This window comes from Gossypium hirsutum, chromosome A05 (genome assembly GCF_007990345.1).
Source record: "Gossypium hirsutum isolate 1008001.06 chromosome A05, Gossypium_hirsutum_v2.1, whole genome shotgun sequence".
Classification (NCBI taxonomy): domain Eukaryota; kingdom Viridiplantae; phylum Streptophyta; class Magnoliopsida; order Malvales; family Malvaceae; genus Gossypium; species Gossypium hirsutum.
The window spans coordinates 109,588,437-109,659,803 of NC_053428.1; the positions used below are offsets into that span (position 1 = coordinate 109,588,437).

Consider the following 71,367-nt stretch of genomic DNA (forward strand, 5'->3'; position numbering starts at 1 on the left):
ACCTTTCTAAGAAGCCAAGCTAATTCTCGGCCCCTGTCCGACTCTGACTCATACTTCAAACTTAATAGATCAGCCTGAACCGCTAGAGTTTGCAGATGATCAGCTACTTCGCGCACTTGAGTCACCGCCTCTCCCATAATATAATCTCTTTCTCCAATCTGCTCTTGAGACCGACGGAATTGTCTTTGCCACTGCTCATTACTTTCTTCCAGAAGCTCTATCCGGATTTCACTATTTTGCAATGCATTCTCTAGCCCTCCTATTTGTCCTTTTAATTCTTCAATTTTGTCTAAGCTCGCCCTTAATTCACCGTAGCATTACGATTACAGTACTGGTGAAGCGATCTTTCTAGTTCAGTTATCCGGACCTTCAACTCCGTCTTCTCGTCTTGGCAAACTAGTAGACTCTTTCCCAAGGCGACTTCTCGAGCCCGAGTATCCTGAAATTTCTTTTCCCATTGATTAGCTTTCGTCTTTTCCTCCTGAATTTCTTGTCGCCATTGTTCTGGCGTTTTACCCAAGCCAGCAGCTCTTACCGACCTACGCAACTTCTTGTAATCTGTCTTCAGGCTGTCCAAATCTTCTTCTGCTTTGTTCTTTCCTTTTCTCAATTTGTTGCCTCTAATCTTTGAATGTCCACATCCAGTCCTAACTGCATTTTTTCTTCCTCTAGTTGTTCTATCTTCTTCCCCAATTCTAAACTCCTTTTTTCAAATTCTGTTTGATGATTTCTATCTCAGAAGGCAAAACTTGTAAGTGTTCCTCTAAAGATCGAGCAGTTTCTGAATTTGACGCCGGGATGTTGTCGTTGATCCTTTGATCACGCCACTGACCATACTCGGGGGTAATTGTCGGACCCACGGCTAAGATCTTCATTCGACGAGTCTGGTTCCAGGCACTAGATATTTCCCGAACCTTCTTCTTGTAATTGTCCTCCCTATAGGAAAAATCACTATAAGCCAACCCCTGCGTTGCTGTATGAATTGTCGTGATCTATACTGTCTTGATACGAGTAGAGGAGCATATCCGATAGCTCCCCATATCCCGAGCAGCGGAACCCAGTCAAAATCTCCACATCGGTACAATATCTCATCAGGAATTAACCAAGGAGCCCTCCATTCAATATTTCATCTGGAGATTCTGGAGTATCTCTATCCATTTTTCTTCTGAAATATCATCCCGTCTTGGCGTGGCCACCAATTCTCCTAGAGGGGAGTAGCTATCGGAGAATACCCGATAAGAGACCTTTTCGACTTTCCAGAAGTGGCTATGGAACCATGCCAATAAGAGCTGCGCGCATCCAATAAACCTTCCCTCCCCTGCTTTTCGACACGCATTCAAGGATCTAAAAGTTTCAGCGAGTATTGCCGGAACCGGTGTAACCCCTTTACTAAGCCGATCAAACAAATCAGATACAGCCTCGTCTATGTGTCCTAAAGCTTTGGGGAAAACCACTAGTCCATAGATACCTAAAGCGAAGACATCGACCCTTTTCTTTAAGTCAGGATGTACAAGCACCAAATCTCGCAAACTTTTCCAAGGAACACATTTACTGTCGCCCTTCTGTTGGATCCGGGCAGCGACCCACTGCTCGCTCATCCCAGTGATGTTCATTAATTTCTTTAACAACGGAGGGACACAAGCAGCTCTGGAATAAGCCTTGTCGACTTGAATCTTTGGGCACCGAAGCAAGGTCGTATACTCCTCCACAGTAGGCGTCAAATCTACCTTCCCAAAAGTGAAACAACTGTAGGCAGGATTCCAAAACTGAGCAAGGGCTCGGAATAAATACTTGTCCACTTTGACACTAAGCAGATAAGGTAGGTCACCGTAGTTACAATAGAACAGCTGCTTGGCCTCGACATCCCATTGATCCCAGACTTCTTTCATTTCTCGAAGGTCATTCTGGATTACACTGATACGGGTAAAATCCCACAATTCTGACACGTACCCTTCGGTAAGACTATCGCCTTTCTCCCGTTGTGTCGTTTCAGCCCATATTCGCACAGCCGCATTATCCTCTACTTTATCAACAAACCCCTTTTCCATGATAAGCTTTCTACCAAGAAACTGAACGCAAATCGACACCTCTTTTAGAATGAAGATGCCATGCAATCACAAACAAAGTAAATTAGCATTAAACACAGAATAAGATTAAAATAAGCGACAATAAATACAACATTCATTTAGGTAAGCACTAAAATTTGGAGTAGCTCTACTAGGTCAGTTCCTATGGCTCATTACATGTGGTTTGGCTCTAAAGTAGGGTACCTGAACCAGCAGATTCCTCGATCCTCACCCATTATAGGCTCATACGGACCGAGTTCGATTCAGGGGGATACATTTCCCTATGGCCATGCGGAGATGAAAATCTCACGAAGACATAGGTACGGATGTATCCCGAAGCGATTCACTATCCCATGCGGAGGTGAAAACCTCACGAAGGCGTAGTTTCTCACTCCCACTTAAAAGGTGTGACCAACGGTCATGCAATGCAATGCAGAAAGATACAAAATTTAAAAACAAAACCTGATGAAAACTATAACTCAAAACAAATGAAATGCAATGAAAGGATCGTAATTTAAACCAAGTTTTAATTTCGACAAAAAGACAAAAATAATCAACTGTGGCTTGACTCCTTATTTTAAGTCCCCAGTGGAGTCGCCAAGCTGTTGACACCATTTTTTGATTAAAACGGGGTCGACTTGGTTTTGAAAAGTGAAACGGGAGTCGCCACCAATCCTTTTTTATGAGGTGTGATTGGATCACCTTGAAAAGTGGTTGTTTTTTTATAAACGGTTTGATTTTCTTAAAACAACAGGTTTGGTCCACGAAATTCAGAAAAACGGGTTCGGGAGTCGGTTACGCACGAGGAAGGATTAGCACCCTCGATACGCCCAAAATTGGTACCTTAGTTGATTACTTAATGTCTTAATGTCGAAAATTGAGAATTTAAAAGAATTTTAAAAATACGATCTTTTATTAAAATGTTAAAAATTTTCAAGAAAAGGAGGATATTTCACGTTATTCGAGAAAAAGAATCATATTCAGTAAGTTAGAATACAATATCTCAAATTCTCGATACGCGAATGAAAAAGTTTATTTAAGAAATTTTAGCCGTCTTGAATTTAAAAATGAGATCATAACCAGTAAGTTAGGATGCGACCCTTTTTTAAATTTCGAGATCATTTAAAACTTGATTTTGAAAAGATTCGTGTATTTTAGATTCATCGAGAAAATCGAAACCCAGTAAGTTAGGGCACGATTTTCTCGAATCCAAACACAAAATGCCATTTTAAAAAATTGTTACATCAAGTAGATAAAACACAAAATCATGGTGAAAGCAAATTACATTTTTATGCATGGTAAATAATAAAAAGTCAACAAATAAAAAATAAACAAACAAGAATAAAGACATTTAAGCAAATAATAACGAACATGTAGATAAATAAATAAATCAACATGAATGATAATTATAATAATGAATAAAATGGTGATATATATATGTATGTATGTTAGAAACAAATTATACGGGGTAAAAACATAAAGTTAAATACAAAAAGAAGTATATATAATTATAAAATACATGTATATACATAAATAAGGAAATAGAAATGCTCATAAAATAAAAATAAAATATTCGTATGCACGTGTATTATATTGTATATGCGTAGGTATAAATATTATGTAGTATATGTATATAAATATAGATATTAAATAAATAAAAAGCAGGATAGATATAAAAAAATATTGAATATATATAATATAATATTATTATTAGATAAATATTAAAGTTTATAAATATAGATTCGTAATAATTTTAGACATATATATTATAGTATATAAGCACATATATATAAATAATAATAATATAATAATAAAAATAAATAAATGAGCAAAAAGAAAAAAACATGATTAAAAGGGACTTAAATCGAAATAAAACAAAGTTTCTGGGCCAATTTAAAAATAAAAAAGGCGGAGGGACCTAATTGCAAGCGCGCGTAAAAAAGGGGGACCGAAAGGGTAATTAAACCCTCAATGTCAAAACGACGCCGTTCCAGGGAGGAGGGCGCAGATGGTCGAAGGACCAAATCGAAAAACAAACTAAAATAGTGGGCCAATTTGCAAAAATTAAAAAAAGATTAAATTAAAAATAATTAAAACTACGGAGGGGCTAAACGAGCAATTAGCCCCTTCGCAAAGAAAACACGCGGATCCTCCTGGTAATGGGTCGGGTCGATCCGATCCAAAGCAAAACGACGCCGTTTTGGGCGTTATGGAGCTGGGCCAAAACGGCGTCGTTTCACACGCCTATATATTCAAAAATTTTCCCAAAAAATTTCATTTCCTCTTTCTTTTTTCAAAAAAAAAATCCCCAAAACCTCTCAACCCTCCCCTTTTCTCTCTGAGCGCCGGCCAAGGGTCCGGCCGAGGGCCACCGCACCGGCCGCGCCCTCCGGCCCGGCGCCACCGTGTACGGCGGCGGGGAGACCAAAAGTCTCCCTTTTTCTCTCCGATGACTCTCCTCGGCCTCCTGAGCGCTCCGGCGACGTAAAGAAAAGGGTAATAAGCTTCTTTTTTAATCTTTTTTTATATTTTTGTGTAAAAAATGAAAGAAATAAAATCGTAAAAAAAGCAACAGTAGAGAGGAAAAAAAGGAAAACCGGTCAAAGATTAGTGTTAACCTTTTTATTTCTCTTCTTTCTGGAAAAACAAGGGCCGAACCCCTTTTACAGTCAATAAACATGGCTTTTATAGCTAACATTACATGCTTTTTCTTTTCATTTTGGTTGCTGTTCTTTGCGTGTTTTGCAGGTGCTTTGATGGGAGTGGTTAGTGGTGGTTGCGGCGGTGGCAGGGAGTTGGTGCACTAGGGTTTCAGTCTCTGAAACCCTAGTCTGATGTGGGCTTGTCCATTGGTTCGGGTATTGGGCCGTTCGGGTTTTTGGGCTCTGGGTTAGGCTAGTTGGGTTGGTGGGTTAGTTTAATTGGTTTGAGTTTTTTTTTTATTTTTTGTAATTGGGCCCCACGCTAAAATTGGGCTTGTACAAATAGCCGGAACCATGAACAGCTACAGTGATTGGCAAGATGATGGGAATTTCTATTTTTTTTTCTACATTCAAACCCCCTTTGAAACAACACTAAAAATACACATTCACATTTCACGACCAGACATGTGTCCTTGTTACCCATTTTCCCATATTCAATGCCTTTGATGGATCATTGCTTCATCAAAAACAGCATTTTACACAACGTGTGAAACTGAAAGGGTTTCTAAAATGACACACATTCAACTCTTAAAACTAATTTATTACAACCTTTGTTGAATTCCCTACTCTTTTCTCTTATTTTGGGTTGGACATTTCTCATTAGCCTACCAAATTAGACTGATTTATTGACTATAAATTTATACATTAACTATCAGCTATGAGGTAGGTAGAGTTGATTGATATGGGTATTGTTACCAATGTAGGAAGGCGTGGGTTTAAGTGCGATAAAGCGCATTATTCTCATATTTATAGGTTTAGAGAGAGGCTATAGATAGTTCTAAGTATGTTACTATGATTTATTGTATGAACCCATATATCATCACCGCACCAAATACAAAATAAAAAAAAAACTCATAAATAAAATAGAAGAATAATACGCTTTAACACACTTGAATTCACGTCATCCTGTATTGATAACAACGTATGCCTTTAAGTCTTAGGTTGTCAAATATATTTAAATGTTAAAATTGTCAATGTTTTATCAAACACGAGTTGTTTGAAGTGAAGTAGAGATATAACAAATTTAGAAAGGGAATGGTAAAATTTACAAGTGATTGTGAATCCCCATAATGAGATAAATGCATGTGAGGGTGGGGGCCTAGCGGTTGGTAGTCTAACTGGAACATTTGCATGTGCAGTCTTTGCTACTTGTAAATGACTTGAAAATATGTTTTCGTGGCCTCCCTTTTATATGTGCAACGTGAGACGTGAACTCCACATATCACCGCCCCTACACCTTTTCTGTCATTTAATTTCCTATATAAACCCCCTTTTTCTCCCATCCCTATGTCACAAAGCATCAACCACTAAACACATCAATTACCCTTTCTCCTTCGCCACTCATAAACAGAATGACAATCACAGCATTTTCTGCAACTTCTCTGCTGCTCTTCCTCATCTGCATTTGCCTTCCAAGCGTCTATGGTGACTACGGTGGTGGATGGCAAGGTGGTGATGCTACATTCTATGGTGGTGGTGATGCATCTGGCACTATGGGTAGGTTTTTATTTAGGGACCTTTTTCGTGTGGGGTTCAAGTGTGTACTTTCCAAAGTGCACTTACTACTACAACTTTTTGAGTTTACTTAAACTGAGAGTCCAATCATTATAATCTTACTGCTGCTGCTATTTCAGGAGGTGCTTGTGGATATGGCAATTTGTACAGCCAAGGCTATGGGACTAACACTGCCGCACTTAGCACTGCCTTGTTCAACAATGGATTGAGCTGCGGTTCTTGCTATGAAATGAAGTGTGACAATGACCCTAAATGGTGCTTGCCCGGATCCATTATAGTGACTGCAACCAACTTCTGCCCCCCCAACTTTGCATTGTCCAACGACAATGGTGGGTGGTGCAATCCTCCTCTCCAACACTTTGACATGGCCGAGCCTGCCTTCTTGCAAATCGCTCAATACCGCGCTGGAATTGTTCCCATTTCATTCAGAAGGTAAGCTTTAACACCCTTTTCGACCAAATCCATGAATAAATGCTTTGTTTCTTTTCATTTCATTCATCTTAACAAAATATTTGTGTTGGTCTAAACAGAGTCCCCTGTATGAAGAAAGGAGGAATCAGGTTTACCATCAACGGCCACTCTTACTTCAACTTGGTCCTCATCACGAACGTCGCAGGTGCTGGGGATGTCCATGCTGTGTCAATCAAGGGCTCTAAGACAGGATGGCAATCAATGTCGAGAAACTGGGGTCAAAACTGGCAGAGCAACTCTTACCTCAATGGTCAAAGCCTGTCTTTCCAAGTAACCACAAGTGATGGGAGGACCGTGACCAGCTACAACGTGGCACCTGCAAATTGGCAGTTTGGACAAACCTTTGAAGGTGGTCAGTTTTAGAGTTTCAGGGCAAAGGCCTGGAATTCCAACATTTGTTTGTTATGTAATGTAATAGCCATTGTTTGAGACAGACAGAGAAACAGGGGAAGAAGGTATAGGAGAGGTTCAGTCCCAACGTGGCTGTCCTGTCTATTGCTGAGGTGGTTTATTAGCACCCGCTACGCCTTTTATTTTTACATACATATATATATATGAATTGTGATATTCCATTGTTTTGGCTTTTGTTTGATTATAGCCATGAATGAATATCAAGTGAAATTTTTATTCTCTTAATTCCAAAGTTGAATGGATTTGATTATTGATCCCAACTTCGTCTGTATTACAAATTGGAAAGTTGTAATTATCCAATCAAGAAAATCTTATTAATGTAAGGTTTAATTCCTATCCAAACACATGCCATATTTCCTTGGTTTTCACCATATAACCACTTTTTCATTCTTCAATGCATCTACAAGGGACAAAGACACCACCACTTTACTACTTCATTACTGGATATGCGGTAGAATGAGTTTAGTTTACTTTTTCTCTTACGTTATAATATTACTATAATATTTAATTTCACTGTCACTATTATTTTTACTTTTTGAACATTAATTTCATTATAAATTCTTATTATATCCATTTTTTGTGATATAATATTCAGAACTACTCATAGTCCCTCCTCAATCCTTAAATAGGAGGATAATATATTTTAGCGCACTCAAACCCACATCCTTTTACACTAACAACAATATCAATGTCAATCGAGCTAAAACACACAAAAAAAACTTTTTATACTTTAAACTGATATTTGCTTCTAATTATTATGTAATAATGTTTTCCCACCATGTAATAATGTGCTATGCAAAAAATGTTATTAATTTTTTTTTTAATTCCTTTAATTTTTGATGTTTCAGTAAATCAGTGTTTTCGTTAATTCTAAATATATTTTTTTTGGTATTACAACAAACTTATCTCTTAAAGTTTACATATTCTGTCAATTTGGTCTTTATTTAACAATTTTAGTTTATAATATTTACACAAAATATATAAATATCAGCGATTAAATTTGTTATTATACCAATAAAATTTAAGAAAATATTTAGTACATTGTGAATGGAGTTTTTAAACTCGGCTAGAAGGTTGTGCACTAAAATATTTTAAAAAAGAAAGAGAGACATGTGGTAATTTTTAAAGCTGCTTGTGAAGTAAAAAAAGGGACATTGCCAGTGTACCAAATACGAACAATTGACGAAAAATATTGACGTCATGATTAATTGTCTTTAGTTGCTCACTTTTAAAATTGATAGAGACTAAATTACTCTAATTGTTTCTAGAATAATCAATTTATTCAATATTAAAATAGAAAGGGGTCAGAAACATATTTTTACCAAAAAAAATTACTACCCTATAGTCCTGATTTACTAACGTAGGTCCATTGGCGGTGTCACGTGTTTGTTGTGAAATATACTAATGAGTACCTAACGCAAGGCATGTGTTGCGGGTAAAAGACTTAACTACTTCAACCGACCAACCCTGGTTCAGTCGTAATCTCAAGCTTTAAAAAAGTTCATGCTTTCGTTTATTTCCCTTTTACAATTTATATTTAAAATTTGTGATTATTTCTCTTTTACAATTTATATGTATAAGCCCAAGAAAAAAAAGTATATATAAATTCTCAAATAAATTTTATGGGTTGAGCTATCCGTTTAAAAAGTAAAAGAATTTTAATAAAAAAATAAATAAAAAAAATAAGTTTAAATAAAAAAATAAGGCTCATTTTCTAAATGGATCAAGCCTCGAATAAGATTTTTTTTATGGGACCTGATCCAGCCCGACCCAAATAAGTTAATTTGTTTTTTTTTTGTTGTTTTGCTACTATTTCGTTATTATATTGTTACTATTTTGTTGTTATTGGTTTGGCTATTATATAATTTTTGTTTTATTATTACTTTTGTTACTATTTTAGAGGCATTTGCTTGTTAAATTACAACTATTTTAGGGTTATTTAAGTATAAATATTTTTTTAATATATTTTTAATTTGTTTAGAAACATTTATTTTAATGTTTTTAGTGTATTTGATCTATTATGTTTTAATTTTTTTATATATAAATATTAATACAGGCGGATTAAATCAGTCTCGAGTTTAGAATTTGGGTAGAATTTTGAGCCAATTTTCGAGTTAGGCCAAACTTGGGCCTAGAAAATAAGCCTAAAATTTTATATCGGCTTGACCTAACCCCACCTATGATCAAGTCTTTTCTCGAATGAGAAGAAAAAGAAAGAAAAAGGAAAAGAAAGAATTATCCCCGAAGCATTGATATTATTAACAATAGCTAAAGTCTTAAGTTTTGAATATTTAAGTTTGAATTTCACTATACACAGTTAAGCATTTGTGAGTTATAATACTATTTGATTTAGTGAAACTTCAAAAAAACCAAAAGAAAAGAATCGAAGGTTTTTTTCCCATATTTTCCTTCTTTTCTAATAGGAGAGCTCCCATTTTTCGAGGAGCTACAAGCTTCTCCTTTTTCCTTAATACTTCCAGCACCATTCAATCTTATGGCTCTCCGTTTTAAGGGTGAATCATCCGCAATCTCTCAACTTAAAAAATTTGTATAAACAATTAATAAGGTGATTGTGAATTCACTCCGAATCCCTAAAATCAATCAAAAATATAACTCTTTTCAAAAATCCAAGGTCACTCATACTGATTCACAGTGAGTTTAGATATAAAATAGGTTAAATTCTTTTCAACCTCATTTTGTATATTGGCATAATTACTTGTCATTCTCTAATCCACATATGTATGCAAGCTCCACAAGTATATTAACTTTACACATAAAGATGAGCGTTCAATCGAATTGAATAAAAAAATTTCGAATTGACGAGTCTTATTTTATCATCCATATTAAATAAGTAACGTGAAAACAATATAAGTATATCAACATGCTAAAATCCATATTAAATAAATTATTAACATGTAAATTTTTTTTGTACAATTTTATAATATTTTAAACACATAAAAATAACCAAAAAAAAGGCCTAGACTATAAAATATTTATAAATGATATGCCTAATGTACAACAAATCAATGGAGCAAAATAGCTCTTACCATAACTTAGTTTAACATAACATTGCAAAAAAAAAAAATCATATTTCATTAATCAGGCAATAATGTTGGATCCAATCAATGTTAATTATAGAGGTAAATATCAAATTTACACATTGTATGAAACTTTAATTTGTTTCAATTGTACATATAAAACTTTAATTTTGATTTAATTATAAACATTTAAAAATAAATAAATCCAATAATTTTCATGTTAGATAAATAAAAATTTTTGTATATGCAAAAAGTAATCTCAAAATGATACTACATCGAGTATGGTGTTAATTTAATATTCATGTATTAAATTGCATAAAACTAAAGTTCATGTATCAAATTAAATATTAAATCATAATTCATGTATAACTTTGATATATCCCCCTTAATCTATATCATATATATATAATATTCATTATAAGGTCTTAGAGTCCCAACTAACGTCTTAATTTTTTTACATGTGGCATACTTATCCTATTAACACATGACAAGTACAACACAATCCATCTATATATCCATTTTTTTATTTACATTTTTTAATTAAATTCTATCACTCAATATTAATTTTGTCCATAGTTAATAAAAAGTTAATTTATAAAATATCAAAAATTAATAAATTAGCTTATAATTTTTAAATTAATGAAACAAATACTTGAAATATGATAATATATATAAAGTAAATTTACTTTTTTTATTATTATAAAATAAAAGTTTTCATTAATTTTACATTATATTGTTGTACTGGTGTTAAATATTAAGACAGAATAAAAAAAATTAAATACTTTTCAAGTTATTTTAAATTAAAACCAAGTAAAAAAATTTAATCAAATAAATATTAAAATAAAAAATTTTAATATAGAGTTAAAACATAGTGGTAAATTTACTTTTAATTGATAAGCACGATCGTAAATATCAATTAAAGTGTAACATAATGATAATTTTCAATTTCACCTAAAATATAGTGACAATTTTGCACATGAAGATGAACTTTTAAATTTTAGTGGTAAACCTTTAAAAAGGTTATAGTATATTTTATTAATTAATACAATCAATCTGAAAACCAACTCCTAAAAGAGCCATGGGATTAATGGGGGTATTTTAGGTAGTACAAAAAATCAATAGGGATAATTTATACTATTACAAAGCCCATCTTAAGCATATACCAGAAGTGGTGCCCAAGCCATGTTAAGCTTATTACCTTTTGAGTTTGGGGCTTAATGGTATAAAAAATATTGAGCTCTTAAAATTAAAAAAATTAATGCATCATTCGTTTAGTTAATGTTGATCAAGTTTGACAGTTAAGTTTTACCGATTTACTTGATGAAGCAAGTAAAATGAATCTAAGGGTGGTGGTTGATGTCTATTGATTTTTTTGGTTTGGTATACTCATGCACTTTTATGGGCATGTACTCAAAAGAATGAGTGTTGGAGCTGCTTGCCATATTACTATGTTACTATGTTTTCTTTTATTAATGCTATCTTTTCTATTGAATTAATGATTAATTTCATAATTTATTTTCATGGCTAACGGATTGAATTAAGGGGAGTGTTGGGTAAAAGATCATTTTAATCGAGATGGATTCTGTATTTTTGGTCAATATTAGTTTGCATATCCCGGATGCAACGTCAATTGCAACTGGGTTGCTGTGCAACTTATCATATTTGTTGGCATCTTTTTTACCAAAAATCTTGGTTAGTAACAATGTTTTGAATTTTTATTACAGACTTTGGTGTAATTAAATTTCTTTAATTAAAAAGATCTTTTCAGTAATAAGTCTATTCTTAAAAGATCTATGTTATTTGATTCTATATTGAAGATCCACTTGAGCATAATTCAAGGAGATTGAGGTTCATATTGACTAAAGTCAATATACGCCTATTTAAGAGAAAAGATTTGTTCTTGTTATTGTACAAGTGACAAGAGAACACTTCGCACTTATTTTGTTTATTTTAAGAAATCTATTTTAATGTAAATACATTCTAGTCAAACTTTTTCTTTATGTTCAGTTAATAACTAAGCTTTCGAGGAGAAAGTCTTAGTGGGAAGAGTGATCTAGTTAATATATAGGAATGATGTTGTAACTTAATGAGTGAGTTAAACTTAAATAACATTTTGTATTGTCAGTTAGTATGTCAAACTTTACTGGATCCTTTAGTAAATAAAATTAATGTACAATTGTGGAGATATATACTAGTTTTTTTTTGCGCGATACATGAGTTAATTATATTGATCCCAACTGCCCTTCATATCATTTATTATTGTAAAGATGAAAATATTCTTTGTTTCAAACTCCAACCCAAAACAATTATAGTGTGCCACTATTCAATATATTGTTGTTCCTCAAAAGAAAAGAAAAATGTTGATTTGGTTGAATGCTAGTATGAGAAAAATCATGAAACTTTCTCCACTTGATTGGAGAAATATTGTTAGTTTGGAAGTTTTTGTATAATATCATCATTTGCAAAAAACTTGGCCACAAAACACTTATATAGGAAGTGAGGGAGAATGGTTTGATTCTTGAGGGATGGGGGTGTAATGTTAGGTTGTGGAATGCAGAGTTGAGACTTAGGGTTGGAGCCTATATGTTGACCTCTTCGTCCTACCATTCCCTTGGTGGACTGGGTTCATGTGCTTCATTTGTCAAAAGTGAGCTGAACTTGGTTCACATCAGGTCAGGGATTTTGCTGTAGTCAAACGACAGCAAGTACTCATTAATCATCATATAAAGTTGACATCTGTAGTCTTCTTCACATAAATTAAAACCAAAAACAACAAAGAAAAAGTGATAAAATTTTTCTTACTTTATGATCAAATTCCATGGTCTGACCCTACTTTCCATGAACCTAATAATACTATTTTATCTCATTATAATCATGATGCTACCAAGTAAGTGCCCTATAAAATATTTAGATGGGTATAGCTTTCTTCAAAACTTGTTCATCTTAATCCGAAACTGCTCAGTTTGTGAAATGGCAAAGAAGGAGCTGATCATGAAACCCAGTTTTCTTCACTTGTTTTTGGTTGCAGCACTGGTTTTGTCGTCCATTATGGTTACCAGCAGCAGGTTTAGTTGGAGTACTTGTGATCCTGCATGCCAGATGGAATTAACAAGAACAAGAAGGGTTCTAGAGAAGCAAGATTATTCAGGATATGTTCCAAGCCCCGATGATTATGATTACAATGGTTTCTACAGAAGACAAGGTGATGTTCCAAGCCCAGGAATTGGTCATTGAAGTCAGTGCTATCAGTTGATAGTCCCATGCCATGTTCTCAAGCTTCTTCTTCTTCTTGTTGTTTTTTCGTTTTTCTTCCATATTTTCTTTTCTAGTTCTTATCTCTCTATATATATTCATATCTATTCCTTGTTAATACACATTATTTATACTTGTGTGTTTTTTATTGTCAAGACAGTAAACTATAGACAAAATAAAGTTGAGTCATTTATAGTCAAAACATTTATGTAATGAGGGTGGCTTTAATTTGAATTCTGAACATGAAAAGTGATGTGGTTTAGAAGACAAAACATCAATGATTTTGACACGATCTGATTAGCAACTCAAAGGCAAAGATTGCTAAGACCTTGTCCCACCTGGTTTTGCATGCCTAAGGATTGTGTTATTTAGAAGTTAACATCATGGGTAATTCTACTCCTATATTGCTTGCTTTTAGACAAAGAGACTCGCAACTACTTCACTTGCTTAGTTTTCACAATTAAAAGGTCTTGTTTCTGCAAATTCCCATGTCCCAAGCAATGCTCATCACTAGTCTTTTTAGGTACAAATTTTTGTACTCCATAGATTAGCTGTTATCTCTTATTATTACTTGAACAACTTGATGGTCAAGTTTATATCTGTAGCAGCCTGAAAAGTAATACTATAAAACGAGTTAAGCTATGTGTACGTACACATTAAGCTACTACTATGCTCATGCATGGGATGGGCTGATGGAGAAAGGCAATTTCCCATTTCCAAACTCCTTTCTTAACAAGTTTCCTGCTCAAGACTGGACAAATTTTCAATTTGGGCTTCAAGTTTTGATTTGATAATTATATGCAATTTGGACAGTTCAAAGCCTTAAAGTGGAGAATGGAAACAAAATAGGAAAGATATTTGTGATACCAACATGTCCAGGCTGCTTCATCTTGCCTGCCATGGCAGGCTCTCAGCCTCATTGCTTTCTCCAATTTTCAGTTGACAGTTAACCCTAAACCCTACCACATTTAAAGATTATGTCATGTAGCACAGTTGAAATTCTTGAGCTGTATTTGATCCAAAGAATGATATATATACACTTGATAGAACAAGTTGCATTGCTTGCAGGGAAGGTTAATTTTGTTAGTACATATGGGCCATGGCTATTTGGTTGCAATAATCAATGACAATTATAGCTATAGAAAAATCTAGGCAAGAATAATTAGATACAGTTTCTTTTGGAAGCTGAAAAGTTTAACCTTCTATAAGGTTGGTGATAGGCTCTAACCCCTAATTGCAGTAACTTCTTTTTACCTAAATTTTTTTACCAAAAAAAAGAAACTTTTCCAATTTTTGTTCGCACAATTTTTATTAAAGATAGTTACACGTGGCATATTCATGTTGACTTATAAAAGATGGAAAATTTTAACCGAAATAGCAATTTATTCTTTAATTTAATACGTAAGGATTAATTTATTAATTTTTTTAAGTAAAGAGAACAAAATGTAAGAATATCCATGATACTTTTACCGGTTATTGTTGACTATATTCACATTGGATGCTTCAACACAAAGGTGTTGAAGCTAGGTTCCATGCTTACCAATTTGTCTTTGAATTGAGTTCTATCATCTGACTCATTTGTTTGTCTTTTTATAAAAAGCCATTCCAGCTTTTCCTGTTAATTTCGGGAGTTGGTGTAAAAGGCTTCTCCATGCATTACTGTTGTTTTTTAGAAGCGTAATGGAGAAATCAATTACTAAATACATCATTAACTTTGAGTTAAAATATACTTCAAAGGGTCCTATAGCTTCCAACATAGTAGAAGACCTTCTTTGGTTAAGATTGTTTTATTTTTAACATATCCTTAGCATAATTTCCAATGACAGCAAACACAAAATACAAGTGATTTCAAAGCTGAAACTGACTGAGAACCATACTTCACCTACCAATGAAAACGCCATTCATCAATCATTTTTATCTTAATATTTGTCAAACCTGGTCCCATCCTTTGTGTAACCTACCCCAAAGGGCAAGAGGCTAAAGCTACACTACTGGTAAAGTTTCTCTCACCACCATTCATTTTCTTAACCCCACTTTAATTGTCTGCTAGCTGTTACTTTTTTAATCAAATTATCTACTTATTTTTGTACTTAAAAAAAACTTCATTTATATGGTAATGCTTGAATTTAATATTACAATGAAGTTTGCATTGGGCTTAGGTTCATATATTTACAAAAACAAGACATGGAAAGCAATTAAAAGTTATTAATGCTCTAGAACATGGGGTATGCCTTTCTATTTGGGATGAAAATAAAAAAATTAAAAAATTTAAAAAAAAAACATTCTTTTCATGCAGTTAAGCTGTTGTCTTGAACTCATTGATTTACATTTCACCACTATATTACATGGGAAACACCAAAGTCCAAAGACTATAGTTTTTTTCTTTAGATCAACGATTCTTGTTAAGGTGCCAATATTCCCGCTCATGTGATGTCTTTTTTTTTATCTACTACAGATTTATATTAATCCATTTTCACAGAATCAAATGTCTATAGCTTCTTCTGCTCACGTTCTCTAATCAACGCTATATACATATATATATCAATATATATTAAGTTTAATTCGTCTTTTACTGAGCAACATTCGCCATGGTCGGTTGGTACACAACTTTAATAGCTTTTGGTCTGTTCATTTAACCTTCAAATCCCTCCAAAACAGCCACTCTTTGCTGCTGCCTTCAATCCTAAAGCATCACTTCAGCTCCTTTATTAAAAAGTTCCAAGCTTTTTTCCAGACTCTAGTGCTTAAATGCAACAAGGTTTCCATTTGGTAGCCACTGATTTGCCAGAAGAAATTAGTAAAGAAAGATAAGACTCAGGTAAGTTTTTTTTTCAGCAAAGGTTGCATTTTTATTTCGTTTTTGGTCGTATTGGATTAATGGGGTGATACCTATCATCTAAGGGAGGTGCTGCTACAGCTGTTTCCAGTAATGAAGTTTTAATATTGAAAAAAAAAATGGTAGTAAGTGTTAACTAATCTTAAAAGCTAGATTCTGTAACATAGTGGAAGATGATGTAATGAAAAAGGCTGGTTTAGCCAAAATGTCGATATGGAATAAGTGGGTCTGCAAAAGGGAAGAAGTCCCACTTAGGTGTATCCAAAACAGATAGTTAAAAAAAGAAGAAGCTGATCAGTGAATAGTGATGAGTTGGATTTTAGATAGGAAAGGGTAGTGAGTTAGTGCATTTGAATCACATTGGTCCAAAGTAAATTAGGTTTGTTTTTTTTTTTCCTTATCATCTGCTTTTGAGTTACTACCAAACTCCATTAATTAAAAACCACAACTTCACCTTTAATTTAACTGCCACAAAACAGTTTCCCAGTTTTATTAAGGAAGATAAAATGAAAGGTTTGGTATAAGTGAGTTAGTAGGAATTTGGGAAAGAGAGGGGGTTGTGTTGTGGGGTAAGTTATAATAATAATATATACATATATATGTGTGGGTGTGTATTGATAAAGCTGATAAATAAAAAAAAGATGGTCCTTCAAATCAGCTTTATTTCCGTGGGGACTTGCTTGATTGTTGTAGTTGTGATATTATCGTGTTTGTAAATGTAACTGTCGTTGAATCACGTGACTGTGCCTTCTCTCGTTGCCATCATTCAAAGATTCTCTTCCTTTGTTCCCTTCTCTTTTACGGACTGTAGAAAAAACGCTCTTGCATTTTGCTTGCTTGTATTGTATTGTATGTATACATATGTTTTTATTTATGTCACAATTATCTTGTTTTATCTTCTTCTTTGTCCTTTATGGGTTAAAAGTGGTGTCACGGTGTTCAAAGTTTGGTTTTTTTATTAAAAACTAAGAACCATTTCTTCTACTTTTCATCAACCAGAAAAAAAAAAGAAAAAGAAAAAAACTATTTTTATATAAAAGAAATGGGAAGGAATAAATGAGGGTCCTTGTGCATTTAAGGATCTGTCTCCAGAATTCCAGTGAAGTTGAGCTCCAATCCTTTTTTAAGGTTCCCATAAGTGTTGTAGTAAATGGAATCTAGGGTGTCACTTGGCTCCATGTTATCTTCCTTTTTGTGAGATTTTATTGTAAAGATGCGCATGGTTTTCAATGAGTTTGGTGGGGGGATTTTATAGAGGTATGGAAACCATGTGAGGTGAATGTGACATGCTTTTTATCTCCTCTATTTGCGGGTGTGTAAAGTAGAGATATGCGTGGATATCTTTGGAAATTTCATCTTCAGACTTCATTGGTTTTATTTTATTCTTTCTTTCTTTCAATTTCATCATGTTGGATTGTGCGACTTTTAACTTTTTGGTATATTGTTTCAATGTTAATCTGCAGCTTATTCTCTTCTCTTGAAAGAAACTCAGGCTGGAGATTGAGGCTTAATTGTCATGGATCCTGAGTTTGGGAAGTCCTTGGATACTTCAAAGGTTTGTTTATCTTTCAAAACGCATATACTGGACAACTGGTCGACGTTATTGGTTATTAAGATTTTGATTTGTAGGATCATGCAGACTTAGATTCCATGGTAGAAAGATTTATGCAGTTATTAATTGGTGTGTTTTTCGGTTACTTAGCTGACTTGTAGGAGAGTTGCTTATTTTGGAATTTTGTTGCAGAAGAATTCTTGGAGGACCTCATTGCTTTTAGCGTACCAAAGTCTTGGTGTAGTTTATGGGGACCTGAGTACTTCTCCTCTTTATGTCTACAAAAGTACATTTGCTGAAGACATTCAACATTCGGAGACAAATGAAGAGATTTTTGGTGTTCTATCCTTTGTCTTCTGGACCCTTACTTTAGTCCCCTTATTCAAGTATGTGTTTGTGGTTCTTCGAGCAGATGACAACGGAGAGGGTAAGCATTTAAACAGTTGTATCGTTGATATCCTTTACCTGTTATATTGAAGTATTTTGCTTTTACAATTCATGGTTTTGGTTTTTGCAGGAGGTACTTTTGCATTATATTCTCTGATATGCCGACATGCAAGAGTTAGTCTTCTGCCCAACAGACAGGTCGCTGATGAAGCACTCTCTACGTATAAACTTGAGCACCATCCCGAGAAAAATAGTAGTTCAGGAGTAAAACTGTACCTTGAGAAGCATAAGGTCTTGCACACCGCTTTGTTAATCTTGGTTCTTCTTGGTACTTGTATGGTAATTGGAGATGGAGTTCTCACTCCAGCAATTTCTGGTAAACCTCTTAGCAGTCAGTTGCTTAAATTTGCGAATGAGTTTTCTCAGTCACTGACTAATTAATATATATGCAGTTTTCTCTGCTGTGTCTGGCCTTGAGTTGTCCATGTCCAAGGAACATCACCAGTGTAAGCTCCTCAAGTGTAAACAGCAGGTTTAATTTCCTGATTATTAAACAATTTCCATTTGCATTTGGAGTGACATTCATGTCCCTTGTTGTGGAGAAAGGGCAAGAACAAGGGAGACAGGTATAAGGCCTATGGTGTTTGTATTAACTTTCAACCATGGACCATGGCTGTCTTTTTAAGCGAAGTTGACACCCTGAAATTTAACAAAAATAATTAAGTAATAAGCTTGGTGCTTCCTTCTATTTGTCATTCGCTTGTAGTTAGTGAAGAAAAACCAATCGGCCCGCTGGGACCATTCAAGAGCATGTTGTGGTCTGGAATTACCATATCCTTTCTTTTGTTCTTATCTGTTCCTCTTCCATCTGTTTTTCGAAATGGTAGTTTCATAAGATTGCTGGAATGGTTGAATTGGTAGTTTTTTACTTTTTGTGAAGTAAAGTAAAAGAAAAAGGAAAATATTGAAGTTGTGATATTCCTGAAAAGAATTCTGTACATGATCGTGCTTTTCTGCATGATTTACAATAACTTAAGGTGGAAATAAAACATATTCTGTTGGTCAATTGTTTTCGAGACAGAGACATTTACTCCTGTTTTATTTCAATGGTATGGCTAATTTTATCTGTTGCTATACTTAGTTTAAACATATGCATAGTTAATTCTTGTGTTTGCTCTAATTTCCTATCACTTCTTAATTTCTTGCCTTCATTTACAGATGCAGTTATTCCAATCACTTGCTTCATTTTGGTGTGTCTTTTTGCTCTTCAACACTATGGCACGCATAGAGTCGGATTTTTCTTTGCTCCGATTGTGTTAACATGGCTACTATGCATAAGTTCCCTTGGGATATATAATATAATCTACTGGAACCCGCATGTCTATCAAGCTCTTTCTCCATATTACATGTTCAAGTTCTTGAAGAAGACAAGGAAAGGTGGATGGATGTCCTTGGGAGGCATACTGCTCTGCATAACAGGTGACTTTGCAATATACATACAGACACATTTACACATATTTACGTACATACATGAGATAAATTTTCATGTTGGTTTGCACCTTTTGTACACATCACAGTTTTTATGTTCAGTATAATCTCCTTCCTCAAAATAATCCATGTCTGGGACATTAGTTATTTTTGCTCATGCCAAAGGTTAATTCACAGTCGATAAATCATTATCTGATGATAGTAGATCTAGTATTTTTGGCAAGTGGGGCAGCCTTTCAACATTTATCATAGATTTAACCTGCTAGTGAATATCCATATAAGTTGATATGACTAGATTGTAACTTCAAAAGTTTTACTCACATGATGCTCAAGGAAGGACTCCTATCATTTTGAGTAGAACATCTAGCATGCTTTAATTTTCAAGGCTATAATAGTAGCAATACACCAGATAACAATAAATCTGTATTCTATCCGTTTCTTTCTTCTACGAGCTAAATCATTACTAGACCATCTGAAAGTCTTCCCAAAAAGTAGCTGTATATGGATAACTAATACCAATACCTTGAGTTTGTCTCATTGTGACAACTGTCGAACCAATAAATGCCATCCATGCAGGGTCTGAGGCGATGTTTGCTGATCTTGGTCACTTCTCTTATTCTGCAATTCAGGTAACTGACATGAATCCTCTTCCATGTTTTGATTTGATACTAATGTGTTATCCTATTCATGTGAGTTCAAAACTAGCTGCTAAAGTGAAATTTAACGTTGTCTTGCTACAGACTGCTTTTACCTTTCTGGTTTATCCAGCTCTTATATTGGCATACATGGGCCAAGCTGCTTACTTGTCTCAACATCATCATACGAGTTACCAAATCAGCTTCTATGTCTCAGTTCCAGGTATACCTCATCTGTTCTGAATGCAATAAAAAATGGTAGGAAGCTGACTGATGAAAATAGAGATCTGTAAAAGAGAAAAGTGCAAATGACAAACTGTGTCATGTATCTATCCAACCTAAAAGGGAATGCAATTTCACACTGTAGGCTACAGTACATGTCTAAGTTCATGGTTACAGACCAATAAACTTGATTGCTTAATTGTTTTTATGTACTGTACAGAAAGTGTGAGATGGCCTGTGCTCATAATAGCAATTCTTGCTTCTGTCGTGGGAAGCCAAGCAATCATTAGTGGAACATTCTCCATAATCAATCAGAGCCAGTCACTTAGTTGTTTCCCTAGAGTGAAGGTCATTCACACCTCTGACAAGATACATGGCCAGATTTATATCCCTGAAATCAATTGGGTGCTCATGATCCTCTGCATTGCTGTGACTATTGGCTTTAGAGACACAAAACACATGGGGAATGCATCAGGTAAGGTTAAACTTCATGTGCAGCCTATAAAAGCATTCCAATATATTATTAAAATAGTTTCCTTCTTCTTATTCTTTGGAAATGGTTGTAAGGAAGACCTTTCTGCTTTGGGGTAACAGCGAAGTTTGATGCATTACAAATGTGTTCTTATTTGTTTCAGGATTGGCAGTGATGACTGTGATGTTGGTGACGACATGTCTCACATCCCTGGTTATTATCCTCTGTTGGCACAAACCCCCTATTGTGGCTCTTTTCTTTCTTCTTTTCTTTGGTTCTATTGAGTTGCTTTACTTCTCAGCTTCACTCACCAAGTTCACTGAAGGGGCTTGGCTCCCTATTCTCTTGGCCCTTTTCCTTATGACAATCATGTTTGTTTGGCATTATGCAACCATCAAGAAATATGAATTCGATCTCCACAATAAGGTATCACTAGAATGGCTATTAGCATTGGGTCCAAGCTTAGGAATTGCTCGAGTACCGGGTATTGGTTTAGTTTTTACCGATCTCACCTCTGGAATCCCTGCCAACTTCTCTCGTTTTGTCACAAACCTTCCTGCCTTCCATTGTGTCCTTGTCTTCGTGTGTGTAAAATCAGTACCTGTTCCATTTGTGCCCCCAGCTGAGCGCTATCTTGTGGGCCGTGTGGGTCCGGCTGCTCATCGGTCTTATAGGTGCATTGTTCGTTATGGGTACCGAGATGTGCATCAGGATGTTGATTCTTTTGAATCGGAGCTAGTTTCCAAACTGGCTGATTTCATTCACTATGATTGGCATCGAAGCCAGCACAGTCCCCATTCTGAGGAGGATGTTTCCCACTCTAACGAATCAACAAGTGAATGTAGATTAGCCGTGATAGGGACAGTTGCATTTTCTGGCACACCAGCTTATGAGATTGAGGAAAGTATGCAACCAGCAAGCGTATCTATTGGATTCTCGACAGTAGAGAGTGTCACAGATGTCATTGAAATGGAGCCTGTGCATGCCGTTGAAAGAAGAGTTAGATTTGCCATCGATGATGACTCCGAATCTGATGTGAGGACCAACATGGAGTTGCAGTTGCGAGAGGAGCTACAAGATCTGTTAGCAGCCCAAGAAGCCGGGACTGCATTCATACTAGGGCACTCACATGTTCGAGCAAAGCAAGGATCATCTGTTTTTAAGAGATTGGCCATTAACTTTGGGTACAATTTCTTGAGAAGGAATTGCCGAGGACCAGATGTGGCACTTAAGGTGCCACCAGTATCTTTGCTAGAGGTTGGCATGGTTTATGTGGTGTAAGCCTCTGATGTAAGTAGTTTTGGTAGTTTTGCGTGTTGCATATGGCCGACCTGTAAAGAAATATATATAACTGGTCCAATAGAGATTCGCCTGCTTTCATCACGGTCCACACACGGCTTGTTAGGCTAAAGTGCATACATCCGATGTAATAGAGAAATGAAATTAGTTTTATCACGAAATTCTCAAATTGCACGTCAGACTCTTTTAACAAGATGCAATTATTCCTTACCACATGTGGTGTCTGATTATTCTTTATTCCCTGCCATGAAATTTTTGTGAAGATATTTTCTGATTATTATATACTTGTGTGCTTGACCTAAAATGCAAAACCCATCAGCCCTCACAATTTTAATAGTCTGGTAAATAGCCACGTATTCAAGCTCAAGCCACCAAATTCACCCAAGTCACAATATAAAAAAGGCTAGCTCGCAAAGCCAAGAGGAGGAGACCTGCCAAAAACAAAGCAAGCATGGGATTAAGGGCTCTTCCATTGTCACCTTCGCAATACAGTATCCCTAAGCAACATTTGTACACCCAAAGGTTAAAAAGTAAGAGTTACCCAACATTGTTTAGAGTTTCAGCTAAACAACAAGAGACAAATGATGAGAAAGAAGAGGGAAAAAAGAAGAGCAAACAGTCATTGTTTAGCAGTGTGACTGAGGCTCTGGATTTCTCTCAAGTTAGGTCTGTACAGGATGCCGAACTTTTGGATGAGGCTAGAGAAGCCACCAAGTCTGGTGGCAGAATGTCAAGGGAACAGGTAACACTTCCTTTCTTTCTTTTTTGGGGTTCCTTTTAATGAATCAAATAACAATTTTGTCGTGTAATTCGTGCAGTATGGGGCTCTGAGAAGGAAAATTGGGGGGACATACAAGGATTTCTTCAAATCCTATGTTGAGGGTATGTACTTTTGTTTAATTTTGAGGGGTCTTGATTAATTTATTATGTTTTGTACATAAAATAATATGTGTGGACTGAAATTGAGAGCAGTGAATGGAGAATATGTGGAAGAAGGATGGGTGGACAAAACATGCAAGGTGTGCAAGAAAGATACAAGAGGTGAAGCAAGGCAAGTTGACAATTTTGGTAGATATGTTCATGTTGCATGCTTGGAAAAGTCCAATTCTGGGAATTTCTTCACTAAACTCTTCTCTAGATGAGTGTAGTTTTTGGTTTTCAATTTTTGTATTTTTTTTAAAGTAAAAACATCCCTAATCTGGAGATAAGCAAATGTGTCTGTAATTGCTGGGGCATTTAAGCCTCAAACTTATTTCTTGATTATATTGTACACTAAATATATATATGTAAAGCACTGTTATTTTAATTTTAATATTGGCCCAAAAATTGCTCTATAAATCCTTCCTAAAAATGATAATTAATTTTCATCTGCCTTGTTAGTTTGGTGGGGGAAATGCTTTGGCCTTAGCCACCTTCAAATTCCCCAATGAACAGTAGCAGTCTAGTCTGTACACTATCTTCTCCATACTTGATGACTTCATTCCCTTATACTTGGATTCCTTTGAATTTCCTGTTATTGTGCTACCTCCAAATTATGTAGATGTAAGCACCTCATGCCTGTCGTAACCATTTTTTTGAAAAACGGAACGGGGATCGACTTAAATTTGAAAATGAAAGAACGGGAGTCGCCACCAATCCTTTTTAATGAGGTGTGATCGGGTCACCTTAAATTAATGATTTACTAAAACAAAAATTTTTTTGGTCTACGAAAAATCTAAAAATGAGTTCGGGATTCGGTTACGCACGAGGAAAGATTAACACCCTCGATACGCCCAAAATTGGTACCTAGTTAATTAATTAGTGTCTTAATGTCGAAGATTGAAAACTTGAAAGACTTTTGAAATACGATCATTCTTTATAAAAAAGATCAAGTGTTAAGGACCTTCTTGTCTCAAAATATGAAATGTTACATCCAGTAAGTTAGGACACGACATCTTGAATTTTCGAGAGCAAGCTTGCCTTTTATATAAAATTCATGTATTTTAACCCCCTTTTTAAAAAGGATGTTTGGTTATTTAGGATGAACTAGGAAAATCGAAACCTAGTAAGTTAGGGCACGTTTCCTCGAATTTCCGAACACAGAACATTACCTTTATTTGCAAAAAAAAAATCTTATCTCGAGGTAATAAGATGTCATATCCATAGGACACAACACCTCAAATCTCAGAGGGTAAGCATTTTATTTAAAACTCGTATTATGATTAAAAAAATATTTCGTTATTTAGGTTAAATGAGAAAAGTCAAAACCCAATAAGTTAAGATACGATTATCTCGGATTACCAAATACGGTATATTTACTTTTGTGAAAGAATTACTATCCGATTAGATAAAACCTAAATTCGTAATGAAACGAGATAATAAAGAATGCATAACAAATAAAAATTGATAATCATAACAGGGTAAACATAAACACAAATGGGAATGATGATGATAAAAACGAAGATAAAATAAATGCGTCAAACGAATAATAACAAAGGGAAATAATAAATAAGCTTAATGTTTGAAATTATTTTTTAAAAAAAAACTATAAATAAAATAGATGATGAAATAATAATAATAAGGGTAAATGATGTATAAATAAAATAAATGTGCTAAAATACATATATATTAAATTAGTTAATGTAAAAATAATAAGATATAAGTAAATAAAAAAGGGAAAATATAATAATAATAATAAAGAGGCGTTATAATATAATAATACGAAAATAAAATATATCATGTAATAATAACAATATAAAATTATTTAGTTTAATAATATGATGATAATAATAGTAATAATAGTAGAACATAGAAGTATATGAGAGAATACAAGTAAATCAACTTGAATTATTAAAAATAGGTGAGGAAATAAAATAGTATGATATAAAAACAACAGTAGTATCAATAATAGTGACAATGATATTAATAGTATAATGAAAATCAAAAGTTTTAAATCTATATAAAAAGATATAAAATAATAAGAAGTAAAATGATAAAACGAAATGAATATATTGTAAAAAAAATAGTTGACAAATAAATACAAAAAGGAGATACAACAACAATAATAATAATAATAATAATGATAATAGATTTTTTTTTAAAAAAAATAATTATATATATATACAATCTAATATATTTTTCTTTAATATACAAAAAAAGAGCGATAAGTTAAGGAATAGGCGATAATAAAATAATAGATTATAAGGCAATAATAATAATAGAAGCATAAATAAAACAGAACATAGTAAATAAATATATGCAAGGATTAAAAATAAATAAAATGACAATATATGAATAAGAAAGTAAATGTTTAAACAAATTAAATAAAAGAATAATGAATAACTAATCAAATAAGTAAATAAATGGACAAATAGATAAAATAAAAAGGCTTGACTAAAAGTTTAAAGGAATTTAAAGAACGAGAAAAAAATATAATGAAGCAGGGGACCAAACTGTAACGCGCAAGTGAAACAGAGGGTTCGAAAGGGAAAATATCTCTATGCTCTTAAATGCCATGTTTTATGCGGGACTAAAATGGGATACCAGTAGAGTTCTGAGCCAAAATTAAAAGAAAAAGAAGGGACAAAAAAGAGGGGCCAATCGAAGCAGATCAAAAGAGTGGAAGGACCATTTGCAAAATTTATCCCAAAAGCAAAAATATGCTTTATCCTGGGGGTTGTGACGCCGTTTCACTAGTTATTAAGACTAAAAAAAAATAAAAATCACTTGAATGGCCATCTGTCATTTTCTACAAAAATCAAAACAAATCCTAACCCCCATTTTTTATCCCTCATTTGAAAGCCAGGCATCCTTAGCCTACAATTGGAAGAAGAAGGTTTTCCCTTTATTCTCTTTTGGGCTCGGTTTCGGCGATGGAGAAGGAGACTCCGGCGACGTGACCGTGAGGCGATTCAGGTAAGTTTTTCTTTTCTTCTTCCTTTTATTTTCATATTTTTATTTAAAATAGATTTATAGAAAAATGAAAAGAAAAACAAGAAAATGAAGAGACAAAAGATTAAAACGAAACCTTTTCTTTCTATTTTGCTTTTTTGATTTTTTGGATCTGCCCGTATTACAGTGTTTTTTCTTTGTATTCAAAAAAAGAAAAACCCCTGTTTACAATCGTTTTTCTCTTTTGAAATATCAAAAATCCTCCCCCTACAAATGATAGATTTCGGTTTTTTAAAGCCAATGTTTTTCTTGTTCCCTTTGTTTATTATTTCTTCTCTGTTGTTCGCGTGCCTTCTTTGTTCCTTTTCTGTCCTCTTTTGTTTGTTTGCAGGGATGGCAGAGATGGTTGAAGGCAGAAGGTATGGGCGATGGTATGGGACGCCTGTCTCGGGCGTTGTGCACGTTGAGGCCAGCACATGGAGGCAGCAGCGCAAGGGTTAGGGGCTAGGGTTGATTATTGAAAATTTTGATGGTTTAATGGGCTGTTATTTGGGCTAGGGTTTGATGTAAATTGGGTTTGGGTATTTTGGCTTTGGGCCGGGCATAATTGGGCCTGTACAATGCCAATTTCAGAACTATTGTGATCATAGACTTTCCTTCCAATGCTGTGCTAGCCCATAAAAGCTCTTGCTGCCATGATCCCATACGTCTTGGCTTTTTTTTATATAAATAACTTAAAAACAATTAATTAATTACAAAAATAGTTTGGAGTTAAAAATTATATATCAAAATTATCCATATGCTATAATATCAATCGGAGTCGTCTGATCAAGTGATGGTACCACCTTATTTTTCTTCTAATCATGATCCAATCATTAGTATTTAAAAAAAAAGAATATTTTTTAGTGTTATCATTGTGCCAAGCGGCACTAGTATGTATTTTTTTAAAATATTAGTGAAAAATAAGAGTATGTATTTTTTAAAATATTAGTGAAAAATAAGAGTATTCACAGCAGAGAATAAAAAAAGGAAAATATTTATAATGGACTAGCAGCACCGGTTATTTTTTTTTAAAAAAATGTGTAAGTGAAAAAAAGGAAAATTTTTTTTTAATTGTTGTTGTCGGTGTGTCAAGTGACATTGATAAACTTTTTTAAAATATAAATTTTTAAATTGGTGCTGCTTGTAAGTCAAGTGGCAGGTTGTCAGGGAAAATTCTTTTTAATGGATGTCGTCGACATGTCAGGCGGCACCAATAATGTTTTTTAAATTAATTAGTGTCATTGATATGTCAGGTAGTATCGATGATAGGTTGTTAGGAAAAAATAGATCTAAAAGGAAAAATGGAGACCAAAAAAATAATTTATTAGTGATGCCGTCGATATGTCAAAGGACACTGGTGGTCCTGCATCATTGTTAGGCGACACCACCCAAAATATATAACCCCACCTTAGCCAAAATTTTATGTATGTTGAATGTTTTGGTTTTTATTTAAGTTTTTGGTATCTGATAGCCTTGCCGCAACATGGTCCGACAATCACAGGCTCCCCTTTTTTTCGATTTTTTCTTTTTCTTTTTTTTCTTCTCTCTGCTTTTTTTTTCTAATATCGAATTTTTTCCTACAGTGAATACTCGTTAAAATTTTTTTCACTTATTAATTTTTTTGTGAGTTAAATAAACTAGAAAAAAATATTTTTTAATAGATGTCGCATGATACAGATAAAAACATTCATGATTAGAGTGACAACTCTAGTTATTATAATAAGATTATCATTTAGTTGACATCAAAGACATTCAGAATTTTATTCCTGATGACACCTTTTTAATTAGAGATAGTAGTCAGAGTCTTTATTCCATATATTTTGATAGTGAAAATAATTTTTTTAAGTTTAATAATGATTATTCTTTTTTTAGTGAATTGAATTTTTTTTATAGTTATCGAAATTCTAGTTACATAAGTAATGGATCAAAATATGATGATCCCCACTATTATTTAGTTTGTATGATAATTATACTAATTATAGTTGGAATAATCATATGACACAATGGCGGTTATGAGCTCCCCATATTCTCTTTATTTTTTTTCAGTGTTTTTTTCAACTTTTTTTACACTATCATTCCGTTCATGCACCACTTTAATGCCACCCTGAATAACGTTTCAATTTGTTTCCACCGTCACTGTCACTCCCCCTGATGGTTTTCTTGCCATCACCTTTGACACATGTTTTAAACAATGAGGTCAAGAATACTACTTTGATTGAGAAAAAGAATAAGTTGATTAAACTCCTTTTTCCCCTATAATTATGATCTCAAACTTATGTATGGAGTTTATAAGACATCTTTTTCTATTGGCATGAAACTTGACCGCATAACCGTCATCAACTGGTGAGGTTTTCCCTGCGCAAGTTTGAACACAATACTTGAACCCGTGACTGCATAACCACTGTCAATTAGGAGTTCGAGTTGCAATGTGACATCTTCTAAGACGATAGTGCACTCCCCATACGAAAAATGAAACGTATGGATCTTTGAGTGTCACTGCATCACTATGAACTAAAACATACCTTAAAATTATCATAAATTCTCCCTAAAATTTCAACACAAATAAATCTTTCTTCCCAAATTTCCAACACCCAACACACACACAAAAAAAACAACTTTTCTTTTCTTTTCTCCCCTCCTATTGAACACGATGTTTTTTTTTCACTTTTTTTCCTTTTTTCCTTCTATTCAACAGAAAACCAAAAACTTCAACAAATACAAATTTTTCATTGGGGATGAGATATATATATTGGGTGGTGCCGCTTGACAGCATCACGAGACCACCAGTGCTGCCTGACACATTCACGACACCACTAATTAATTAATTTATTTTTTTTGATTTTTTTTCAAAACTAATATTTAAAAAAAACGAAGTCAACACTATATCAAACGACACCCAAAAAAGTATTTTTTTTTCAGTTTTACTTTTAAGTGACAATTTAAAAAAAAATTTGACCGGTATCACTTGTCCATGCCAAAGTGAAGAGAGAGAGAGAGAGAGAGGGAGAGAGAGTGAGAGAGTTAGTTAGTTAGTTTTAGAGTGAGAGAGCCTAAAGAATGTAAGAGCTTTTTTTTTTTTTTGTTTCCCAAGATAAAGCTTATGTATTTTTCATCATGACACATTTATTTTTCACTCTTGTGCATTTTTTATGGTTGAGCAATTAATATTATTATTTATAACCTTGTATTTATGATGGGTATTTATTATACTTTGAAGAGAAAAATCTTGAAGTCGGTTCCTCAAGTAAAGGAAAAGTAAGGCTTAAATATTAAAGTTAGAGGAAGAAGCCTTCTCTTATTTTTTTTGTGTTTTAGGAAAGTAAGAGACTCATTTTTATGTTCACTTTTCCTTTCAAAAACAATATAGTAGAAATGGAGGAGATGGAATGCTTAAGACTTTGTTGAAGTATATGTGTTAGTTTTAAATAAGTTTAGTAATGTATTATAATAAAATGTAATTTGAATGGTGATGGCAAAGTTTCTTATGATATATGTTATATGTGACAAGCATAATTTATAATATGATACATGTGTGGTTAATATCTAAAGATTCACGTTAATGTGCTTGAGATTGACTAAATAAGTTATATTGTGCTCATATGTTATATAAATGTATGAATGTGATGAAAAATTATAATTTGAGAATTTATTATTGTTAAGAGTATGACCCTTATAAACTTGGTAGAATAGTTAAAAGATATGATTGACATGCCAATTAAGGATGAGTTTGCGCGCCTTGGAACAACATGTTTGTGCATTCAAAATAGCTAGCCTTTCAAGATCCTTGGCGTTTTCAATAGCGGTAAGTAACCTTGATGGAGAATTTCTCAAGAAGATATCTCAACACCTTCTTGACCAGTTTGGCATCGGAGTATTCCTCTCCCAGTGCAAAAATTGGTTTGATAGATCACACGGTTTTGCATAGAACTCTCTTATAGTTTTTGATTCTTGCATTCTCAGGCTACCAAATCTGAAGGTGAACATTTGTATCTTTGATTGTTTAATATTGGAAGTACCTTCATAAGTTGTCTCCAAAATATCCTAAGTAGGTTTGACAATATTACATTTAGCAATCCTTTTGAATTCCTACAAGTCTACTCCACAGAAGATGACATATAAGGCTTTGGAGTTGGCATTTGCCAACTTTTATTCTTTAGTGGTCCATTCCACTTGTCTTAGGCACTCTTACATTCTCAGCATCGATCATAGGTGACTCCCATCCAGTAAGAATTGCTCGCCAAATCTTCTCATAAATGAATTTTATGTAAGCTTTCATATGTGCTTTCCAATAGGCATAATGGCCAACCTCCACCATTAGGGGACGTGAGGTAGATGATCCTTACATAGCTTGAATTTAGCGACACTAGGAATCTCCACTAGCTATGTTAAATGGGAAGCTCTAATGCCAATTATTGACCTGAAGGCGGTTGCCAATAACAAGCCAAGTGTTGGCAAAAGTGACACGGCAAGTTGGCACTTCTCCAAGCGCTACGAAACAAAGAAAAAAAATAGGTGACACATAGATTGTTTACACAGTTCAGTTTCTCTACATATGTAGAGCTTAACTCATTGAGAAATATTCATTATATTCAATCATTACAAAAAGTGAACCTAAATCTATCACACCATAGTGGCAATTTTCTCACTTTTGTACCATTGAAGACTGGTACTATCATTGCTAAATTCACCCCTGTGAACTTAGATTGTAAAACCACAACACAAAAGTTTTACAATAAAAAAATGCACTTCCACAAATAATGTTTCTCACTTGAATAAATTAAGTATTTGTGACACCTTATACCCGACCAGTTGTTAGATCCGAATAAAAAATGTCACATTTCGTTGCCGAAGCAACTCACTTTTTCATTTTTTTTTGAAAAGGAAACGTAGTGGTAAAATTATTTTATAAAAATTTTGGCAGCATTTCTGCTTATTTTACATAAAACCCCTAAAAAATTTAGATTTTCACAAAATATTCACATTCAAATTATCTCCCAAATTAATTCCCAACACTACAATTTCTCAAAACATATCAATAAACTAAATTTCTATGCTTTACTATTTTATCAAAACATTAATTATAAAATACTAGCTAAAAAAACATAATGAAAATATTTAAATTCAGTTTACGACATAATATTATATATTTATAAGCCTAGATACATGCCATTTACATCAACTATAAAGTAAACTCTTCACCAACATTGTTTGAGCTGAACTTTGGTTCTTCAAATGCTGCTGGAACGATCTAACGAATCTAACTACTTGCGCACAAAAAAATAAACAAACTGTATGCTGAGCAATTTTTATGCTCAGTGGTGCTAATATCATATAAATCATTACATAAGTATTAGAGACACATTAATTGATAGAAATAAATTAAAACATGATTATAAATATCATTAATAACATCACAATAAAAGAAAATTCTAATATTAATAAATTTTAATATTTTTATTTACAAATTGAATAAAGAAAATAAGCTTTTTAATTAAATTTAAAATTACGTAATTAATTTAATTTGCACAATATGGAAATTCAAATAAATTCAAGTTTTGTTTTTGCTTTTCTTTCAATTTAGACCTCGTACTAAAGTTTAGACTTATAACCAAATACACGAATCTACTACCCCGAGTTGTTCGGCAACGATGGTTATCAGAGTAGTCCACGACCCTCTGAGAATTGGGGCTAACAATAATAACAACTGACTGACTTGGCATTTTCTCCCACAACCCTCTGGGAATTGGGGAGATCTAAATTCTCTGGCATAAAGACTATATGGCATGTCAACTATATCTGATTTAGTCTAACTTAGTAAAACGAGGTAAAAATCAAATTTCATGATCCATTTCAATTCTATTTTCATAAAATTCACATTTCAATTCTGTTTCATATTCAAATCACATATTGTCTAATGTAAAATAGGCTTCCAATTTGAAATATATTGAATATTTTCATGCTCAATCATATAAAATCATAATACTCAAATCCAAAATAAAGCAATGAATTCACTAATTTAGTCTTATGAAAAACATAGTATTCATCTTGAAACATAATTTTATAAATATTAACTAAATTATTTAATTTCATCCAAAATTCATAAAAATAAAATAAAATAAATATAATTAGTCATATTAAATTAAATATTCTAAAGTTTTATGTAATGAAAATAATATATTAGTACAAACCGAAGTTTTAATCGCTTTACTTCTTTTCTTCGCCTTTCTCCTTTAAGATGTTTGCTTCGTTTTTTAGCTACAATAGGAACAATTCAATACTAAAACTAAAACTAATAAAAACTAACTTAAATATCCATTATTATTCATATTGACAACTTAAGTTTTTTAGTTCGAAATTCGCATATCTTTCGGTTCGATTATTCGTTTTCAATTCTGTCTTCATCAGAGTACTCACTGCTTCACAAGCTATCATTTAGCACTAATATTACACAAAGTGGCCAATGTTCTCTACTTCTCCTTTAACATGGCCAAATATACCAAAAATACTTGATAAAATAAAAAACTATTGGTATATATATGTAAAGCAAGCTTCAAAAATTTAAAATCTAAAGAAAATTTGAAGAAGAACCATACTTTACACTTGATTTTGAAGGAAAATGATGGAAGAGTTTTTTTTTTCTTTCCCCCTTGACCTGAAAAAGAAAGAAGATGAGAAAGTTGTTATCTTTCTCTCTCTTTTTTCCCTCTTTTATATGTATATTATAATATTAATTAATAAAATATTATTTCTTAATAAAAAATCATTTAAAAGCCATCAGGAAATCATTATTTTTTTAAGTAACGGAAAAATTGTCACTAAGTCCTTTCCATTAAAATAAAATAGGATAATTGCACTTTAGTCTCTATACTTTTTTAGCTTATTCAATTTAATCCCTAAATTCGATATCGAATTTTTAACTTAACCACATACTCCTATTAATAATCCTCTGTGTTTTCACGTCTGACGGTTTTCTCTAAAAATGATCACAATTTCTTATGCTACTATTTATTTATAGATCACTTATTTAAGAATTTCTACTATAAATATTATTCTTCTCTTTTTTAAAAAAAGAATCAAAAGTGGGGATGTTACAGTACTCTCAATTTTTTATTTAATAAACTATACAACGCTTTCAATTATATATAATTTTCGATACTTGCTAACATAATGAAGATCTATATCAATCCCTAGTAGAGAAGAACTAAACCAATTGAATACAATATAATAATAACAAATAAGGTAAATAAGGACTGCCGGCATCTAAGTCTTCAATATTCCAATCAGATCCAACTTCCTTGATCTAAGAGATTAAATAGACATAATCTGATCTGATTCTTCAAACAAGTTTCCCAAAGTAATATAATCTTCATTGATAGGCTAGATATAACCCACAATATCAACACCATTCAAAAATCCAATTCAATAAATTTCCAATCATCTAAATTTGAAAACAGGTCAGTTAGTCAAGCGCAATGCTTTAGGAAGTGGGCACTTCGTCAAGAACATCTTAATTATTCCATATTTCTTGTCATCATTCATTGAAGCATTTGGATATCTTTTGAAAATCATATTAAGAAAAGAAAAAAAAAGAAATTTGAGATGATAAAAAAAAATTGAAATAAACATAGAAAATGGAAGAATGTTTCAAAATTAATATTACTTGTGGGGGGACATGTAGGTCCCCTTAATTGTTTCAAATTTACACCCATAGCCAAAAGTCCTGGTAATTTGGAAATTTGCAACAATGCATGTCTTTGACCATTGCTAATGACCATTAATTGTGTTAAAGCTACCAAAATTAGGTATTTTTGTAGTGGGCAACAATCAAGTCCTTCTCAGCCTCAGGTAATAAGGTTGGGAAATTTGACCCAATTTTGCTAATGACCAAAATATATAGTCCCAACAACAAATTGTATATTGATAGTACTTGTGCTTAATGATGTCTTGCATTGGAAACTATATTTACTCCCCATAGTTTTATCATGAAAATCTATACCTAATCAGGCAGTTCCCTGAATGGGGCAAAAGGGTTTACTTGGTCAAAACAGAACCTGCCCTTTTGGGACTTTTAGATGAGAGTCCAATTTATTGACCAAATTAAACATGTATGATTTGTTCACCTACAACATGCATAAATATAGAAATTTCTAAACTCTACCTGCTATTCTGATTCATGTCTAGTCTTGAATGTGAATCTTGTTTCACTCACCCATTCTTGCTCTTTCTCCTCCTACCTCTTGCCAAATGAAAATGTTGGGTTGGATACTTTTTTCCTTAATAACTTATAATGGCAAAATCAATCACTTTAGAAGAATATTTTTTTTGGCTTTATTTATCAATTGGTCCTTGAACTATACCTCAATTTTTCCTAGCTTACTCCAGAAACATTACTAGCCAATAAGAACATGACATGTGGCATGTTCCTATTGGAAACCATACGTTTTTTTGGGTAAAATAAGATAAAATTTATAATCTAGGGATTAATTTGTTAATAAAGCCTATTTTTTCCTCTCCACTTCTATCACATCAACCAATTGCTATAGTAGAGAGAGAGGGGGGGGGGAGGGGATTATAAAGTTTTACAATGTGAATAGGAGTAATTTGTGAAGAATGAAAAAAAGGAAATGAAGGATTCAAAACATTGACTTGCTTTTTTCCGTAAAATCTTTATTTAGTCCTCACACTATGAGGGAAGGAAGGAAATAGCTAAGAAAATGGGGATATGAACTGATTTGGTCCATGTACTGTGCCCCGTCTTTCAATCCAACCCATGCTTACCACACTGTCCAAATCCCTCCCTTCAACCTTTTTACCGTCACTGTCTCTCTCTTTCTATTCTTAAGGCTATTTTTGGGAATGTTCATAGAAAATTCCTCTTTATATCAAACAAAACCACTCTTCAATCTTATTTTTAGTAAAATATGCATGCATTCATATTTTATCATCATTTCCTTTACCTCTAGTTAGACTTGGGCCGGGTCGGGTAAATACAAAATTTTAAGAAAAATAGACTTAAAATTTTGTTTAAGTTCGATCTAAATAAAAAATGTTAAACCCAAGTTCAGTTCAACCCACCTGTATTAATTTTTTTATATAAAAATAAATTTAAAAATTATAATACATCAAATACTCTAAAACCATTAAAATAAATGTTTCCCGTCAAATTAAAAATACATTAAAAAAATCATTGTACTTAAATAACATTAAGATAGTTGCAACTTAGCAAGCAAATGTCTTTAAAATAGTAGCAAAATTAAGAAAAAGGATTGTACGAAATAGTGACTCCACATCATCTGTATCCCTTTTCAATAGTTTTATACCACATCAGTATTCTTATCCTGAATTTTAGGATTTTAATTTGGATTTGATTTTTTTCAGGATAAAATCTTGAAATTCAGGATAAAAGTATTAATTTGGCATAAAACTATTGGAAAGGGATACAGATGACGTGGCGTCACTGTTTCATACAATCCTTTCCCCAAAATTAATAATAAAACAAGACTTATATAATATCTAAACAATAACAACAAAATTATAATAATATAATAATAAAACAACAGTAAATAGCAAGGGAAAAAAATTAGGCCAATTTAATTTGGGCTCGAGCCAAAAAATCTTACCTGACACCAACCCGTTCAGAAAACGAGATTTATTTTTATCCAAATCTATTTTTCACACTTATATTTTTATTCAAATACTTCTACTTTTTCCATCTGAGCATAGTGTTGTTGACACCAATGAGCATTTATCATGAATCATTTGTGTTCTCCACGAAGCTGCGGGTGGCGGACCGAATGGGTCAAGACCCATGACGTAGGGGTAAAGGGTTCAACCCTTCGTAGACCATAAATTGTAAAAGTAAAGAATAAAAAAGAGGAAATTATTGAAGAAAAAAGTAGTTCCTTAAATCCAGAAGAAGAAAATTTCTGTAATTTCCAATTCAAACTCAGAATCCAATTAATGGTCAAAGGCGCAGAAAATTCTTCAATCTTGAGGGTCGCAAAGGTGGTTTCAATGAGGCAAAGGTCTAGATGAAGACTCTCCCAATGCCAATGGGCCGAGGATGGTTGAAAGGGCAAATCACAGCAGAGCTGGACTTGGTCATCTTTTCAAACTCGTTATTTTAGAAAAAATATACCGTGTAGAAAGGCATGTTAAATACTTTGAAAAATTAGCAGCAGCTTAGAAACACACCTAAAACCAGACAACATTTTAAATCCCATTTTACAAGTTTAAATTTCATTTTATATACGTTGAAATCCAATCCCAAAGCAACGCCAAAACACACCATGGACCAACAACAACAACAACACACCACCTTGTCTCTAATCCTTGATGGGTGTAAGTTAGCTAAAGAGCTTGAAGAATGCATCGGGAATTTGGGTAACCAGCTACAGCCTGAAATCCTTTCCAAGTCTTGTGATGATATCATAAATATCTTTGTTACTGCAAAGCAAAGGTTAAACAATAATGCCCATCATCATCATCATCATCATCATCAAGACCCCTCTTTGTTTACCCATCACTTACTCCACCCACCTCAGGATTCATCTGCACACCACATGCAGACTGATCCCAGTTTGCAGGAATGGTTAAAGTATGGTGTTATTACACAAGCAGTGGACATGATTCAATCTTGTAGACCCAGCATTAGCATGGGGGGAGAAATCCAGGCTATGGATGTGTCAGATTCTGGTAAAGCTGCTTCTTCTTCCTCATCTCAACGTTCCCATAGAAGGTAATTAAATTAGAAAAAGAAAAAGAAGTTTCCACTGATTAAATTATGTATATACTGGAACCAGTTTTTCAATGTACTAGTACTGGATATTGATTATATATGTATATTTAAAGCAGTAGGAAGGATGATGAAGAGAAATGCAAAACGAGAGTAGCTGCTCCTCAGATGGGAAATACCGACCTTCCACCCGATGACAACTACACTTGGAGAAAGTATGGACAGAAAGAAATTCTAGGTTCAAAGTACCCCAGGTAATCAAATCTTTCTTTCCCATTCACAGCCATTAGATTTTTCTAAGTTCTTCGAAAATCAGATATTCACAACGTAAGTCTCAACTATATAATTCAAAAAGGAATCATTTATTATTGCAATATATAATATATGCATGCATGTTTACATTCATATTCAAAACTTTGATCAAGTATAAAAGGCCGGGTCGCTCAGAATTTGACTTGGTCTCGTTCTATACTCCATAGAATTAAGAAATGACTGCTTTCTTCCCTACAAATAAATAAAAAAAGTTGACTTCTTTAATATCGTTTTTCTTAAGGAGACTGCTTTAATATCGTTAAACACACAGTCATGTATGAATGTTCATGTTCTACTAAAACAATCCCATCTTAGTATACAAGAGTTCAAAGTTATACAGTGATATATATTGCTGGGTTGATATCTGATATATTAACTAGGGTTCATAGTGATCACCTTTAAGTGAGTGATGAATTGATGATGATAGTCATTCGTCATGCACCCATATAGTTAGGTTTCAGTTATCTAATGATTGAAGCCATATTTAATTGATTTATAAACAAATTTTTACCATTACATCAACAATAATTCTTATATGAATTTTAATCAACAATAATTCTTATATGAATTTTAAAAAATTGTGTTAGTGTCATAAATTAACTCGATATTTAATTTTTAAAAATTAGAATTTTAATATTAAATTTTCTTTTCACTAGCTTAATAACTTTTGACAACAATTAGAGTGCATTTAATATTCTTATTATGATATATTTACCTATATTAATTTTCTTTTACTCACAAGTTAAGCTATTTTTTATTTTGATATATTCCATACATATTGTATATGTATCACACTTATGTTCTAAATACGTAGGTTTCACACACATGCATGTGTGATAGAATTTTTAATATATATAGAACATTTTCATTATGTGTTCTGATCATATCTACTCTTTTTGACGCAATGCTTATAATTACCTATAGCCCTTCCCCAACCCATAAATAGGATGATAATGCGCTTCAGCATACTCAAACCTATATCGTCTTACATTAACAACGATATTCATACCAATTTAACTAATACTCAATCTACACATCTCTAATATATATTCACTTCTTACCAAATATATTTAAGTGTGATAATATATATATAAAGAGAAAAAAAAAGTAAAAAAAGGGAGTAGAAAATTAAAAACATGTGGGGTTTATTTTCAGGGCATACTACAGGTGTACACACCAAAAAATGTACAACTGCCCTGCAAAGAAGCAAGTGCAACGTCTAGACAATGATTTTTACACATTTGAAGTAACCTACATTGGTCAGCACACGTGCACCATGTCCTCCACCGCGCCCTCAATTCCGCAGCCACCCCCGCTATTACATGATCAGATGGTTATGACTCAAGCTATGGTGTCTCAGCCTGCACTACCTCCCATTTCTTCTTCTACTACTTCATCATCAATAGCTCCTTTTGGAAGCTGGCTTTCAATGGAATTTAGCCTTGGTTCGGGTTCAGGTGGAAGAGGTAGCGGCGGTGCTGGTTCATCATCAGGAGGAGGCTCAGCTACAGGCAGTCGATATGGAAGGGATGTTGAGTATCCGGCAGTGGCGGATATGGCTGATGTAATGTTTAATTCAGGAAGCAGCAGCAGCAATAGCATGGATTTTATTTTTCCATGTGCAGAAGACAAATGGGAGGCCCCCGGCTCAGGGGACAAGAAGCATTGTTGAAATATTTGCTAAAGCTTAGAAACGTTATTCATGATTAATGGAGACTAATTGGGGGTCGTCGGCTCTATCTCTTTCATGCACATAACACGATGATGCTTGTACTAAATTTTGCTGTTTTCACAATATACCTCGCATAGGCTTAGATTACCCACTGATCTCAAGTTTATCAAATAACTTTCCTTTTGTTTCTTGTAACTTTATTATACTCTAATGGGTATGTATTATGGAAACAAAACATTTACTTCACTACTTCCTTGATAATTTGTGCATGAAAAAGAAAAAAAATTATTAGAGAAAGGATTGTGATATATCAGTTTATTTGTATCCCTTTCTAATAATTTAATGCCATTTTAGTATTTTCGTTGTTGTTTTCACCTAGGATAAATCAATTGGACCTCTCATCATATTGGAGAAAAGACATTAGGCATATTAGCACCCATGGTTGTTTCAAAGTACATATTTTCCACCAGCTACAAAGAATTGTGGGTTTTTTTTAATTTATAAATTTAAATTTTAAATATATTTTTTAGTATTTTTTTATAATTTTTTCAAAAACAATATGGACAAATCATTTTAAACTTAATTTTTAAGGACAAATTTACAAATTGTCACCCAACTATGTCTGTGTTCCTGTTTTGGTCATTTAACTTTAAAAATTTAGATATTAACATTTGAATTCGTTTATGTTTTAGTCACCCGCAGTTAAATTAATAACAAAAAAACCTTTTTTCTAATTGGTATAATGAAACATTTAGTCTTCAATGCTTACATATTCTATCAATTTGATGCTAATTCTAAATAATTTAATAAATTTAACTCTTCACATTTACAAATTCTATCAATTTGATCCTCATACTTCTTAACAAAAGCTTGAACGTTTTAAAACAAATGCATCCCATATCTATTAATTGTTTTATTTATGTTGAAATTATTCAATTCGATATATAACCCTTTTTGTTTATATTTTTAAGAAGTTAGTGTTAGAAATTAACTAAATACCATTAAAAATAATAAAAAAATATAAATTTTAAAAATATAATATTTAATAAAATTATATAAATAATTTAATATTTGTAAAAAATAATTTCAACCATAAATAAAACAATTAATAGTTGTGGAATGCCTTTGTTTTAAAAGCTTAAAGCTTTTGCTATGAAGTTTGAGTATCAAATTGATAGAATTTGTAAATGTGAAGAGTTAAATTTATTAAATTATTTAGAATTAGTATCAAATTGATAGAATATGTAAGTAGTAAGGACTAAATGTTTCATTATATCTGTAACACCCTTATAACCCGTATCTGTCGCCGGAATGGGTTATGAAGTGTTACCAACCCAAAATACCACATTTGTACAATCACATTGATATTAGAACATTATCTTTTATATGCATTCAAAAAAAAAAAGTTTATACAAACATTCAAAAGATGCCATTTTCGCATGGCTTATATACATCAACATTTCAAAATATCATTCACTTAAGTCTATTCTATACATGCCATACTAGCTCCAAAATATAGTAGTACAAAAAGACAGATAGTGTGACGAGTTGCTGACAATCCCCTTTCCGAGCAGGTAATTGGAATCAACAATCTATAAAACAAAGAAATATAACAAACGGAGTAAGCTTTCATAAGCTTAGTAAGTTTTAAGCAATGTAACAAATAAACTCAATTATACATCAATTATCAAATTTCTCAAAAGGTCATTTCCTCTATATATATTACCATTTGGCCGAACATACACAATCATATAATGCACAATTAGCATTCTAATTTCACTTAATCTGAATTTGTATGGCATAAATAAATCAAACATTTTCACATACTTTCACACCTTGACCGAATGTATCATAACCATAGATATAAATATATCATGTATTCACATATGTATCAAATTATGCTCTTATGATTCAATTCAAATCATACTCACATATAAATACATAATACGTACCTGGCCAACTTAACGTATTGAATGTATTCATTTGTCGTTCTAACACAAGGTATCTTAGTTTTAGACTTTTATCAAATCACCGGCATTCAGTCTGCTAGGTTTAAAAACCAGAATTCATTCACCGGCATTTCGCCTGCTAGGTTCGAGGCCCGAATAGTGTCTCACCGACATTATAGCCTGCTAGGCTCAAAGGCCCGAATAGTATCTCACTGGCATTATAGCCTGCTAGGCTCAAAGGCCCGAATAATATCTAACTGGCATTATAGCCTGCTAGGCTCAAAGGCCCGAATAGTACTGTACAATATTCAAATCAACAAGTTTTATATAACACAATCACACCAATTTAGGTACAAGCATCATTCGAATATATCATCCTACATTTCATTCACTTTTATCTCATTTCATCACTCACATTTAAATACATAATAGTTTACACGTAAAATCTTACTCATTTTCATCTAACACTATCATTTGATCATGAAAACATATCACTGTTTACTTCCAATACAAATTGCCATTCGGCCATGTACATATATGACAAGTAACACTTAATTCTCATAATCTATCATGTCATTTTTGAATATTATATATATTTAACTACTTAAAACTTACCTCGAATATTTTCGAATAGTCTCGGATCGGCTATTCAACTACTTTCTCTTTTCCCTTATCCGAATTTGCCCCTCTATGCTCTTGAGCTTAAATTCAACAATTTTAAACTAGTCATTATTCGACTATTCAAGCATTACTTCAAGAATATAATATATATATATATTCGACTTTCACACATATAGATCATAGTAAGTTTATAAGAAAACAATAAGCAACTCACTAACAACTTTTTTATCAATGTTTACCACATAATCACAAATTCACTATATGTTGTCTTCCTGAGCAACAGTCACTAAATTATTTATAACTGGAGCTACGAAACTCCAAATCAATTGTCGTAAATTTTCCCTGAAAATAGACTCATATATCTTTTATCCATAAAATGTTCAGAATTTTTCGTTTGGCCAATTAATACTAGATTTTTCTTAAAGTTTCCCCTGTTTCACTGTTTGACTAATCTGACCACCCTTTACTACAAATCAAATTTCTGATTGTACAGAAGTCAAAATATGTTCTCGTTGATTTCATCTGAAACTAGACTCATTAAGCTTTAATTAAATAATTTATTCAGCTTCTAACTCCATTCTCACAATTTATGGTGATTTTCCAAAATCACGTTACAGCTGCTGTCCCAAGCAGATTTACTACAATTTACTCTTTCACAACTCTTTGCATTCATATTATTTAAACATGTATATCACCAATCAATTTCATCACATATCTATAATTTTCACTTAAGCATAATCTCAATACAATACACCACGCTCAAATCATTATTCAAGTTCAAATTCGGCTAACACACATATAAACACTAACAACTAAATATTAACAGTGCATTTCACCATAATAGCCAATTGCCATTAAACAATTAAGCCGCGATTATTCAATACTACAAATATAGCATTATCATATAAATAAACCCATAATGACCCAATATGCATACTTGTCGAACCACAATTAAGGCACAAACCTAACATTTTAGTTTTTTATTATCGTACCTCAAACAAGGCATATTAATATAAAATCATTCATATAACATATTCATCATTTGTTTTTATCAACCGTACCTAATTAACTAATCATTCCAATGTAAGATACAATCACATACATTGTCATTACATCCATTTCATAATAATTAATACCCACTCGAATATATATTTTTGCATTATAGCAAAAACACATTCCCAACTAAAGCATTACTCAAACCGATTCATTTACCCAAATATATCACGCACTTACACATTAAACATAATTTTCAAATTGAGCTAATTACATGACCGATTATACATCATAACTATCATCATTATCAAACCATTTCCAAAACATATAATACCTTCAAAGACACCCAAACAACCCATAGCCGAATGCATCATTTCAAACCAATAACAAAAATTAAATCATGGGCTATGAAAGGAGTTTAGCAATTAACTCAATTTCACATAAATTATCAAGAAATAAAATCAAACATACCTCCCGTTAGAAACACCAAGGCCGAATATCCAAGAACCTTTTGTTTTACTTCTTTAAATTTCGGCAAAAATGAAAGAAGAATGGATGAAAACGTTGTTTTTCTCACCTATTTTCTTTTATTAATTAATATATTTCCTCTTATAAAATCAATAAATATTATAATACTAATATGGAATGCATATAATATTCATTAGGTTATTATTTTACAATACAAAATACATATTTTACTTGTCAACTATCATCATTGCCATCGACTAATTTAATAGTGGTCCATTTGACATGCAAGTCCTCCTTGTAATATACCATGCATTATTCGGCCCTCTAAATTCTTTCTATCACATTTTTAAGTTTTAACACACAAGTCCTTTTTACCTAATTCCACATTCAAATGACAAAGTTAAGTCACGATACTTTCACACATACACTTTCACATATAATAAGCATAGAATATAACATTTAATTATTATCGTGACTCGGTTTTGTGGTTCCGAAACTACTTCCTGACTAGGGTCAAATTAGGGCTGTTACAATATCAATTAGAAAATGGCTTTACGTTATTAATTTAACTACTGGTGATCAAAACAAGAATGAATTCAAACGTTAATACTTAAATTAAAAAAATTTTAAAGTTGGGTGACCAAAAATAATTCTTATTTTAATTTTGGAAATTTAACTTTTGTGGATGTGGCACTGTCATGTTGGTGATTGGTGCTAACGTGAATTGTCATGTTAATATCCATTGCCTAACTCAGTAGCCGTTAATGGTCATGTCAACGATCTTATTAGAAACTAGCTATTAAACTGTCAATGGGTGTTTTGGTCAATTTTGTAAGTTTAAGGCTCAATTTGGTACAAAAAGTTGGGAGGAATTTAATTGATTTTTTTTAAAATTCTTCTAGAGCCTTTTGTTCTATTAAACCTTTAAAATTAGAAAACATTGTTTTTTCTTTGGGTAAATTACAGTCAGTATTACTAAACTATTAGTAAGTTTATATTTTAGTCACTTAACTCCAAAAAGTTACAAAATAGTTATTGAACTATTCGAAAATTTTTATTTAAATCACTAGGTTGTTAAAATTGTCGCTATATGACTTTCTTTGTTCGCATAGCCTTCATCAATCAAAAGCTTTATTTCTCCTTCTCTTCTACATTTCAATTTTTTTTTTAAATGAAACTGCTTTGAGTATCGAGAATCTGTGAATTAAAATCCAAACAGTTTTTTCTCCAATTTTCAACACTGACTGTTAGATCAACTTAGATCTAAAGTATATTTTTTTACTCATTGATAGGTACTGATAATCATTGCTTGGAAAATTTCAAATAGTTTAAAAACTATTTTATAACTTGATAAAGTTAAATGATTAAAACGTAAAGTTAGTAATAACTTACTGACATCGAGTGTAATTTAGTTTTATTATTACTTAATTAATTAATAAACCTAGTCTTATTATTTATTATTAATTCTTGAAATAACCGGCAGAGCCGGGTATAAAATCTAGCTACTGTTTAAAATGGAATATGAAAACATTGCGGTGGGCAGAGTAATTGAGTTGACAAGAAGCTACACCATCAGACACTCACTTCCATCAAAATGATAATCATGTTCAATCTCTGCAGGCTTCAGAAACTCATATTGGAAAGCCCGACAATCCCCATAATCACACCCCATCCCATGCTCCAATGAGTATTCAAAACCACCACCACCACCCATTATCTCTTTCCACACCATACAATCCATGTCTGTAATATCACTTGCTGCTGCTTCCTTGGCCTCCTGCTTTACGGATGGAAATGCAGCTGGGTTCAAATGATGATGCTTGGTTGGGATTTGGAAATGGGATCCCATTTGAGATTCCCAAGATTCAGAATCAGGGATGATTTGGGGAGCCCTGAATGAATCCGTACAGGTGTGGGTGCCAATATAAGTGATCTCATACATTTGGGGATCATCTTCCAATCTTTGGACTTGTTTCATGGCTCTACAACCTTGTTCATACTTGCGAGTGCACCTGAAGTAACTCCTGTAGTTATCATAACAAGCTCAACATGATTAAGAAATTCACTCACATTTACTCTAATACTACATTGTTTGAATGAAATGAATGAATTACCTTGGGTGTATAGAATTGAGGATCTTCTTTTGCCCATACTTTCTCCAGGCTTGACCATCTTCCATTGTAGCTGAAACAACTGTCCATGCCTCAGCATCCCTCCTGGAACCAGTCACATCCAATTATTAATACAAATTTTATACATGTATGAACATCCAATTAAACATGTAGAATGAAGAAATCATACTTTCTCTTGTAACAGCCCCTCTTATCCTTAGAGCCAGGTCTCTTGCTGCTCTCACTACAACCCTCGGATCTCCGATCTTCACACCATGGGGAATCATCATTACAGGTTGTCTGGTTCTGAGAAACCTCAGAAGAGTCGATGCAACTCAGAGCAGAAAGTGTGTGATTGAAAGATGTCAAGATGTTCTGCACAAGTATTTCCTCAGCCGACAAACGCCCACCTTCTTCAGAGGGATTATGGAAAAGAATCTGAAGCTGAGTAGCACACTCTTGCCCATGAACCAGTTGTTGAATAACCCTTTTCTTGTTATTTGACAGCGTTTCAGGCCAAGGAGAAAGAGTACCCATAACTATTACAAGCAAATTAAAAACAAATAGAAGGCTAAGCCTCTTCTTTCTTTTAGTGCTTTACTTACACCTAGTGAAATATATATAGGATAAAGGAGCAAAAGAGGAAGGTTAGAAGCAAATCAAAGGAAAATGTAAGGAAATGGGAATTAGGAAAAGGAAGGAATTCCTCTGAGTGCTGACAAAAGCAAGCTGACGTTTGTTGATGATGGAAGGCTGATGCAACTTGTGATTTTTTCTGGAATTGACAAGCCTCTACTTTTTCCTTCACATCTGCCAGTAACTAGTTTTCATCATTAATCCTTCCAAAACAATGTTCTTGTTTATAATAATAAATTTTATTCCAAGTTCATCTTATTTAACATGCCCTGAGAAGAATGCTAATTGAGTATGAAATTGAAATTGAAATTGAAATTGAAAATGAAATTGGTCCTACATCAAATTAATGTAAAAAGTGGGAAAAGAAATGCATCTATATGTGATCACGAGGGAGGTTGGTTGATAGCAAAATTTCATGCTCATTTTTAAGTTCCGGTTTGATTTTCAAAAAATTAAAATAAATATTTTTTAATAAATTGAAAATATATTTAAAAAAATTTATATTTAAAAAACATTAAAATAATTTGTCTCTAGAATAGTAACAATATAATAGTAAAATGACGATAGGAAAAAAAATTTAGGCAAATTTAAAACGGGCCAAGCAAAAAAAAATTACCTGAGGCTCGATCCATTTAAAAAATAGGTCTTAATTTTTGTCTAAGCTTATTTTTTTAAACTTATATTTTTATTTAATATTCTTTCATTTTCCAGACGAGTCTTAAACGAATGATCCGAATATAACCAAGTCTAATTATAAGATAAAAATTGGTAAATATTGTGAAGGAGGGAGCATCGAGGAAGTGTTACACGCCAATGTTTACTATATCTAGAAAAGAGTAGTAAGAAAAAGGCAAAGTGAATGAACAAAAAGTAAGGTCAGCCGCAATAGAGAGTCGAAACGTGAATGAGAAAAAGAGTAGTAAGAAAAAGGCAAAGTGAATGAACAGAAAGTAAGGTCAGCCGCAATAGAGAGTCGAAACGTGAATGAGTGAGTGGGATAATTAATGTGGCTTCCACGAGTTTTCCTTTCCATGCTTCTAGATCCATACCAATTCCAATGTTTTGACTAAATGCAGTGAGAATCTTGAATAAGAGGGTTAGTCTGTACAATTGTCAATATTCCTCGCCAAGTGCAGTAAACAGGGAAGTTAGAAAAAAAAGAAATTTAGGGTTTGAAATTAAATTATAATTTGTATTATAGTAAAAATATAATTTTATTATTTTAAAAAGATTAAATTAAAATTTTATCATTTTTAAGGGATTAAAATATAATTTTACGTTTATTAATTTAAAATTTTAAAAATTTTAAAGGCCTAAATAAAAAAAAATCATTTTAAAGGGCCCAGACTCCTTGTCAACCCTTAGCTACGCCCCTGAATGATAAGGTATATTAGAAAGAATAATTGTAAACCTCAAATATGAATCGTAAAACGGACATGAGATTTCATCTTGAAAATTCGCAACATTAAATCCAAAACTATATATTAAAATAAGTAATGTAGAAGTTAGTCTAACTATCCTTAGGTCCCTGTACTTTTTTAACTTCTGGAATTTAGTCTCTCCACTCACTTTTTATTTTAGGAATTCTATCCATCTACTTGTTTGATTTAAAAAATTAAAATTTAATCGATAACATTATTGGTTAAACTTTAATTTTTAAATCGAATATTTAAATATTAAAATATCACGTATTTAAAATAAAAAAACTAATAAAAGTGTTACCAATTAAATTTTAATTTTTAAATTAATTGTAAAAATTAAATTCTTGAAATTAAAAAAATTAAATTTTTAATTAAATATTTAGATGATTTTGTTGATTTATTTATTTTTAAGATTATTATTCTAATTGACACCAAGCAAGATTACAAATCTAACATAAATTCTTACAAAAAAATTTGGCCATAAAAATTCTTATAAATTTAAATAAAAATGTATTTAAAATAATTAATTTTGATAAATTATCATAAACTTAATTTAAATAATTAGTAGAATATATTATCAATAGTCATATTTTTAGTCTATACATAATTTATTTTTAATTTTTTTAAAAAATAAAATAGTGACTATTTTGGTAGTTTAACCTTTAATATTTTACTATACTTTTATAGGACACTTATCAACCCCTAACAATTTCATTGGAAATATACCAAATAATTTCTTAATATTATTAAATTAAGTAGATAATTACTTTATATAATAAATAATTAATTACTTAAATTAATATTTTTTCAATTTGAAAGTAATTATTATTTATTTAAATAAATTATTAATATAGGAAGCCAATGGCTACTTAATGTGGCTTCCTTGAGTTTTCCTTGCCTTGCTTCTAGAATCTTGAGTAAGATAATCATCAATACTCTATTCCATTTTCAATGATTAAGATTTAAGATTTGATTTTGGACTAAATTTGATATTTAGGTTTATTTTAGTATTTATATTTTTTTTGTCTAGTTTGATACTTGAACTTGACAATTAGGTCCTTTTTAGTCTTTAAACTTGATAATTTTAAATGTTGGATGATGTGGTATTTTGAAATTGTACCACGTCATCACTTGAAATTTTTAAAATTTATATAATTTTTTAGATGATAATGTGATACAATATTAAATTGTTGCTTTCATTGTTTTAATTGGAATTAATTATTTTTGTGCATTAAAATAAAAAATGATTATCTTTTTCCGATTTATTTTCTCACATTTATTTCCAACCAACCATATATTGAGTCATTGAAACATCTTTGGCACAACGGAATTTAAAATACAACGGTCTCACACCATGGATCCATGTGCGAGATAATAGATCTAGGATAGAGAAAGTTCAGAATATAAATTTTAATTGGACCCTAACTTATGTGACAAATTAAAGATAATCTCATTTTTTTTCCCGATTCCAATCTCTTGACCATATGGTGCGACTTTGGAGGATCTTGTATCATTGGTAGTAATATTAAAATATTTCTAATATTACAAATAATGAGTGGTTTCTAGCGATGCATCACTCAGGGGCGAAGCCAGAAAATTTTTTTAGGGGAGGCTAAGGTGTAATTTTACCTTTATTAATTTAAAATTTTAAAAATTGTAAAGGGTCTAAATGAAAGAAATTTCATTTTAGAGGGGATCGGAGCCCATGCCAACCCCCCTTAGATACACCCCTGACATCATTACTACTCAAGTTGCAAGAAGTTGTGGTCTGACATAATTTTCCCGTGATAATATTAATATGTAGTCTATCCATTTGTTCGTGATATCAAGATTAACCACAAGTCATGAAATAGTCACATTTGTATGGTCTAATCTTTTATTTTTCTGAATACCAAATAGACTAAGATATATAAGTGAGAATGGTATCTTATATCAACTCATTTGAGACGTCCATGCATTTTTAGTCTAATTCTATCAAGAGGCCATAGACATCGATTCCATTATATAGGAGGGGAAAATCTTTTAATAGTCACTTACATCTTACTATCAAGCTTGTGGTATATCTAACAATATCCTTTATAGTACATCTAATTATAGAAGATGCTTGATTGCATTAAAATATATGACTCTCGATATTAGAACTATGGTGATCTCAAATTTAAGGATCAATCGCATACACCATTATTGCTCTAAGAATTTTTGTGACTTTCGCATAATAATCCAAGAATATTCTCATGACAGGCCGATCCAATAGATTAATATCCAATAGATTAATCTTTGAAATGAACTCATGCTTTTGATTTGGCATCTCGTACCAATGACAAAAGTTTCAACTTTTGTTGACTCAATTTCAGGTCCTATAAAATTATTTTCTATATCAGTTTGATACTTAAAGTTTTCAACTGTTCGTCACTTTACCTCAGTCGTTAATGGCATTAAAAAGATGGAATTTCTACTTTTTTGGAGAATAAATTCAAACTATCGAAAAAATTGAGAAAATTAAAAGCATAGAAAAAAAATTTAGAAAAATCTCAAAAAAAAGCAAAAAAATATAGAAAATTATATAAAATTCTCATAAACTAAAAATATTATTGAAATAGCATTGTTTTATGTTTATTGTATACATAAATAATTATATTTAGCCAATATAAAAATAATCTGATAATTTTTTTCTTTAAATGTGTATAATTGAATAAAAAATAAAGTTTCTTGTATATATTTGAACCATGATCAAAGTTCATGTATATAATTACAAAGTTCATGTATATAATGGCATATTGAATCAACGTTTATACATAATTTTGAAATTACTCCCCTTTTTTCGGCCAAAATCGAAATCCAAGAAGTTAGTATTTAGGGGCATATTAATAAAAGTAAAACTTTATTGGTAACTTTTTTGAATTTCATGTAATTTTGGCTAAGTATTGAATTACGATAATTTGAGAGAATATAAAATTTAAGAGAATTCGTTACAACTTCGGAAAAATTTGAAAAGAAAGTGAACTTCTCTTGAAGTTCGCTTTCTTTTCGAGTTCTTTTGAAGTTGTAGAGAACTAAGTTTTTAAGGTCTAATAAAATTTTTAAAAATCTTAAGGGTTTAAAATGAGAATTTTTAAAATTTAAGGGATTAATTAAAATTTTCTAAAAATTTCAATGGAAAACCATAATTAGGAGGCCTAGGCCCATAAAGTGTAGATTGCAGAATAAGATGATGATCTTCTTTTTGCTCTTGCTGCTTCCCAACGCAACCCTGAGGATGTTATCATCATCATCTTCTTCTTCTTCTCAACCCATTTCTGTCTGATTCTTGCTGTGTCTCTGAGGATAAGAGTTGAACATCTTAAGGGGTTAAGGCATATGGAATCGTTCGACAGTCTAGTACAGCTCAAAATGCATCCCTCAATGGGACACCCTAAGAGTCAAGTTAAAGAAACAGATAATTTGTTTTGGAATCCCTGATGTAGGCCAAAGGAATAGGATGATTTTGTGTTGTATCTTTATGGTTACTCCACTCTCATGTTCTGTTTTTCTTTTCCAGGATTGTTCTGTGCTTCATTATTTTACTTCTGGCTGTTGATTGTTCCAAGCTTATTAAGATTTGATGACACAAGTTTTGCGGTGTTATAATATTCTTACCTGCAAACTGTTATGGCAATTAGCAGGTCAAGGAGTTCTTTGAGTTGAAATTTGGCGATTCACCATACATTCAAAACTTGTAAGGATTAGTATGGATGAAATGGCAAAATTTTAATCACCATAAAAAAGTTGAACATCCCCTACCTTGGAAGGAGGATGTTTTAACTGTCCTCCTTGCTGTATATAGGTAGTAGGTGGTGTTCGCAATAACCATGAAACTAGATTTGGGAAGTTCAGCAGGGGTCGAGAAGACTGTTCTCCATCTTAAAGCTCACACCCTTCAAAGTATTGACTCTGGCAAAAGCCACATGATAGTCGTATTAGTGGTAGGAGTATTTTGGTGAAGGTCTATGTTGGGAGATGATTTTTGTGCGCAAACAAGGTTGTTGTTATGTGGTAGAAGGCAGACAGTAGTTGAAGGGGTTTTGGTTCTGATTTTCATTTATTTTACATTTTTATTTTGAATTTCCGATATTTTCATCTTAAAAAAAATTAAATTCAAATAAAATAAAAATACTAAAATTCAGAATGAAACTGTTGATATGGCATTAAATTATTGAAAATGGATAATATTTTTATTTCATATCATCTTTCCTCGTCAAAAAAGTGCAAAAATAGGTAATTATGAAATCAATATCAAGAGAGTAAAATGGAGTTAGTTATTATCAATATCCGAGAATAAAAAATTATTATTAAAAATATTAAATTTGAAATGAAATATAATATAAAAAAATTTAAATTATTTTATTTTTATGAAATTAAAAAAATGTTAATTTGTAATTTTATTTAATAAAATAATTATATGTATCATAATATCTTATAAATATTTTAGTTAATTATAAAATCATTTTTATTACTTATTATACTAAATAATAAATATTTTAAAATTTATTACCTATAAAGAAAAGTTATATGCATGAGTCTTTTAAATAGAAATTAATAAATAAAAGAGAGGATATATTTGTGAAAATGAGGTGTAGCGAATCAATTTAACCTTCCTATTTTGAGTGAGAATTTGAGGCTTTAGTGGCAAAAACACATTGATTAAGGCTGTAAAATTTGCTTTAATTACCTATTTACATGCTTTCAAGGTTACTATATTTTTATCTCTTTAAAAATTTAAAATATTTATAAAAATTTCAAAATTTATATATTTTAAAAAAATTAAAAATTAAAAAAAGTTAAAATTTTAAAATAATTTTAAAATAATAATTCTGGAGACCTAAATAAATTAATTAATGATTCAAGTTTATCATATTAAAGTATGTTAATTTTTTATTATTTTGTTTTGAAAAATTTTTCAAATATATATAGTTTCAAATTAATGTGCTCTAACATGTAATTAGTTATACAGTAATAATAATTTAATTTGACATGTTTAGTTTTTTAAGTTAACTTGAACAATTTCACTCGATTCGACTCGATTCAACAAAAAATTTAAATCAAGTTAGGATGATAAAATAGGACTCGTGAACTCGATTAACTCGCAAAATTTTTCACTCAATTCGATCAAACACTCAACCTTACCTGATTGTCCGTCGAAATCTAGACCTATCCACTTAGACACTAACAATCATTAAGTTGCCACTAGAGGTTAGCGTTTGATTGAATCGAGTCGAATCGAATGAAAGTTTTAAGTTAATTGAATTGATGAGTCTTATTTTATCATTCTAAGTTGATTTGACATTTATTTGAATCGAGTCAAGTGAAATGAAATTCAAGTCGAGTTGAATCGAATCGAGTGAAATTATTCGAACTAAATTAAAAAATTTAAATATATCAAATTAAAATCTTGTTACATAATAACTAATTTTATATTAAAGGATATAAATTTGAAAAAAAATCATAACAAAATAAGAAATAAAATACTTTAATATGATAAATTTTAAATCATTAATTAAATTATTTATTTAGGTTTTAAAATTATTATTTAAATTTTTTTAAAAATTTTAACTTTCTTTATATATTTTTTAAAATTTTTTTATAATTTTTATTAGAAAAATAATGAATTTATTCATTTTCAAAATTGAGATATATCGGATACATAAATTTGTTATTGAAATTACTAAAAAAATGGAATAAAAATTCAATCATGCCACGTGGCGTCAGCTCTGTCATGCTTTGTTCTGATATTTTATTTTTGTTAGGAAGGAGAGTTGTATGAGGCCCCAAAAGCAACAACAAGACAAGACCCAATTGTTGACAATACTGTTTTGTCTTTGTAATAACCAAACTGTACACAAACTCTCCCTCTGTTTTCTTGTCTGTTCACTGAAGAAAATTAATATATATAGAATATCAAAAGGTTTTCCTTCAGTTTCTTAAAACCAAAATGGCAGTTTCATCATTTAGAAGCGGGCGTTTACCGTTGTTTCATCACCCTCAATTGCCTAATAAAGCCGCTTCAGCTGCTTGTACAACAAGATCGATTGGTGGGTTTAAGAAGCCAAATTGGCGTTTCAGTTCCAACCCCAATTGCGGAAGGGCCGTCTTTCTTTTTGCCCAGTACTCTCAACCATCTCAAGCTCAAACACAGCAAGATCGTTTCTCATCTCGTCTCCAAAGTAAGTACCCCATAAGTCGATTGCCCATCATTCTTTTTATTATTCTTGTTTTCTTGTTTGACCCTTTCATTTGTTGACATGATTGCAAAATCTTTTATTAGCATCATACTTAATAGTTTTGTCTTGTTATGGTTATCAGGTAGTCTTGAGAACTTACCCAAGCTGCTGGAGGATATCGTCCAGACATCTATAAGCACAGGTCCCCGAGGAGCCCTGAGGCTAGCTCAAGGTATTCAAGCCTTTGTTGGTGTTGGTGGGGAATGGCTTGCTGATGTCTCTAGGGTATTTTCCTCTTTTTTCTTTTGTCTTTTAAAGGATGCTGCTGTGCTTTGGTTATCCATAATCAAGCTATAGGAATTGACTGATTCTCCCTAAATCTTTGCAGTCCACAAATGAACCTACTGGAATACCATCTCAGTTGCAGCTGGGGTTGCTTTCACCACTTTACTTAAGGAAACTGTTTGAGCGTATGGGTGCAACTTATATCAAATTAGGTCAGGTGAGTACTATGCTTTCCGCGGAAAAAGTTCTTACTGATAATAAACTGCTTGATAAATTTTAAATGGTGTTATTGCTCTTTGATACCATATTACAACATTTGCTTAAATTTCTTCGATATGTTGTGGGAGAGGCCATCATAGTTTTGGTGACATTTCCCGTAGAAAGAATTTACAACTTAAAATTTTCCCTGAATGTAATTGATTCTATTGTGGCTTTCATGTCTTTCAGTTAACCTTCTCGTGTAAATGTTATATCTTGTTGCTTATCCTAGATTACATTTTGCCAGTTCATAGCATCCGCACCAACACTCTTCCCACCAGAGTATGTTGAGGAATTTCAAAAATGCTTTGACAGAGCTCCTGCAGTTCCTTTTGAAGATATTCAAGCAATCTTGCGTGAAGAATTAGGGAGACCAATTGATAGCATATATGAATATATTGATCCAACACCAATTGCCTCAGCTTCTATAGCACAGGTCTTGATCTATCTATCTTTTTTTCTTTTTTAAATTTCGTAGTGCCACCTTCCCCTTTCTATATTTGTCCCCAAAGTTACTTGTATGTTATGGGAAGCGTTTGTAATTATTGATTAGAACTGTACATTTTCATACCTAGGTACATGGTGCAAGGCTTAAAGGCTCCCAAGATGATGTAGTTATAAAGGTATTGAAACCTGGAATCAAGGACATTTTGGTGGCAGACCTCAACTTCATATATATAGCAGCTCGAATATTGGAGTTCCTAAATCCTGATTTCAGTCGTGCTTCACTGGTAAAAATGAGATTGCAAGCTTTAAAGTTTCCTTCTTTATTTGATTATCTGTGCTGTTCTATTATTTACTTTTACTTAGCTAAGTTGGAGATAAGGGAGAGAATACCAGACCCCTTTTTTTTGAGGTAAAGGTTATCTCTTTGCTTACGTATCATTTTGCTTGTTAATTATTTGGCCAAAACAGCAAATGTTGGATCAGTTAGCAAGCTTAGCTCAACAGTATGTGTGCAACTAATCTCTGAAACTACATAAGCCTGGGATATTTTTGCATTTTATTGCATCCTTTTCTATCACACTTTAAAGTTCTGATGTTTAAAAAGCTTTTATTATAAGGTATTTTTCCTTTCAGTAGGTTGGTATTGTTAAAGATATACGGGAATCCATGCTTGAAGAAGTTGATTTCAATAAGGAGGCTACAAATATTGAATCCTTCAGGAGATATCTTGAAGTCATGGGATTAACAAGGCAGGCAACAGCGCCGAGAGTGTATAACTATTGCAGCACGCGGCGAGTTTTGACTATGGAGAGGCTTTATGGAGTTCCTCTTACTGATTTAGACTCTATAAGCTCACTTGTCTCTAGCCCAGAGAATAGTCTTATAACTGCACTTAATGTCTGGTAAGACTTGAATGATTGACATGCTTTTTGAAACTTGAATGTATATAATGAGACACAGGAATGCAGTTGAAGCATTTATGTTGTTGACTTGAACAATATGCGCAGGTTTGGTAGTTTACTTGCTTGTGAAACCTTCCATGCTGATGTGCATGCAGGCAATTTATGGTTACTGCGTGATGGTCGCATTGGGTTTCTTGATTTTGGTAAGTTTCTTTTTTCCTTTGGTGCCTGGTTCATCCAACTTTAATCTGATATTTTCTATTTTAGGGTGAAGGAGCATCAGTCGCTAATTTTGGATATATGACCCTACTTAGCTTTTGGCATTTTGTGCAGTTAAGAAATGAGCTTGAATGGTCATATTTGTTAATTTGATCGCAATAGGTTAGATTTGATTGTTGGGATGTTACATGTTGGCTTGTTGACCTAACGTTCTTAGCAACTTCTTTACGCTGGAAATGTTGTCTTCCTGTGCATGATATCCGAACTGGAACACCAAAGCAATTACATCTTTTTATCTGATGATGCTTCCGAAAGTAGACCTAAGAAGATCCTATTTGATTATAATTAGGACTTGAAAGGGGTTCTCTTCATGTTCTTTCTTGACATCCATTATTAACCACAGTTAGCATTAACTTATAAGCGTTGAACTCTAATTAAAATGGTTGAATCCTACGTTAAAATTTAAAGATGTTGCAATTGCATTGTTGATTTTATATGATTCCTATGTTTTAGTTTAATTGTCAACAAGCAATAGTATATTTCTCATTAGATTATTTGAATATACAGGTATTGTTGGACGAATATCACCAAAGACATGGGCTGCTATGGAAGTTTTTTTGGCATCCATTGCAACTGAAGAGTATGAATCAATGGCATCTGCCTTGATTGAAATGGGTGCAACCAATCAGAATATTGACTCCAAGGCCTTTGCAAGAGATTTGGAAAAGATATTTTCATCTATACAGGCAAGTATATGAAACCCAAGATGCTTACCAAAGAACACGTAAAGAAACAATATCCTTGGAAGCGCATGTGCATTCACTCACAGGCACAATCACAGAACCCTCCATTTAAACAGATAAATTACTGTTGACCTAATATTACTTTGCCTTGGACCAATAAGTTGACTCTCATGGATAATTTATCCACTGGTATATAAGCTATTGATAAACCATCAGAGACTTTTGAGGCATTACTGTTCAATTTTATAGGTATTGTTTGTGTTGACTGTAAATAAAGTTGAGTTCTGTAGTGGGAACATGAAGAACTCTTATTTTCTAAAATCTACTGAAAGATGCTGACCGGCAAATCTCCTTGACTAATTAGTTATCTCTTATGAAGTTCCTGGTCAAACTTTCCTTTGTTCAAGTTCTATGCTTTTTTTTTTTTCCTTTTTAATCAATGCAGGAACTTGATACAGAGGTAGTCGTCGCCACTGCCCGAGGGACAAATACAAATGCAACTGCTGTCTCTGCAAATATAATTGTTGATGAGAGACAGATGAATGCACTTTTTCTTGATGTGGTAAGCTTTTTTATTATATGAACTATGAAGTTCGTTACCAAAGTTTTTAAGCCAATAAGGCAACAGTTAACAGCAATTATCATGTCAAACTTGAATTACATCTGATATTTGGACTCCCAGTTCCCTTTTATTAGAAATTCTAGTATTGCCATAATATGTCTGGTATATTTAAAGGCCGTTGCCATGGCATATTCTCTCTTTTCTTTTCAAACATTTCAGTGACCAAATACAGAGGCAAATTATTTCTGTGAATTATAGTTTGACTAGAAGTAAAAGGGGATTGTTAACGTATTCGAGAGTAATTGCGACCTTCATGGATCTTTTTTATGGTGATATTAATCTCCATGTCATTTCTAATTTTTCGGCTCTTTGCAGGTTCGGGTGAGTGAGTCATATGGACTGCGATTTCCGAGGGAGTTTGCACTTCTAATGAAACAACTTCTGTATTTTGACCGTTATACACGGTTGCTTGCCCCTGACATGAACATGCTTCAGGATCAAAGGATAACCATTGTGTCTAATAGAAGAAGAAGCAACTATAGAGACAACTTAAGATAGAAAATGCAATTAAAGATGTATAAGATTTTGCTTATTTTCTTTTCTCTTCTTTTATGTATATGCAAGGAAAAATGAAGGGGACTGAATATTATGTTCAGTGCAACTTGTAGAAAAAGCTGAAAAGAACAATATTTCTTCTATGAAATAATTAGAGGTTGGACTATAATGTCGACTGGGACCTTCATATATTTTAAAATATGTGACTGTATAAAACACCGCCACCTCAAAACCCGACTTCCTTATGACGTGTTCACATTCGTTTTCTAAAAACAGTCTATTTTTCTAAATTTTCAAAAAACAGTCTATCTAGCATGGCTAATTGAGGCAGGCATATATGTATCGATAATGGAAAAATGTTGTTGTGAGTGGGCTTGAGAACAAAGACGTGGTCCCTAATGAAAGTATAGTTCGGATAATAGCATTGCTCCCATGCCTTGAGGTTCTCGTAAAAATACTCGGTTGAGTTGTCCACTTTAAAAGTATGGATTGTCAATTCATTGATTCAACCAACTTATACTCCCACTCATGCTCGCATAACGGCCGTCGACCGGGACCTCTATTTAAGCTTGACACTTAAACTTATAAAGCATCGTCACCTGAAATTTGATTTGCATATGATGGATTTTTAAGTTAATCACAAGATGTGTGTCTCCAAGTGCTATTGCATCATTGGCGACTAAATAATTCTGACAAAAAATTTAAACACTAAAGCAGGAAGAAAAATCTAGAGAGAGAAAATTTTAAAGGTAAGGGGTTTAGGCCGGAGGAGTCCCCCTTTTATAGGCCGGGAGAAGATTGTGAAAGGAAAAAGAAAAAGAGAAATATGCTTCGTGTGTGTTGAAAGTTGGGAGAGATAAAACGCATCCAGCTGGAGCGTTTTCCTCTAAACGTGTCAGGGAAAACGCTTTCAGCTGGATGTGTTTTATCTCTCCTAACTTTTACCACCTACTCTCCGTGCTTTGCTCCCGGGAATCCCTGGTAAGATTTTCAAGCATCCCCTCTCCCACATTGTTTGTTCGTATTAAAAGACGTTGCATTCCTACCTCAGTTTGTAAAACATTGAGTAAGTGCATTCCCTTAGATTTTCTCTCGTCTCTGATATTGAGCTTTTTTCTATATTAAATCATCTAAAATTTTTTTCGTATAGGAGGAGGATGAGTCGACGGGTGAAATCTGTAAGTTATTACAATGGTCAAATATGCAATACGGACATCGAAGTCCTATTTACAAGAGCCCAATCAACGAAGTTGGCATTTTGTAGCATACAATTGCGTGAGCTACGGACAAAAATTAAGAGAAAAGTCAGGGGTTCAAGTTGGAGAAGAATTTTGAACTTAAAATGTAGATATTTGGCCTCATTGGACCTCTTTAAGTACGAGCTCTTTCACGTGACTGGAGATACAGAGCTCGAGGCGGTGCTAGATTCGCATTGCTCAAGCAGTAATGCTATACTCAAGTTATATGTCAAGTTTAGGGAGGTCGATGAAGCCGGTTCTTCTTCAACCAATGTTCTGGGTCATGCTAGAATTGAACAAGAAGCAGAAAGTCCTATCACATGGTTGTGCGGTGGTTTCATTTCTTTGTTACAAAGCGACCATTATGATATCCTGAAATCGTCAATGAAGAGACATTTTTCAGTTTCAGGACCTGATTTTAACTTCGACAACTATTCCATCCATCACTCAGGGTATAGCGACAACCTAAACTTCAACACTCGAGCATGGCATTTAGTGAGTGCATTCGAATTTGACTTCGATGGTACGATGTCTTGGGCCAGAAGCACTTATGTCGGTATGTCGTCAACCTACACCAGTTGGCAATCCAGTGCAAATGTTGGTAGTACCGTGGGGGTATAGGAGGACTGATGATTTACTCTCTTCATTGGGATTCAGCAAACGGGCATCCAACCCTACATATGGTACTGAGTATTGCCGAAAGTTGCGAATGAATATGCAGCTAAGGACGAATACACAAGCGCGAACGAAAAGTGTAATAGCCTGAATTTTTAGTGGTGTCGGAATAGTGATTCGAGATCACTAAACCCGACAAATGAGTAGAAAATATTAATAATTTAGTGAATATAAGTTAAGTGTGAAGTCAAGAAAATTTTTGAAATAGCGAATAGTGTACTAGAAATAAAAAAAAATTAAATTAGAATCGGAAACGAGATATCGAGAGTTTGAAAATTTTTAAAACGAGCCATAAATATTTTTATAAATATTTATGGAGTGTTAATAAGTTAGTATTAAAGTTTCGTCAAGAAATTTTAAAGTTTCAATAGTTAATTGAATAAAAAGGATTAAATTGTAACAAATGTAAAATTATGGGAAATGATAAATAGCTTAAATGATAAAAGAGAGAGGGTTTAAAAGGCAAATAGACCCCAGGTCTATTTGGGCTGGACGGCAAGGTGCATGAAATCGGCAGGAAAATTGATGAATTAAGGGCAAAATTGGAATATTGCAAAATTTACTTAATAAACTAGGACTAAAGTGGAATTATCTAGAATTCTCATTATTTTTCTGCATTCTCATCAGCAAAAACACCATAGAAGGGTTTTATTAAGCTGGTTTTTCATATTTTTACTACAAGTAAGTTCAATTCTTGATTATTTCTTGAAATTTTTGTGTTTTTATGACTTTTACAACTAGGTCCACTTGTTTAATTCATTAGTTTTTGATTCTATGAAAGAAATTGAAAGCTGATATGAATGTGTGCTGGAATTATATGATGATTTAGCATGGAATTAGAGTTTTAAATTGTTTATATGCTGATTTTATTGAAAGAATTGAATAGAAAGTGAATGTTTGGGATCTAAAGGTGAAAAAGTTTGAAGTTAGGGTTTTATGTGGAAATTCTGAATTTAAATAATTGTGAAATAACTTATAATGTTAAGGTAAAGCATTAATTGGGAAGAATTAGCTTCATTGAGGGATTAATTGAGCAAGGACTGAATTGTATAAACTGTGAAATTTGGGGCAAAAATCGAAATCAACATTTGCACTAAAACAGTTTTGGACAGTAGCAGTAGTCTAACTTTGAAAAATCACCATAAATTTTAGAAATCGAATTAGAAGATGAAAAAAATATGAAATTAAATCTTATTGAGTCTAGTTTCTCATAGAAGAAACGGTGTAAGCAACAGAATTGTAGATCATGACATATAATAGATTTTGTGAGACAATGTCAGAATGATTTTGGGATCCCCTGTTCTGACTTTGAAAAATCATAAAAAATTGGAGAAAAATAATTAGGGGCTTAAATTTATATTTTTAAAATAATTAATGAGTCTATTTTCAATAGAAACAAACATGGACATCATCCGAATTCTGTACGAAGAGATAATTAATTTTTAGTGAAGAAGGGTCGAAATTGTCAGACAGCAGAACAGGGGTGACTTTAAAGAATAAACTGTACTTATTGGCTAAACCAAAAATTCTAAAAATTTTATGATAAGAAGATATATGAGTTTAGTTTCAGATAAAATTAGCGGATCCTAATTTGGAGTTCTGTAGCTAAAGATAAAAATAATTTAGTGACTATGACACCGATGGACAGCATTGGAATATACATAAGTAAACAATTAAATTATAGATAATATTACTTATAAGCGGGTTGAAGATGAAGTCAATACTGATAAATGAATGATTTTCCAATGATAGATCGAGAACCCGAAACAAGTCGAGGAAAAGAAAAAGTAGCTTATTAGTCCCTGAATTTTCACAAATTTTACAAATCGACCCAGGTAAGTTCATATGGTTGAAGCTTAATGATTATATGTTAATTTTATGAATTATATAGTGTATGATGAAATATATTTATTGATGAATAGAAAATAAAATAACAACCCGAAAATCGAATAAATGATCAAATTGAGTGGAATGTCGGATTTGAGTACTTCTGATCAGTGACAAGTGATAAGTGGTAGCCTCAGCTACACTTATCTGATCAGTGATAAGTGGCAAATGATAAGTGGTAGCTTAGCTACTCTTATCTGATCAGTGACAAGTGATAAGTGATAAGTGGTAGCCTCAGCTACACTTATCTGATCAGTGATAAGTGACAAATGATAAGTGGTAGCTTAGCTACTCTTATCTGATCAGTGACAAGTGATAAGTGATAAGTGGTAGCTTTAGCTACACTTATCTGATCAGTGACAAGTGATAAATGTGATCAGTGTAAAACCGTGGCAGGACTATGATTTTAAAAAGTGATAAGTGATCATATGCAAGACCATAGTTATACTATGGCAAAGTGAAAGTGAAGTACTCAATTTTCCGTTACCATTCCCTAATTTGGTTAAAGAATGATATATGACAAATGGGCCCAAAAGAATTAATGGAAATGGATAAGTGGTAGTGAGTTTATACAGGGAACTCACCAATGACTGTGATTGACAGGTGAACTTAATAATTGTGTATATAGTATAAGTGTATAAATATTTGGTAAGATTTATGTTTTATCCCTATGAACTTACTAAGCTTTTATAAGCTTACTTGAGTGTATTCAATGTCTCTTGTAGATTGACGTGAAAGTATACGGAGGATCGGATCAACACAGAGGATCACACTATCCAGATTATCTCCGGTAGCTTTTGTAAATTTCCTTTTTGATTTATATGGCATGTATAAGGCTTGGTGATTATATAAATATTAAGACTTGTTTAATGAATATACATTAAAGTAAAGAATGATGAGTATGTTAAATAGTATAATTATAATAGAAGTATAATTTTGTATTAAATTGATTGAAATGAATTGGTTGGTTGGATTGGTCTCGGTTTTAAAAATTGCAGGGAAGGTTAGATATTTATAAAGGGGTTATATTGAGCAAAAAAAAAATTCCTTATGGTTTCGATTTAATTCTAGTTTGGTCTCGAAGTATGTTTTGGGCTTTGGAGGCCCATCTAAAGGACACCATGACATGTTTTAGTAAATAAATAGTATTTAACTCGTATTAATGGAAAATTAATTCGGTAAACTCCGGTAATGCCTCCTACCCTATTCCGGCGATGAATATGGGTAAGGGGTGTTACAAAAAGGCAGCAAATGTTGGTGACAGATCTGAATTTGACCCCAATCTAGTTCGACAGGTCAGGCCAAATGGTTCAGCAATAGCACTTTTTTCGAACCAGACCAGGTTCAAATTAAGCCAAAACCTAATGGTTTTTACGATGATGGTTCAGATCCCAAACCAAATCCGCAATTTATGACATATATGCCACTGAACCACATGCATAATGTGGACCTCTCAGTTGAGGGTGGGTTAGAGTTCTTGGATCTCCCATACAGAAGACTTGCCATGAAATTTTTTCATCAAATGTCAAGGAATTGCAAGTTGGCATGGAGTTCAGGTCGAAAGATTTTTTTTCTTGTTGCGATGAAGCGGTTCAACGTCAAGCATGGCGTGAACTACTATGTCACTAAATCTAGTTCGGAGAAATTTGAGGCCAAGTGCGCAATGCGTAATGGCAGGTGCCTATGGAAAATCATGGCATCTTTTAATAAGAAGATGGGATTGTGGACAATCAAAAAGTATACCAATCCTCATACTTGTTGCTACAGGTGCATCATGCGATGACACGATATTTCTATATGACCTAAAGTCGGTCCACGTATTTGACTTTAACTCCTACTATTGCAGGTGTAACACAAGATCATTCGAGGCTAGACTCGGACATGATATGTGAAATAATATTATCTATGGCGGAAAAGAGTCCTAGGATTTCTGTGCCGGTTCTGATTGTCAATATTAGCAGTTAGTACGATTACAGGCCATTGTACTACAACTACAAGGCATGGATTGCAAAACAGAAGGCTATGGAGAAGATGCATAAGGGTTGGGACGAGTCCTACAAGTATTTTATTTCGAACTGACACCTAATAAAAAATATTATTTTATTTTGAATCAGGTCGTATCCGCATCTTGTAAACAATACTGATAAAAATACATACAGGTGCTGACCATTACAGTGCCGGTACCAAAAAAAAATTATTATTTTTCTCCCGGCCCAATCAAGTCGTAACCATTACACGATAATGGAGTTAGGTGTCGGCCATTGGGATGCCGGCACCTTCCGACACTGTACATTTCAAGTCATTCCGGTCATATTTTTAAAAAATGAGTCATTTTCTTAATTAAAAAAGTTTTGGGTTATTTGTGAAAAAAAGCCCTAGAAGAAAACCCGAAAAACACCCTACCCCTAACCCCAATGGAACCCTGACGAAAGGAAAGCTGAAAAGAACAATATTTCTTGTATGAAATAATTACAGTAAAATGAACAGAACTTGTATAGCTTCCTTGAGTTATAAGAATGCAGGATATTTTAGCATCATCTCAAATACAAATTAATTTGACTAAATAAATCAAGTCAATGTCTCCTCTATTAACTTTCATGAACTCATAATACAAAACCTGAGAATTACTCTGTTCTATAATAATTCTTAATAAAGGATAGGATAAATGCTTTTCTGTTTCTTCCTATGCTGCTATATAGATAACAATGCCAAGAAAATCATCCCCTCTGGAATCTCAGGATTGATGATTCTTCCTTTTCATCCCGACATGATGAATCTCATACCCTGAAGTTATAATCATGAAATAGGTCACTGAGCCTTTCGTGCTACTGTTGCAGCAACTTGCCAGGAAAAATGTTGCTTTAATCAGAAGCAAAATTATTACCTTGGGAAACAAACATTACAGTCTAAGATATTTAGTCTGATGTTTCACCGGAGTGGACTGAGCTTGTGCCCGATATGGATGACACCAATCCATATATCAGTTGGCTTGGTGAAGAATATCCCATGAGGTGATGAAGCGATGTACCACCAGTTGGTGGCAACTCTTCAAGGGACACTTCCTCTGACCTGGACATAGTTGAAGAAGGTTCAGCTGAATCAAAAGTTTCTGTTGAAGTTTTATGTTTGTTTTGAGACTGCTTCAAAACAAAATCCTTCCTCTGTTCCATATGCTCGTAAGAACTAGAAAACATAGTTTTGGTGTCAGTATTGCCAGGAGAAACAGGATCTCCATCAGTGAAGCAGCTTTTACTGAAAGTGTGACTACAATCATCAGAGTTAGACATAGGATCTGCTTGCAAAACACCATGGCTACAAGATGCTAATGTTGAAATCGCTGCATTAATTGCCTCACTGCGGTCACTGACTTCACATGGTGGAGGTGCTGCAGCAACAAGTTCATATGGCACTATATGGATTCCTTTTACAAATGAAAACTTAAGTACCTTTGTACAAGCACCACATCTTAGCTGATGCAACTTCCTTTTGAAAAGTAAAAAGTCTGCCGGTAACTGCAATGTTGTGAAGCAAAAATAACAGGTTACAAAAGGTGCTCCACCTGCGGTGGGCCGGAGATGTCGCCTGACTGAATGATTTTTCTCCCTCAAATACCGATTCAGCTCATGATCTCTGTACCTCTGATCATCAGATTTAATTACATGCGTCCAATTAGAAAAATCAGACTCTAAATATCTTAGTGGAGTAGAAGAGCAAGAGCTAGAGGAATTGCAACAACTATGACCGAGGTGAGCTCTACAGAGTTCTCGGTCATGTCGAAAGACGGGTGGATGCAACTGTTCTGAACTAAGCTTCCAGTCTTGAGGATGGCAGTATAAACAGGAGTTGTCAATGCTATATCTAGTGTCTATTCCACCTCCTGAGAAAGGCATACAAGCGAATCCACCTTGCTGGCTCCAGCTGCTCTTCTGCCCATGTCTTCCATGATATCTAGGATAAAAGTTTTCATCCTCAGGTGGCTCCTGACAGCAATATTTAGGAAAATGGTTTTGCCTCCATGATGCATCAGTGGAAGACCTTCCATTGAGATGGCATGTTTTGGTAATTTGAACCTGCAGTTCACGCAACATTCTTAGCAGTTTCATGTTTTCTTGCTCATTGCACTCAATCTTCTCATGCGGATAGAAGGTTGAATCAAAAGGGAACTCATCCTGCGATTCACGTGAAGGGCCAGCATGCTCGTACTTGCGCAGGGAAGCCTTTCTAGAGAAAGGAATGTGAGATGGACATTCATCTATGTCAACTCTTGGCCAGTTTCCAGGTTCTAGGGGTTCATCTCGATGCCGCCTGCTGTATTTTTGTGTGGCAAAATGCTTCTTGTTGGACAAATCTGATGACAGATTTCTTGCAGGATCTTGCATTCCAGAACTACCATCCATCGTACCTCTGGCTGATAACTTGTCCCTTGGGTGTGTTTCTTCAGGAACAAGATAGCTAGCAGCCTTGTAACTATTTTTAAGAGAATGTAATTTCTGATCATCCATTCCACCATCAGGACCACTGAGCCCAGAACTGGGGCTACCAAAATCCGAAGTTTCAAAAGTATCAACAGACCTTAAACGGTCAAACACGAGTTCAGTTTTCTGAGGTTGCTCCAAGAGATTATCTGAAACATTTAAATTGATTTCTCTTGTAGCTTGTGGGTTGTTATTGGCTTCTAACCGCAAGGTATCGTCATTGGCCTCTGCGACACTCTCATCATGAAGCTCTGTGGATTTAAAACAAGTGCCACTGGAAACTCCTTGCTGCTCAGCATTGCAATATTCTAAATTTTCCAACTGGAGCTGTCCTTTTCCATTTTTCTGTCCTTTATTTGATCCATTTTCATCAAGCTTTTCACAATCACTATAACTATAACTACTACTGGATCTGGATGTATCACGATCCTTCTTGTGGTGCCCTTCAATAGATAAGTTGTCAGCAGCTTGCAAGTGGTGCCCTTCAATAGATAAGTTGTCAGCAGCTTGCAAGACAGAGGTGCTTTTGGCAATGGATTTTTGAGTTTTCGCTGCAAGCAAGATTAATCGTCATTTAACCATCTTGGAAAGAGTAATATAAGAAGCAAGAGATGATTTTGATTGGCAAGAAGCATGAAAAGTTTGACATTTAACAAGAAGGAAATTACCAACAAGAATAGCATCACAGCCTCCACATCTATAAACAGGAAAATCTGGGACTTCCTGAAGAACCAATCGACATTTAGGACATCTAACTAGTCGAACTTTTGGATTTGTTCCATCCGTCATATTTTTTCCACAAAACCAGGGATCATCACATGTCTACCATTGTCTTCTGCAACAGTCAACTATCAATCGCAACTATATATATATATAGTTGTAGCAGTACTGAAACAAACCAATATCTCCCAGGCTCTGCAAACAGATGGATATATAATATAATTTACAACAAAAGAATGGAATTGGAAAGGAAGGGAAAGGTGGGTCTTTGGTCTATGGTCTATGGAAGTGGAGTGAGAGCGGGTTTGGGGGGTTTCGTAATGTTTAAGAAGGCTTTATTTAGTCAAAACCCTGACTTCCAAAACCAAGACATGACAACCTCATCATCATCACCATCTTCTGCTGCTAACTTTATTTGTTTTTGTGCAGTCTGAATAAGGTAAAGGAGGAGAGGAGGAGTACTTTAAGTTGGCGCCGATGAAATTTAAGGTAAAGCAATGGGGGACAAAGAAAAGGGTACTGTCTGATGAGATGGCATAATACCTGTCGGTGTCTTAGGTGAAGTTGAATGTTACATTTAACCACCCTTTTAATGCTTTTTTTTTTCTTATTAATATTTTAAAAACAATCATATTGTTTTTTTTAATAAAAATGATGTTAAAGCCTTAAATTTTAAGGGTGTTGATGTAATAATTTGTATAACAATTCACATATATCTTTTTTAAAATAATATCAGATTCAGTTATTATTGATTCATTCTAAACATGTCAATATTCACTTAATTTTTATTATAGACTAAATTGAAATATGTAAAAAACCCTTATTAAAGCATTTTTGTTATATCATCATTTGAAAAGATTTAGCTCTTACGTGTATAACTTCTAAAAGAATGGATCCTAATTTTTAATATTTAGCCTTGAAAAAATTAATTTGACTTTTTTTAAAATATCGATAGTTAAGTTTAGATAAAATTTAAAAAAATAAAATAAAATCCAAATTGTATAAACCAATAAAAAGAGGTAAGGTGTGTGAGTGAGTTATAATAATAATTTCATTGTTTAATTTATGAGGAAAGTTTATGTCACAGCTAGAAGAAGTCAACCCTATACTTAGGATTTAAAATTTGAATGACATAGACATATTTTACTACTTCAAAATACAAATTAAAATTAGGGTAAACTATAAAAAATAGTCACTTTTGTTTGTCTCAGATCATATTTTAGTCACTTATGTTTGAAATGTTACGTTTTAGTTACTTACGTTATCGTTTTGTTATGAAGTGGTCACTCTACCATTAAGCTCTTTTATTTCCTTAACAGTAGTCCTACGTGATAGTCTAAATGAGTTTAAATGCCAACTTAGATGCCCTATGTGGCAATCCAAATTAAATTTATTTAATTAAAAACATATTTTCATCCTAGCAACTAAACATCAAAGTTGGCATTTAAAACCCATTTCGATTATCACATAGGATTGTTATTAGGGAGGTAACAGAGTTTAGCGGTAAAGTGACCACTTCGTAATAAAACGATAATGTAAGTGACTAAAACGTAACATTTCAAACATAAATAACTAAAATGTAATCTGAGACAAACAAAAATAATTATTTTTATAATTTACCCTTAAAAGTGATCAAATTTGGATAAAGTTTAAATTTCACTATTGTTAACATTATTACCATTTTTCTTATTTATTATAATTATTATTGTTATTGTTTATTAATATTAATATTGTTTAAAAAAATTATATCTATAACTATAATTTATTAATATACTATTGTAAATCCACTTATAATTAAGTGATTAACAAGTAGTTAAGCTAGAAAATACATGAAATTAAGAAATAGAGATGAAGAGAACAATAATGAAAACATTCTTACTGATGATAGTATTGAGAGCTTTTCTTCTTACTATCAACAAAACTCAAGCTACAGTGGTGTTGGTGTCTATCACCTGTCAAACGAGATAGTCTTTCAATATTTCTCTTCCACATCATCTGGTTTTTTTATAAGCAATAATAATGTTTAGATTTTACTGAAAGAGAACATTTGGAACCTCACTTTGTCAAATACCGAAATGACCCGTATCATCAAAGATCTTCACTACTAATCTCGTATTTGCCGACTAAGTGATTGGATATTGCCATGCTTATCTTTTAAATTTTAGGGTAAAGTATCAAAATAGTAACTTTTGTTTGTCTCTAGTTACATTTTAGTCATTTATATTTGAAATATTAAGTTTTAGTCACTTATGTTATCATGTTGTAATATTTTAGTCATTGAGTCCTTAATTGTTGTTAATAGTGTAATGATAAGCTTACATGACACATTAAATCATCATTTCAAATAAAAAATTTAGGTTAAATTGTACAATTAGTCCCTATATTTTTTCATTTTGAGCTATTAAATTTTTTTCTTTTATGTTCTTGCAAGTTTCTTTTTTTTTTCATTCTCCCTTTGTTTTCCTCCTTTATTCATTTTTTTAACGTAGTTTTTCTATGTTTTTCATTTGTTAAAACTAGTCCACAAGCTCGTCTCACTCGTGAAAATTAAATTGTTCAAAAAATAAAAGTATAGAGACTAGTTTTAACAAATGGAAAACATAGAAAAGCTACATTAAAAAAATAGAGAAGGAAGAAGCAGAAGAAAATGAAAAAAAAAAAGTTAGATGAACATAAAAGAAAAAAATTAAATTGCTCAAAACGAAAAAATATGGGGACCGATTGTATAAATAAACCAAAATTTTTGTTTGAAATGATGATTTAACGTGCCACGTCAGCTTACCGTTACATCGTTAACGGCAATTAATGGCTTAGTGACTAAAATGTTACAACGCGATAACGTAAGTGACTAAAAATTACATTTCAAACATAAATAACTAAAATGTAACCTGAGGTAAATAAAAGAGACTATTTAGGCAGTTTACCCTGAATTTTTAACATAATAAATCTAATAAGGTATATCTAATGGCTAAAATTAATTGATGGACATGTTACTGGAAATCCATGGCTAATAGCATGGTTATCTAGTAACTTAATAATTGTGATGGTTAAATTGTATTCAAGAGCTTTACTTATTAATCCCTCAACTAATCCCTCTAATTTAGTTACCTTACAATTTAGACCTTACGTAATAATTATTAACTTCTTCAATAAGTTAAGTATTTACCTCCCTTTACTCGTTCTTATTTCGGAAACCTCTCGATTAAATTTAGTCTGAGAATCAAATTTTTCAACGCTAACGAAAAATAGATCGCCTTCGTACCTATTTTTCCCAACAAGGTCATGTATGACAAGTGTATTGAGGGCACCTCCCACACTTTTATAGCTTTAAACCTCTTCAAGAAATAATAATTATTAACTTCTCTAATAAGTTAAGTATTTACATCCCTTTGCTCGTTCTCATTTTAGAAACCTCTCGATTAAATTTGGCCCAAGAATCGGATTTTTCAACGCTAAAGAAAAATAGATTGCCTTCTTACTTATTTTCCCAACAAGGTCATGTATGACAAATGTATTGAGGGGTACCTACCACTCTTTTATAGCTTTAAACATCTTCAACAAAGCTATCAACATCAGTTATAACTTCTTCAGAACTTCCAGTCATAAGTATATATCATCAACATGGACAATTAGGTAAAGTAACAATAACTTTTGTCCCTAGTATAAACAAGGATGTGTCAAATTTTGAGGCATGGAAATGGAGGCTTGTCAGGAACTCTTTCAGGTTGTTACACCGATTCCTTGGGACCTGTCATAGCTTATATAATGCTTTTTGCAACTTACAAACTAATGGTGTACCATTTGCTCCAAACTTTTAAAAGCATGGTGGTTGAACTATATCTACTTTCATGGTTTGCCATTAATTTGAAACTGCAAGAGAAAACAAAATTTTCACTATAGGAGAATTTACTGCAGAACTGACCTGGAACTTGAGAGTTGCCCTGAGCTACTAATCTTGACTTGAAGTAATTCACAGTTCCATCAACATTTCTGAATAACCATTTGCAACCTATTGGCTTCCTTCCAAGTGGTAAGCTCACTACAGACCAGGTGTCATTAGCTAAAATGATTATAATCAGATTTTCTACTATATTTCTTTTGGCATTGACATCTAGCTTCATTTAAGAATTATGGTGGCCAACTACCAATTAGGTTTCTTCCTTCCTAAGTCAACATAGTTCTATGCAACTGTGAGGGCTTCATTGATTATTAATCATCTACAGCCTGCATTACATATCCTAAATAACTTGATCATTCTTTTGGAGCCCTGCATTTGTTAAAGGTAGTTTGAAGAATAAGTTCAAAATAGTAATCTCTAATGAATAGCAATGCCGTCCTCTTTTTTATAATATGTTGACAAAATTTTGGTAACAAGTTCTTCTCTGAATGATTAAAGTCAGTAGATATCGATCTTTCTTTGACTTAAAATCTCCGTCCAAGCCTTCTATATATTAAGAGAATTAAAAGTGCATTAAAGAAAGTAATCACTTAAATGATGTTGCAACCGAGTGGAGATAAGCAATAGCATACCATGCAGGAGAGTGAACAATCTACCCGCTGGTATGTAGTTATAGACTATCAGCTTTTCATTCTTTGAATAGTATATAAGCACAGATTGGCATAACATTTGGATGTTGTCCCATCGTCTCCATAACTTCCATTTTTTGCTCAAAATCCCTTTCCCAACTGCCATAATGTTGGAAACAAAATTAGCTGCTAGGAGGACCAATTTCAAGTTGGTTGTTGTCTGATAGCCAGCTCGGTGGTAAAATTAACTCGTAATGGAGAGTAAACTTACTAAAACTAGAACAAGAAAGAGGTTTTGCCTAGTAAAATTAGGGACCAAATAGCTTCATCAAATGGATTTGTACGTAATTATGGATATTTACATAAAGACTGTAATATGTTTATTTTGCGATTAGGACTCTCCTACTGTTTATCTGTAAACCTGTTTATAGATTATAAACCTGTTTCTCTGTAAAAAAGAATGTCGAACAAGGTAAGATGAGAGGGGAAAAGCAAAAATTG

At 32.9% G+C, this 71,367-nt stretch overlaps 7 protein-coding genes and 1 long non-coding RNA gene across 21 annotated transcripts; 6 read left to right on the top strand and 2 right to left on the bottom strand.

Annotated features, from left to right (window-relative positions):
• Positions 1-5,951: 5,951 nt before the first annotated feature.
• LOC107962216 (expansin-A10) lies at positions 5,952-7,384 on the top strand. Its single transcript, XM_016898534.2, has 3 exons — positions 5,952-6,265; positions 6,403-6,715; positions 6,814-7,384. The coding sequence occupies exons 1-3, from the start codon at positions 6,121-6,123 to the stop codon at positions 7,115-7,117; spliced, it is 762 nt and encodes a 253-aa protein (XP_016754023.2). The 5' UTR covers positions 5,952-6,120; the 3' UTR covers positions 7,118-7,384.
• An 8,357-nt stretch (positions 7,385-15,741) lies between these two features.
• Positions 15,742-22,559, top strand: LOC107962213 (potassium transporter 2-like). 13 transcript variants are annotated; one of them, XM_016898525.2, is made up of 10 exons: positions 15,742-16,273; positions 17,755-17,846; positions 18,036-18,270; positions 18,361-18,606; positions 18,683-18,736; positions 19,449-19,709; positions 20,295-20,347; positions 20,459-20,576; positions 20,796-21,050; positions 21,211-22,559. In XM_016898525.2, the coding sequence occupies exons 2-10, from the start codon at positions 17,808-17,810 to the stop codon at positions 22,326-22,328; spliced, it is 2,379 nt and encodes a 792-aa protein (XP_016754014.1). In that variant the 5' UTR covers positions 15,742-16,273; positions 17,755-17,807; the 3' UTR covers positions 22,329-22,559.
• Positions 22,560-22,699: 140 nt separating this feature from the next.
• LOC107962215 (uncharacterized) lies at positions 22,700-23,658 on the top strand. The gene is made up of 3 exons (XM_016898533.2): positions 22,700-23,088; positions 23,165-23,228; positions 23,319-23,658. Exons 1-3 carry the CDS (start codon positions 22,798-22,800, stop codon positions 23,486-23,488), a joined length of 525 nt encoding a protein of 174 aa, XP_016754022.1. The 5' UTR covers positions 22,700-22,797; the 3' UTR covers positions 23,489-23,658.
• Positions 23,659-25,698: 2,040 nt separating this feature from the next.
• Positions 25,699-26,912, top strand: LOC107962212 (uncharacterized). The gene is made up of 2 exons (XR_001701539.2): positions 25,699-26,240; positions 26,608-26,912. It is a non-coding gene; the product is annotated as an uncharacterized lncRNA (long non-coding RNA).
• Positions 26,913-36,544: 9,632 nt separating this feature from the next.
• On the top strand, positions 36,545-39,238 carry LOC107963474 (WRKY transcription factor 55). Its single transcript, XM_016899980.2, has 3 exons — positions 36,545-36,996; positions 37,113-37,247; positions 38,461-39,238. The coding sequence occupies exons 1-3, from the start codon at positions 36,548-36,550 to the stop codon at positions 38,975-38,977; spliced, it is 1,101 nt and encodes a 366-aa protein (XP_016755469.2). The 5' UTR covers positions 36,545-36,547; the 3' UTR covers positions 38,978-39,238.
• A 5,302-nt stretch (positions 39,239-44,540) lies between these two features.
• Positions 44,541-45,657, bottom strand: LOC107962211 (probable WRKY transcription factor 70). Its single transcript, NM_001327722.1, is given in 3 exon segments — positions 44,541-45,032; positions 45,123-45,224; positions 45,310-45,657. Coding segments are annotated over 3 exon segments (909 nt in total). The 5' UTR covers position 45,657; the 3' UTR covers positions 44,541-44,572.
• A 7,328-nt stretch (positions 45,658-52,985) lies between these two features.
• On the top strand, positions 52,986-57,510 carry LOC107962210 (uncharacterized aarF domain-containing protein kinase At5g05200, chloroplastic). Its single transcript, XM_016898519.2, has 10 exons — positions 52,986-53,376; positions 53,516-53,658; positions 53,762-53,875; positions 54,164-54,352; positions 54,492-54,647; positions 55,000-55,265; positions 55,371-55,468; positions 56,052-56,230; positions 56,673-56,789; positions 57,165-57,510. Exons 1-10 carry the CDS (start codon positions 53,145-53,147, stop codon positions 57,345-57,347), a joined length of 1,677 nt encoding a protein of 558 aa, XP_016754008.1. The 5' UTR covers positions 52,986-53,144; the 3' UTR covers positions 57,348-57,510.
• Positions 57,511-63,708: 6,198 nt separating this feature from the next.
• LOC107962209 (protein ENHANCED DISEASE RESISTANCE 4) lies at positions 63,709-66,844 on the bottom strand. 2 transcript variants are annotated; one of them, XM_016898518.2, is made up of 3 exons: positions 66,288-66,844; positions 64,029-66,170; positions 63,709-63,928 (listed from the first exon to the last, which is right to left on the bottom strand). In XM_016898518.2, exons 1-2 carry the CDS (start codon positions 66,406-66,408, stop codon positions 64,060-64,062), a joined length of 2,232 nt encoding a protein of 743 aa, XP_016754007.2. In that variant the 5' UTR covers positions 66,409-66,844; the 3' UTR covers positions 63,709-63,928; positions 64,029-64,059. The 2 variants fall into 2 exon arrangements, with proteins under 2 accessions (XP_016754007.2, XP_016754005.2); XM_016898516.2 differs by having other exon boundaries at positions 63,709-66,170.
• Between the last annotated feature and the right edge of the window lie 4,523 nt (positions 66,845-71,367).

Bases quoted from the DNA above. Each gene is read 5' to 3' on its own strand.
- LOC107962216 (XM_016898534.2), top strand. From the start codon at position 6,121: ATGACAATCACAGCATTTTCTGCAACTTCTCTGCTGCTCTTCCTCATC. The intron at 6,266-6,402 runs GTAGGTTTTTAT...CTGCTATTTCAG, and splicing joins TGATGCATCTGGCACTATGG to GAGGTGCTTGTGGATATGGC. The intron at 6,716-6,813 runs GTAAGCTTTAAC...TGGTCTAAACAG, and splicing joins GTTCCCATTTCATTCAGAAG to AGTCCCCTGTATGAAGAAAG.
- LOC107962213 (XM_016898525.2), top strand. From the start codon at position 17,808: ATGGATCCTGAGTTTGGGAAGTCCTTGGATACTTCAAAG. The intron at 17,847-18,035 runs GTTTGTTTATCT...ATTTTGTTGCAG, and splicing joins AGTCCTTGGATACTTCAAAG to AAGAATTCTTGGAGGACCTC. The intron at 18,607-18,682 runs GTAAACCTCTTA...ATATATATGCAG, and splicing joins TCTCACTCCAGCAATTTCTG to TTTTCTCTGCTGTGTCTGGC.
- LOC107962215 (XM_016898533.2), top strand. From the start codon at position 22,798: ATGGGATTAAGGGCTCTTCCATTGTCACCTTCGCAATACAGTATCCCT. The intron at 23,089-23,164 runs GTAACACTTCCT...TAATTCGTGCAG, and splicing joins GCAGAATGTCAAGGGAACAG to TATGGGGCTCTGAGAAGGAA. The intron at 23,229-23,318 runs GTATGTACTTTT...AATTGAGAGCAG, and splicing joins CTTCAAATCCTATGTTGAGG to TGAATGGAGAATATGTGGAA.
- LOC107963474 (XM_016899980.2), top strand. From the start codon at position 36,548: ATGGACCAACAACAACAACAACACACCACCTTGTCTCTAATCCTTGAT. The intron at 36,997-37,112 runs GTAATTAAATTA...TATTTAAAGCAG, and splicing joins TCTCAACGTTCCCATAGAAG to TAGGAAGGATGATGAAGAGA. The intron at 37,248-38,460 runs GTAATCAAATCT...GTTTATTTTCAG, and splicing joins CTAGGTTCAAAGTACCCCAG to GGCATACTACAGGTGTACAC.
- LOC107962210 (XM_016898519.2), top strand. From the start codon at position 53,145: ATGGCAGTTTCATCATTTAGAAGCGGGCGTTTACCGTTGTTTCATCAC. The intron at 54,353-54,491 runs GTCTTGATCTAT...TTTCATACCTAG, and splicing joins CCTCAGCTTCTATAGCACAG to GTACATGGTGCAAGGCTTAA. The intron at 56,790-57,164 runs GTAAGCTTTTTT...GGCTCTTTGCAG, and splicing joins ATGCACTTTTTCTTGATGTG to GTTCGGGTGAGTGAGTCATA.
- LOC107962209 (XM_016898518.2), bottom strand. From the start codon at position 66,408: ATGACGGATGGAACAAATCCAAAAGTTCGACTAGTTAGATGTCCTAAA. The intron at 66,171-66,287 runs GTAATTTCCTTC...TCTTGCTTGCAG, and splicing joins CTGTGATGCTATTCTTGTTG to CGAAAACTCAAAAATCCATT.